General features: G+C 37.9%; 1 protein-coding gene and 1 pseudogene across 1 annotated transcript; both read right to left on the bottom strand.

Moving 5' to 3' along the window:
- Positions 1-12,408: 12,408 nt before the first annotated feature.
- On the bottom strand, positions 12,409-61,926 carry LOC146137186 (uncharacterized; annotated as a pseudogene).
- A 391-nt stretch (positions 61,927-62,317) lies between these two features.
- LOC146137185 (uncharacterized) lies at positions 62,318-63,333 on the bottom strand. Its single transcript, XM_083394169.1, has one exon. The coding sequence runs from the start codon at positions 63,310-63,312 to the stop codon at positions 62,320-62,322; it is 993 nt and encodes a 330-aa protein (XP_083250295.1). The 5' UTR covers positions 63,313-63,333; the 3' UTR covers positions 62,318-62,319.
- Between the last annotated feature and the right edge of the window lie 8,756 nt (positions 63,334-72,089).

The following is a 72,089-nucleotide window of genomic DNA, read 5'->3' as shown; positions in this document are numbered from 1 at the left end:
CAAAACTCCTGTAATCATGTGTTGTTTATTTAATGTGCCATAATATACTATCCATTTTGTAACATTACTATACTAGTAATAAATAAAAAACATGTAAGTAGTTACTTTTAAAAAAACAAATTGCTTTTATACATTTACTGTTTTTTTGTTTAAAAACAGTTTACAGAGAATGTTATTTTGTGTTTCCAGATGCATCCTTGAAAGAAGCCCTCAATGAATATGCTGAGAAGATCATTGGAACTCTGCCGACTGATCTGTGTGAACTTGACGCCATAGTGGAGCGTCAATCAACACCGGAGATGTTTGGTGCAAAAGGATTGATTCCCAGCATAACATCAAACTCTACCAGGGTTACAGTGGATGAACTGGGTGCTACTGCAAAGAAAAATGCTGTTGAAGAGGCTGAAAGTAAGAAATTCAGCAACAAAGCTGCATTTGACGATCATGTTACAAGGTATGGCAACATTATTACTTTGATTGGTTCCGCTGGAATTGGCAAAACTACGTTTGCTAAGCAGTATTTCAAGCATAGTAGAGACATATTAAAAAAGCATGTCAGAGATGCAATAACAGCTCACGATAGTTCGTATTTGGCATTTCTGTATCTTAAGGAATTAGATAATGATAAGGTTATGAGTGTTCTTGAATTTCTTACAACCTCATCCAGAAATTCCAATCTGAACTGGAAGAGTGAAGCAGGTTTAGAGAATGAACTTTTGGCCAGAATTTCCAAATCCAATAACGTATATATTGTAATGGATGGTATGGACGAATGTAGGTTTAAAGACCTTTCATTGGATGCTCCGGTGATCGGTTTGTACGATAGCGCAAAGCCACTTGTCATTCTCCAAAACCTTCTACGAGGCGACATTCTTCCAAATGCTCACAAGCTGCTTGCTTCACGACCGGGGGCTTATCACAAGCTACACCCAAGTTGCAAGCCCCACTTTCCAGTACGGGTAATTGGCTTTAATGAAAGCTCCCAAGATTGGTACTTCAAAAAGATTTATACAAACCAAGAGGATTATGAAAAGATCAAACGGTTACTCGAACAAAACCCATCAGCTAATGCTTTGTGTTTTATTCCAATATTTGCCAAAACTATAGCTCCGTATATCATAAAATATTGCACAAATGATAGCTCATTCACTCTTACTGATGTTTTTGCCTCGTTTGTTGACACTTGCATTCACTCCCCAAAGTTTGAAAGTAACCCAAATATTTTACATAAACTTTCGCACTTGGCTTTTATCGGAATGCTCAATGACAAGGTTAACTTTGATATGGATGATTTTGCCAAAGCTAATCTTGATGCTGCTGGTTTGGAGGATTTTATCAACATGCAAGTTTCTTCCACAGACCCTGACACCAAAATACTGGAGGGGGACAAAGTTTTCTTCTTTATCCACCTCCTTTGGCATGAATTTTTTGCAGCACTCCATCTGATGTTCGTTACAGACCTTGAAACTTTTTCTAAACAGCTTCAAAGCATGGAAAGTGATGAGTGGGAGATGGTTCTACGATTTCTTTTCGGGTTGCTGAACACGGGAATCCATCGTAAGCTAAAGCCCATATTTAAAATCTCTTCTGCTGATGTTGCCAGGAAGAAAAGTTTGCTTAAAGATCTAATCACTTCGCTTGGGTCCCAACTTTCAACATGTGATTATAGGAACTATAACTCCCAATTGTTTAAGCTTTGCAGTTTAGCACAGGAATCCAATGATGAAGGCATCGCCAGGGCTCTGGCTGATTCCCTCCCTGGAGAGCTTCATATAAGGAGTGGTGGAACGATCGTTCCCAGTGAAGTGTCAAGTCTCTGTCACGTGCTTCGAGCAACACACAGGGAGTTGGTCATCAGCTTCGGGGGTTACAACTCAGTCACATTTACTGGCAACGGTTTGGAAATGTTGATGGATACAATGACGCACACCAATCACAAGGTTTGTCCTACGCAATACGTGCCAGTTACGCATGAATGAATTCCAGTGACGTAATCTGAAATATTAATAATATAAAAAAATATTTACTCAAACTAAATCGTCTTTTCAACTTATTAAAGGGTAGTACAAGCAATGTTTTGTTATCCTCTATTGAAAGAGCTCAATGTTTACATGTTTTTTTTTTTGAACTAATAACTTTTTCCGTGTTTTGCGATTCAACGTGAGTTTCTATTTTTAAAGAAAGAAATATACAAACAAGTTCATTAAAAAAACAAGATAATAAGACTTTGTAACGCAAAATATTTATTTGCGTAATAGCCTACACCGAAAACTAATTGCAATTATTAATTTATTTATTTTTTTTGCTTAATTGGCCTTAGCAATGACTTCACTCTTCCATCGGAATGTATTTGTATTTGCGGAAATGCAGTTATTCTATCTTGAAATGTAAAAAATATATTTTCTAAGGTTAAAGGTAATTTTGGCCAGATAACTTAAAAAATCGAGCTTTTACGTTTAAATATGATATTTTGCTTGTGCGAGCACGATATTAATAAAGTAATCTTAATTCGCGACGATTCATACTTTGAAAGGTGGTCGTGTAGAACACGTATATTTATTGCTGATTGTTTTATTAAGATATTTAATTAATTTTATCATTTTTATTTGCTTATATTTTAGTTTTTGTACAAAGAACGGAATAAGTGCATTTAAGAATTTTCCAGTGACGTAAATCTGAGTATGTAATATTGAGAGCGTCATAATAGACTCGGATGCAGAATTACTGCGAGTTTAGTTGGTTATTGTTACAATGGAATATTCATGGTTTTCTGCATTAAAATAATCGTGTTTTTCTAACGCTAACTTTAGTGAAGGCCTGTACAAAAAAACGACCTTTAAAGCAGTTGTTTTAACTCTTTAACATATCTCTTCATATATACAGCAGGGGTCTTGAACCTATCGTTTGCTGCATCTGGCTCGCTGTTAAATGAAAACTGGCAGAATAGCAATGTTTTGCGCACTGAGGGAAAATTTTAATTTGTCTTTATTCTTCCTTTTAGCCTGTTTTGAGGGAATATTTTATCCCACAGATACTATACATTGCGTTCCATGGACGAGTTTTCACCTTTCGTAATGCGCTTCTACAATATTGCAAAGTGAATAGCGACGCTTTTAACGAATCTCTTTATTTCCATCAATTGAGAAAAATTAATCATGACGTCACCAACTCAATAAAATGCCGTGTTTATTATTTTAAGACAACGTGGCGCATCTGCAGAGGGCGAGTGTGTAATAACTCAACTTTCTTGTTTTATAGATGGAGGTTTTGAACCTGCGTTACAACAAGTTGGGGTCACGTGGTTTGAGTTGCTTGGCAACAAGTGTAAGCAACATAAACAAGCTGGAGTTGATGAATTGCGAAATCGCTGGATCCGATCTGCAACCTCTGACTGACGCCATCTCACGAATGGATCGACCGGTAGCATATTAAACAGAGTATTTGCTGTTGTTGGAAGTGTGACGTCATTACATGTTAATTACGTCATTAAGGATGTGTGAAAACAAATTGTTATTTTTAGTTTAGAGCTCTATTTATTGCCCCCGAAAATCAGCACAAACAATTATCATGCTTTAAATGAACAAACATTTGTTTAGGTCTTAGTAACTGCACGTTCTTACATTTGCAACAAATTCATGAATTTTTTTTAAATATAACGTAAACCTCGAATTATTTTGTTGTGATTTAGTTGGTTCCATAAACTGGGCAGACCAGCAGACCCCGTACCTCTCGCCACTCTTAGTGGCTTTGGTGGCAGCCAAACATTTACTTGAAAATCAACAGTTTATAATGAATTTCACACATTTAATGTTTTATTTAATCGCTGGAATTTCGGCACCACCATTTTGTTTTCCTAACCTACAATTAAACAATTATTAGTCTGCCATATGCAGTCGTTTTAAAGTGATTTTATGTTTACGACGCTATATGTGTAAAATGCCTTATGTTTTAAGTAAGGTATAAAAATGCATCTTTTACTTCTGCATCCTGTTATTAACTTATCCTAGTTACTCGTTACATGGGAAAACTATTATACGTAAAATAAGAAAATTATTTGTTCACAACTTTATGTGAAGATATAATGTATCAGTTTAAAGTGAATAGCGACGCATTCAATAAATCTCTTTATTTCGATTAATTAAGGAAGATTAATCATGACGTCATCAACTCAAAATGTCGTGGTTATTTTCAGCCAACGTGGCGCATCTGTAGAGGGCAAGTGTGTAATAACTCAACTTTCTTGTTTTATAGATAAAGTTTTTGAACCTGAGTGGAAACAAGTTGGGGTCACGTGGGTTGAGTTGCCTGGCAACAAGTGTAAGCAACATAAACCAGCTGAGGTTGGGGGTTTGCGAAATCGCTGGATCCGATCTGCAACCTCTGACTGACGCCATCTCACGAATGGATCGACCGGTAAAATATTAAACAGAGTATTTGCTGTTGTTGGAAGTGTGACGTCATTACATGTTAATTACGTCATTATTGTTATTGCAAAACAAATGTTATGGGAATGTTTTTCCTACGCTTTCCCGACACAATACAAACCAGCTGGCGTTGATTTAAATAAGAAAAAAAAAATAATAATCAGTCCCAAACACACGAAATGGTCATATGTTTGTCCTATAAATGTTTGGTTTTGCTTTAAATAACAAATTGTGTGCACCTTCGGCCAAATTGTCTTTGTTAGTTTGGAACTCCTGTTGATATTTCCCGTAAATCAACACAAATTAATTATCAGGTATCAAAATGACCCAACATTTGTTCACGTCTCAGCAGCTGAACGTTTCTTACATTTGCGACAAGTTAACCAAATATATCGTAAAATATAACGTAAACCTTCAATCATTTTATTGTGATTTAGTTGGATTCCATGAACTGGACAGACCAGCAGACCCCGTACCTGTCGCCATTTTGGTGGCTCTGACGGCTGGCAAACAATTGCTTGCAAATCAACAATATATAATGAATTTCACACATTTAATGTTTTATTCAATCGCTGGAATTTTGGCACCACCTTCCTGTTTTTCTAACCTACAATTAGACAATTATTAGTCTGCCATATGCAGTCGTTGTTTTATGTTAAACTTATTTTATGTGAACTTCACTATATGTGTAAAATGTCTCATGTTTGAAGTAATGTCTAAAAAAGCATATTTTACTTTTGCATCCTGTTATTAACTTATTCTAGTTACTCGTTACATGGGAAAACTGGAATGCGTACAAATAATGCAAATTATTTGGTCATAATTTGATGGTTGAAATGAATGTGTTGGTTAAATGTAAATAGCGACGCATTCAATAAATCTATTTATTTCCATCAATTAAGAAAAATAAATCATGACTTCATAAAATTCAAAATGTCGTGGTTATTATTAAGACAACGTGGCGCATCTGTAGAGGGCGAGTGTGTAATAACTCAACTTTCTTGTTTTATAGATGGAGGTTTTGAACCTGGGTGGAAACAAGTTGGGGTCACGTGGGCTGAGTTGCCTGGCAACAAGTGTAATCAACATAAACAAGCTGCTGTTGATGAATTGCGAAATCGCTGAATCCGATCTGCAACCGCTGACTGACGCCATCTCACGAATGGATCGACCGGTAAAATAATAAACAGAGATTTGCTTTTGCGTTGTTGGAAGTGTGACGTCACGACCTGTTAATTACGTCATTAAGGCAAGGCTACAAAATAGTGAAAGTACATGTCCTATAAATGTTTCGTTTGTGTTTAAATTACAAACTGTTTGCACCTTCAGCCAAAGTGTCTTTGTTAGTTTGGAACTCTGTTCATATTCCCCGTAAATCAACACAAATTAATCATTATCATAAGGCATCAAAATAACCCGAATATATGTGTACTTCTCAGTAACTGCACGTTTTTACATTTGCAACGAATTCACCAAATATCTCGTAAAATATAACGTAAGCCTCCAATTATTTTGTTGTGATTCAGTTGATTCCATAAACTGGGCAGACCAGCAGACCCTGTACCTGTCGCCATTTTGGTGGCTCTGATGGCAGCCAAACATTTACTTGGAAATCAACAATTTATAATGAATTTTACACATTTAATGTTTTATTTAATCGCTGTAATTTCGGCACTACCATTTTGTTTTCCTAACCTACAATTAAAACAATTATTAGTAAACCATTTGCAGTCGTTTTCAAGTTATTTTATGTTTACGACGGTATATGTGTAAAATGTCTGAGGTTTTAAGTAAGGTATAAAAATTCATCTTTTACTTTTGCATCCTGTTATTAAGTTATCCTAGTTGCTCGTTACATGGGAAAACTGGGATGCGTAAAAAAAGCAAATGATTTGTTCACAATTTTATGGTTGGATGGAATTTGTCGGTTAAAAGTAAATAGCGACGCATTCAATAAATCTCTTTATTTCCATCAATTGAGGCAAATAAATCATGACGTCATTAACTCAAATGTCGTGTTTATTTTCAGACAACGTGGCGCATCTGTAGAGGGAGAGTGTGTAATAACTCAACTTTCTTGTTTTATAGATGGAGCTTTTGGCCCTGAGTAGAAACAAGTTGGGGTCACTTGGGTTGAGTTGCCTGGCAACAAGTGTAAGCAACATAAACCGGCTGTGGTTGGTGAATTGCGAAATCGCTGGATCCGATCTGCAACCTCTGACTGACGCCATCTCACGAATGGATCGACCGGTAAAATATTAAACAGAGTTGCGGTTGTTGGAAGTGTGACGTCACTACATGTTAATTACGTCATTAAAGGAATAGGTAAACAAAATGATATGGGAATGTTGTTCCTACGCGTTCCCGCCGCAATACAAACCAGCTGGCGTACATTAAACAAGAAATAATAATAATCGGTCCTAAACATACAAAATATTAAAAGTATATTACCTATAAATGTTTCGTTTTTGTTTAAATTACAAATTGTGTGACCTTCAGCCAAAGTGTCTCAGTAACTGCACGTTCTTACAATTGCGACGAATTCGCGATGTCTCGTAAAATATAACGTAAACCTCCAACTATTTTATTGTTATTTAGTTGGTTCCATAAACTGGGCAGACCAGCAGACCCCGTACCTGTCGCCATTTTGGTGGCTCTGATGGCAGCCAAACATTTACTTGGAAATCAACAATTTGTAATGAATTTCACACATTTAATGTTTTATTTAATCCCTGGAAGTTCGGCACCACCATTTTGTTTTCCTAACCTACAATTAAACAATTATTAGTCTGCCATATGCAGTCGTTTTCAAGTTATTTTATGTTTACTACGGTATATGTGTAAAATGTAAAATGTCTTATGTTTTCAGTAAGGTCTAAAAATGCATCTTTTACTTTTGTATCCTGTTATTAACTTATCCTAGTTGCTCGTTACATGGGAAAACTATAATACGTAAAATAAGGAAATTATTTGCTCACCATTTTTTTGGAAGACATATTGTTAAGGTTAACTGTAAATAGCGACGAATTCACTAAATTTCTTTATTTCCATTAATTAGGGAAAATAAATCATGACGTCATTAACTCAAAATGTCGTGGTTATTTTCAGACAACGTGGCGCATCTGTAGAGGGCGAGTGTGTAATAACTCAACTTTCTTGTTTTATAGATGAAGCATTTGGACCTGGATAGAAACAAGTTGGGGTCACGTGGGTTGAGTTGCCTGGCAACAAGTGTAAGCAACATAAACCAGCTGGAGTTGTGGAAATGCGAAATCGCTGGATCCGATCTGCAACCTCTGACTGACGCCATCTCACGAATGGATCGACGGGTAAAATATTAAACAGAATTGCGGTTGTTGGAAGTGTGACGTCACGACCTGTTATTTACGTCATTAAGGCAAGGCTTCCAAAACTTTGTAATCTGCGATTCTTTTATAATTTATTAAATATTTTGCCGCCCATCGACAATGATAAACACATTTCTCGTTGTCTGTTTCTGCTCGTCTATCTTAAAGCAAACATTCGTTTTAACATTTGCTTTTCTAGACAAATAACAATTGCACAGAATAATTGCACTTTGTGTTAAACCGATGTACCTGCTCGCGACCCCTAAAACTCGTTAGCGGTCCCAGCATGGGAAGCTCTGGTTTAAGGAATGGGAAAATAAAATGTTAAGGTAACGTTGTTTCCACACGTTCCCGCCACAATACAAACCAACTGGTTTTAATTGGAAACATTTCGTAAATCCAATAAATAGGATTTGTAAATATTACCACCAAGTCTGGCCGCGGGAGCTTTTTATTAAAATGACACAATTTCCACAAATTATGCCAAAATGGTAAATAAGAAATGTATTTTATGCTAAAAGATGGAATGTGTGTCTTTGTCCAAAGTGTCTTTTCTAGTTTGGAACTCTGTTCATGGCCCGTAAATCAACACAAATTAATTAATTATTATAAGGCATCAAAATGTTTCTAACATTTGTTTACGTCTCAGTAACTAACCTTCTTACATTTGCGACAAATTCGCGAAATATTTCGTAAAATATAAAGTAAATGTTTTAATTTATTTTATTGTAACTAGATGAAATGCCTGACATTGCCATGGTTAAAAAGAGTTTTTAACTGATAAAGGACTAATTTATTGTACCGGCTAAGTAAATTAAACACACAATTTGCGAAATCAACCTAAATTTTTCGTGGTTAAACAAAATGAAGCAATATTTTATGCTGTTATTCAATATTGTATATTGCGTTATTGTTGGATAGGTTTATTAAAGATGCGGTAACTCATGTACAGCCTTCAACATATATCGCCCTTAAAGTTGCACCACATGGCGATACACGTTTGGCAAACAGAAATTTAACACAAATGCTGAGTAGTTTTTTTAAAGCCGCTTATCATTAACAAACTAATCCGCAAATTTACTGATTACGCCTTATAATTCCACTAAATTATTTTGTTCAATTTAAATAATATTCAAGCAAACACGTAATTTCGGTACAAAGTGACATACAACGTAAAAAAAATCCGTAACGTGTTTAAAAGTAAAAAATTGCTAAACTCCTGCAACAAACGTCATATTTTGCGAACTCTATCAAATTTGAGAGGTCAAACATACTGTACTGTAAGAAGTAAATAAGCTTTTAACCCTTGACCATTTAAAAGTGAAAATTGCTGTGACCATGTTTATGAGTATTGCGACGACGCTCACTTGTCGGGCAGTTTTTTCATTATCGGAGAAGTGTGAGCGATCTCACGAATGGATCGACCGGTAAAATATAGAAGTGTGACGTCACTGCATGTTAATTACGTCAAGTGGCGACCGATTTAAAAAAAAATAAGTTCGTTAAAAGCGGGACTGCGGAATCGGACCCTAGACTCGGTAGAAAGTACCGATATTACGGGCTGATATTACACGATCTGTTTTTAGTATCGAAACCTTTATGCAGCCAAACACTTGCTTGTATCTAACATTATGTTGTGCTTATGTAGATGAGGTGGTTGGACCTGAGCGGCAACAAGTTGGGATCGCAAGGACTCGCTTTCCTCCGAACTTGTGCCCACAATGTACAACAGCTGGAGTTACATAGATGCGGCATCGATGAAGCTGATGTGGATTCTCTGCGCAAGGTAGCTTACAATTGTAAGTGACATGTAGCTGGAACAAATACATACGCGCGATGTCACTTGTTTAACTGACTATGACGTAACACTTGTCCATTGTGAACAAGTCATTAAGCACAGCGGCGTCGAACAAATACAGCAATACTTTGTAAGTGAACAAACAGAACTTTAATAAGTTTCATCAGGTTCAATTCGGTTGGACCTTAGACTTTAAGATATTTGTCGTTGTAATAACATTCAATTCTTAATAAAGCGCTATCTGTACTTAAATAAGAATTGTTACCAAACTAATTAGTCCCCTTAAGGCCAAAACTAAAAATAAAGAAAGAAATATTATTAACCTTGAAAAGTTATGATTTAGGAATGGGTATACATTTTGCTTCTTATTACAAACAACGATCAAGTGTTTTGTTTGTATTCTCACTGTAATTTAACTAACGTTGGGGTTAAAAACACTGGTTTTATGACAACGCTAGTCGTTTGTGCTGATTGGATGCCCCTGGGAATGGATACCCGGGGTAATTTCCCTCTGTACCCCAGTGTATGTACTACACCAGTGGTCGGCAAACTTTTTTTGTCGCGGCCCGAAGTTCTTATTTCAAAGCTATGGAAGGCCCACTGCGTAAAACCACCACGAAAACAGTGGCGGATTCAGGATATTTGGTTTTAACATGAAAAAAATTACGGAGCCTTGATGCCAAAACACTACCATGCCATAATGTAAAACATAATATAAAAATTGTACGCGCGGCGCGAAAAATTTTGCGTTTACACACAGTTAAAGGTGGCAAAAAATATAGTTTGACGGGCTCTCAGGACCACATTTGACAAGTGGGCCTTTCCAAGCTGAGCCAATTTAAAAATTTATGCCACACCAACTTTTAAAATAAAGTGCAATGAATGTATGGCTATCACGCGGCTCACAACTACATGACAACACCAAGCTATCTAAAAAGTAACTCGCGTCCACTAAAAATGGCTCTGCTGCCCACATTTGGGCCATGGCCCAGAGATTGCCGACCACTGCACTACACCAGTGGTTGCAAACAGTGTGGTCGCGGCCCCAAAGTGGCCTTGCAGTTATTTTTAGTAAGCCGCGAGCTGTTGTATAGTAGCCGTACATTATTCATTCTACAGTATTTTAAAAGTGTGGCTAATAATTTTAGTTTTGGGTACTTCTCACGAGGTCAAGCCACTCTTGCACGTGCTTTTGAAATTCAGTGTAGCCAATAATACACTGTGCTTTCGTAGAGCTGGATCCTGGCACGACTTTGGTTGTCGAGGATTGCCACATAGAGACATAAGGTGAAGGTATTGGGCGTTGACATCCGGTAACAACGAGATGACTGTAGGGCGACCTTCGGCTTGCTTCATCTCACTTTCGACGTCTACGTACAATCTGTTTAGCACTTGCCATGCGACAATAATGGCATCCATGGTGTATGCGCAATGTGCTGTACTTCAGGTAACAATGGAGAAGCCTCGGGTCAGAGCGGGCAATGAAAAACTTAATGCTGCAGGAAATTAAGCAGAGCCCTGCAGGCACGATGCGTGGTGACACAAGACGACGGACGACGGTACTTCGTACGCTGCACTTCAGTGCAACGGGACAACCTCACCAGCTGTAAGACGGGAGACTTTGAAAACTTTTGTAGAAATCAAGCTTTGCAATACTCAGCACTTCTTTCTATTATTGCTTGCGTGTACAAGGACAATAGCGAACGTACAATTTTCGCACGGTACAAATCAAAACAGTAGAGAAATCGGTGCAGGTTTTCTGTAAGGCGAAAGAGGAAATTGTTAGCGCACAATACTTCATAGACAAACAAAAAAGGTTACGAAATAAAACATACCAAAGTTTGATGTCTGGCGTGTATAGTGTCTTCAGTAATGATGCTGGTGATGACTGCACCAAGCACCGCAAAACAAAGCTTTATATATCAACTAAATTGGCCCCAAAGGCTGGAAGCTAGTTGCATTCTTTACGTGAGAGGCGCGCACTACCACGCCTAATTAAGTGAGTGTGCGTGTGCGATGCGTCGCGCCATTGCGCGCGCAAAAACGAGAAATGGAGCAATAGCGAAAGGCAAAAAACTAACACTACCACTTTGGTGTAGAGTAATAAATAGACCAGTCAAATAGGTATAAAGGTTTTAGAAACCTACAAGAACTCTTCTAACTGGTTGGCGCTAGATTTGTGGCAATTTGGAGAACAAAATTTATTTAAGAAATGTAAAACGAAATACTTTGCAACTTAATATAACTATGAATTTTTACCCAAATTACACAACTGTATTATGCTTATTTTTGCTAAAATTTCAAGTTTCCAAATCCTTGATGCACATGTGTTGGGCAGACCACAGGCGTTTTTCAAAAACGTTAAGTTCGCACAAAGGTAAAACAATAATTGAACATATTTACCTAATTCTAGAGGTTTTAAAGACATTTGCCATTAACCAAGCTTTAAATTAAACGCTTGCTTTGTGGAACGCTGTAAAACTTCAAATAATTGAAGAAAGCAAAAGACAAACAACATCACAAACAAAATAATGTTTATTTACTAGAACACGCAGAAATGTTTAGAAAAATTAAAGGTTAACTCGCGTTAAGCTGAAATATTTGACAAAATGGTTTAAATAAATATCAAAGCTCATACAGAAGTAGGTAGAATTTTGTTAACGTTTACATTAATCTCAAGATAATGACTAAAAGATGTAATTAGTTGGGCGCATAATGGATGTACAGAGCTGTAATATATTCCATCTTTAACCACAACCTCCAGCCATTATACTACAAGGTTTATATTTGTGCGAGTATATTTTCGTGCGTTGCTGAAGAATTCCACAAACAATAAACTTCAAGTGTTTGTTGCCGTTGTCGACTTGCCCAGGGCAGGGGAAGTCCCCGAAGTGCAAATGCACAGCTGTGGCAAGTCGGAGTAGAGCAGCGGGTCAAGCGCGCTGGTGACTGGCAACAAGATGATGGCAGCGGCAGCGTAGACCTGCTGTGACATGCTGACACCTGCCAGCTTGACAAGTGCCAGGACAGTGACAGGTAGCCAGCAGGCGAGGTTGCTTGCCACTAGACGGAATATTCGTCTTTGCATGGCGATCGCTCGAGCTTTGGACTGGCGACCTCCTCGTTCTGTGATAAACAGACAATGTAGGGGTTCTTAAACATAAACTTCTTGGGGGTCCGTGAACAAGTTTTAGGGGTTTTTTAAAGGCCTAAAACGTTAGATCATATTTAAAAAGTAATCAAGTTTTCCGAAAAAAGTTTAACTAAAATAAAACGTTTTATTACTGAATGGATTTTAATCAATTTTACTTACACATTTTTTGATCGAAGTCAGCAAATTTATGAAGTCTATTTGTATTGCGACGTAAATTTATGACGTCAATGTTGAAATGTTTTCGCTTACCGTGTACCACGCGAGGCAACAAAATATTTTCGGGCCTGCTGTAAAAAAGGTTTAAGAACCTCTGTGTTTGTGGTTTGTGGTGGTTTTGCAAACTCTAGCGATGTGTGATGTTTTGTAATTGATCCCAACATCTGATGTTTTAGTCTAAAGCACGATCGTGAGATCCGACCAAATGACGTCAATACTATGCTAAAAACTAATAAAATTCAACATGTTAAGGTTTTTTTCTCCTCCCGTAAATATAAATCTCTTAAGCACGTGGGTCAGAACAGTCACAAACGACGTTACTAGAATTTTTGCAGGTACCGGTAATAAAAACTAAAAGTAATAAAAATTTAGTTTCATATCGGACGAAACGAAAAGATAAACTAAGATTACGTATTTTATGAAAATTTTCACGGTAAAAAAATATTTTACTTTTAGCCTTGGTTTAAAGTGGAAACGTTCAGTTGGTTTGTGAACTTTGACCGAAATGTGGAAATTACCTTTGTATTGGATCTTGGTATCAGGGCAGAGGCACAACACTATCCTTTCTCCATGTTACACACAAAACAACCCCCACACACACACTTCTGTGACAAGCGCATGCGCAACAGATGCGTGCTTGTGTGTGTGCGCGTGCAAATCTAATCAGTTTGGTCTAGTTTTTGTCTTTTAAGACTGCACAGTTTTGACTCAAAAAAGGACCAGTTTTTGCTCTTCATACTTGGATGAGCATTTGTTAGGTGTTGTTTTAAAGGAGCATGTTTCATGGTACTGTTTAAAAATGTTTCCATGCACAAAACACATCAAGGAATTGGAAGACCATATTCAATAAGATATGTAAATCAAAAATTTAAATGAATTTTCTATTAATTATATGGGCCGAAAATTTATTTTCGGGACATATATTGTTTTTGCTCGAATTATATGGGCCGAAAAAAACATGTTTTCTTAATTACTAGTCGAGGTTTTTTAAATATATTAGTTTGTTTTCAATGAGTCACACATAAAAGTGAAAATTAGAGCAAGTCAATTCCAAGTCACGTCCTTGTTATAAAAATTATACAGTAAGCTATTAAAATTAGTAAACTCGTCTGACATACAAAAAATAACGTTAACGCAACATACAGAAGGAAAATTACTTGGGCAACATTAAGATAAATAACCCAATTATATAAAAAAATGCCTATTGAAAACACTGTTTCAACCCGAGTCACAAGAATAAGGTCGATTTGCAAGGATATGTATCACGCTAGTAACGGTTCTCGTCCAATGCTAGCGTGGTACATAACCTTGCAGATCCACATTATGTGAGGTAAGTAACAACTTGCGATACAAGCTAAAACGATATATAGAAGGTTGATAAAATAGAAAAGCAGTAAAGCATGTGCGAAATTTCGTGTGCTGATTTTGGAGGCCTAACTTGTGCTGGCTAAACAAGTTATGACAAATAGCTCGAATTCTTTTATGTTTTTTTTAGCCTTTAGATTTGTGCATTTATATTTTTATCATTAATACATTAGACAAACCACAATATAACCAAATCTTTAAATTGTACCATTCTGAAAAACACGTACTACGGTATGTAGCGGCTACGGTATGTTATGGATTCTACACTAAAAACTAACATTGTATAACCTTTTAGCCGCAGTAGGATTTAGCTCGTTTTAAGGGAATCGTTGCTTAATTCCATAAGATTTACAAAATTCAACATTGTATCTCATGCGGCCCTTTGTAACAAACTTGCCCATTCTGGTTAAAGTGTTTAATTAAGGCATGAAGTGGAATAATTTTCAAATGAATGTAAAATCATTTTTTTCAAGCGTAATATCAGCCTTATATGTCAATTGCAGTCTTTGGAATTTAGAAGATTCAATTTTAAAATAAAAATACAATTTATCAGCGTTGTTCATCCATTATGTCACATTTGGGCGCACAAACGTTTGACGTACACAACAATGTTTGTTTATCACTACACCGCCATGAAAAAATTATTTGCAAGGATTTGCATTTATTTAAACTTTGAATTTTAACTGGAAAAATTAATTACACAAAAACTGCAGAACGTTTCGCTTGCAATGGTAAAACATAATGGGCAGTTGCACCAACATGTTTACTGACGAAACCTGGTGAATATCAGTCCCTGTAATAAACAAGTCCTAACGAAACAGAACCTACCTAACGGTTTGGGTCTGTGTTCTTGTTTTAAAAGGAATAAACCAGTTTGCCGCAATCTTACAAGAGGAACATGCACTAAGTGCACTAAAAGTAACTACAAAGAAAAAACATTTCCCATTTACCCAAAATACACTCTTCAAAAATTGTACATTCTCTAGTACCAGGATTATTATAACGTAAAAGCTTAGCAAAATTTACGTTTTAAGTCCAAAATTGGACAAGATCAATTGTAAGTGTGTAGTAGTAGGCTTCAACTTTAGAACAGTGTGTACAGCTTTTGTGACTTTTCGATAGCCATTATAGGTCAAAAGGAAAACGTTGCGGAGGCTGTCATGCGCTAATACCTGACAAAGAGGCACTGCGATATAGCAGCGAAACAGATTACGCCAAAGCGGTGTATTCCGCTTTAAAACTTAAGAAGCCAGTATGCCAACAATTAATACACACAAAACTTAAACGTCGCTCTTTACATCGGGTGTTATATGCAATTATATGTAGTTTGTTTAATATGTGTTTCCATGAGCGTTTAGATTTCGCAGTATAACGAGTTCTTCGAAATGTACAACGCCACCTTAAAATTGTGTGAGCGATCTAATTTATGTCTGAATAAACAAACACGGAATACAGTAAGGAACAGTCTAATGAATTTTTGACTAATCTTACAGTTTCTGTGAGAAATTATGGTTAAAGGGGCATAAAAATATTTTTTAAGTGGCACAAAAAAAGTTCAGAGATATTATAACGTTGTTAAGTTTTTAAGGAACTGCTGGCTGCTGTTGTCACGCAAACTACCCCTTTTGAATCTACGTCGTAAGTAAAAGCGGGACATTTTCAGCTCATATCTGTTTTTGCTTGCAGAAACAAGTCAAGGAAAAGTTTCGGGGTGTGTATTTGTCTATCAAAGGAGATTTGTTAGGGTGCGGGGTTGATAGGACTGAAACAAATGATTTTTGCTTAGTATTAACAAAAAAAAAAACGATCAAAGAAAATGTATCTCTTGGCCAACTTCCCTTAGCATCTGTGGGTGAAGGCAAGACTTTTTCGTGTCCTTAAGGGAAAGTACAACTTAATCTATACCACAAAACAAAAACAAACAAAAAATGTAAGATATATTATTTCAAGAATTAGCTTGGTAAATTAACCTATTTATAATCACCCAATTAATGCACCACAAATGAAAATAAGCCCTAAAAATTACCACAACCGTTATCTGTTTAACCTGTTTACCGCAACTGTTGTTCTATTTGGTCAGTTTCACAATGACTAAACGAGACGCCAAAGGAACTATAGGCTCCCACCTTCGTTAACATGAGCCAAACACATTATTTCGGAAATACGCAATGCCAGACTCATTATGGCTACTGTTTAACAAAGTACGGATTGCTAAACGCGAAACTAAAGAGCTGACAGTTAACATTTTGAGTTGTTGTTGGTAAAATATTGCTGCGTGAGATAAAGCTGCCAACGTCATAACATTGAACGTTTAATGGTCCCATTCAAACCATACCACAAATGAGATCAAAGTTGCGTTTCCAAAAGTATGTTTCACACCTTTTCGTTGCGATCAAAGCGAAGCCGTGTGGAATTAAATTTTACACCAAACATACGAAACGTTGGGCAAACGATTTTGTTAAATCTAATTGGACCTATTTTCATTTGTAATACAATTCTAGGTCCGCTTCTAATTAACAGATTTATTTTAAAAGGCCTAAAAACTATATGTTTTCACAAAAAAATTCCATTTAATCTTGAATGCATTACAGTACACCGAGACATTTTTCAGTTTGAATTTGGGCCGCGACTGGAAAAATGTTGACACTGTAATAATTTCAGATGCCATTGGATAAATGGCGTTTAGTTTTACGCCCGCTTCGTGGAATCCAAGGTTGCGAATCGATGTGGATCTGTGTTGTTTTTGACTGCCGTGTTAGCGTGACTCGAAGTGTTTTGTTACAGAGCTTATGACGCGTTGGAGCGCAGCGAACGCAGTGGCGAGCGACGAAGCCATCTCATCGAAACTGCCTTTGTTGCCTAATTATAACAACGTAACTGCAAACAAAATTAAATTACATTTCTAGTGTGATATAACCTATTTTGATGAAAATGCTTTATTTCGAAGGCGTCATGCGACTCATCGCGCCATCGGAAATGAAAGTTTTTGCAACTTAAATGATACAAAGGCATCTTTTAGCTTTGCTCGATTGACAACTTGTTGACATCTATGTTATATGGTTTTGTGTGAACACTATTTTCCAATATCGAGAGCTAGATTTTGGGGCAGATGTTGGCCAGCCAGTTTATTGTTGCGATGCTCTTAGTATTAGGCAATCCCCAATGACGTGATATAGGCTCGTTCTTCAGCACAGCACTCATAGTGTTCTGACGGGGCCAAGTCGCATTTGTACATTGCTGAGCTGAAACGCCCTACACCGTTTCTTAACCGGTCATGAAGCTCTAGGTGTGGTGTGGCAAACCACTCAGATACCAAGAGCCGCATTTGTTACTTGGTTAACCGCTAAGAGGTACACCTTACACACATGGAACGAGAAGAATAGCATTTCACCCCATTTCTTACTTACTCCCACAATGTGATCGCAGAAAGCGCGAAAAAAGTGTCTTAATTTCGTTAAATAGACAAATTTTAATTTAGAAGACAACGCGACGAATTGAATGAAAAAATACACATTTCTCGATATATTGTGGTTTATCAATATTATTTCCGCATCTTGTTTGCGTTAAACTTGTTTCAAAAGTGCCACTAAAAATATAATGACCTTTCGGCAAATAGTCTGAGTGGTAACCGACAAAATTCCATAACTTAACCAAACGAAATCCAAACATTTAAAAAAATTGTGCAACATAAACGTAAGAGCCGCACATAACTGGATGAAGAGCCGAATGCGGCTCGCGAGCCACGTGTTGACCACCCCTGGAAGCATAGTGACATTAGATGTAACTTTACAAAATCATCTCTATATAAACCTCTATATATATAATTTATTTATTCACAATTTATTTGTTCATTTCATTGAAACTCACCGAGAAACGCCGGCAGTTAGCAGTTTTGCGAATTTCATTTATTTAAAAGTTCAAAACGTTTCATTCATATACACATTCCTGTAGGAATCAATTCAACTTTGAGACTTTTTTATTAACAAGCCAACCAGTTCGCCTGCTGGTGTAATTCAGTGGGGTTCTTGTGTAGCAGTCAAGCACAGCCGAACGTGAACCTCACTGTGACAAAAAAGAAGCCGATGTTTCGCTTGACTAAAATGTTTGGCGCTCGCTCGACCATAGGATATTCTCCTTTAGAGAAGGCAATGAGGAAGTGTTCTGTGGAAGACAAACTTCGTATTTGTCAGCCATAACTCGCCTGTATGCTGATTTAATTTATGTTAATTGGGTTTCGTACTTTCAACTATGTCAGCATAAATATTTACGATTTGCTAAAAACTCAGTTTAAATCTAGCGAGTGTATTTTGCTGTAGAATTCGTTTTGTTTGTCCTTATTATTTATATTCCAAGTTGGTCTAAACCAGTGATTTAGTTTGTATTCAAACATTATATGTTGTCGTTAATGTCTTGTCAGTTATGCTTTACTATTCGATCATATAGCGTGTTTTAAATGTCTCTTGTGACATCATAAAGCATCTATTATGGTGCAGTAAGTGTTATCAGCGAATCGTTCGCATTAGTTAAAAAGTTTATTGCAAAAGTTGTTGTATTAAGACTGCACTATAGTGTACTGTAAGAAACATTAAATTGCAAAAGTTAGAACGTTGTGACAATAACTATGTAAACGATAAGAAAGTTCTTCCACTTTCAGTTTAAAAGAATCGTTTGCACTTTTTTATTTTTGAAAATTTCCACCTGCACGTGGATCATTTTCATCCGCATATTCATCCGCACGAGCTTAGTCTTCCGCATTCCATTTTGTTTCACAAGTGCGTATACCACCCCACGGGTTAAAATGAACTGCGCTGAGACATAAAAGGCAGGTTTAGTCATTGGCGAAAAACAAATGGTAGAACGAAAATCGCAGACAGTGTGCAGATGTCTTTGTCAAATGTTATTTTGTTAGAGTTAGTGCTGATTGGAGAGCACAAACAGATAGTTAATATTAACCCTGGATCAGAGGCGTAGCCAGGTATTTTGCGCCCGGGGAAAACTATTAAATATGAGCCCTCATCCATGTTTAACCACATTTTCTATTACATTAACACAAGGTTGTCTAACTCAACGTGTTAATTTTTTAACATAATATACCTTACTTCATAGAAAAAACAATTCAAATTTCATTTAAACAATTGTATTTAAGGAAGAAGCAGTCTCATTTTTGTATTTGTAAGCCTCATTTTGGCACCCCTATAACTTGGCGCCCGGTTGTATACCTGCCCAACCGGCCCCGTAGCTACGCCTCTGCCTTGGGTTGTAGTGCGGCAGTCAACCACAAGCCGACCTGTTCAGTTAACGCTATAATTAAATGGGCGAGGTTATGTGTTACCGTAAATCAGCCAGGCGTTATTTAGATGAAACCATGCTTAAATGAGGTTGTTGTGCAGCAGTCGAGCACAGGCCAACTTGTACTTTACTGTAACAAAAATAATGGCATATTTTGTATGGGCTTGTCGAGGGATATATTTTCTCTCGCTCGACCCTCATGATATTTTGTTTTCACCAGCAAAGAATGAAATGAGGAAATGTTCTGTGAAAGACAAGCTTCATATTTGCCAACCCTAACCCGCCTGTATATTGATTGAGTTGTAGTTAAATTTAGTTCCGTAACTTCAGCTAAGACATACATTTACGATTTTGTGTAAACTCGATTTAAATATACCGAATATAGGAGACGTGGATGCAAAAGTTTTTTTTGGGACAATGTGTGCAAAAATGTTAATGCGAAAATCTGCAAAAAATGTGAAAATGTGAGCACGTTTTGAGATAACTGTTTTCCTCTTACTCTTCATCCTTAACTCTAACTCTTCTCCACTAGAAACGGTACTCATATCGGAATTACAATGATCGCCAAAATTGCTGAAAGGTCGTCTTCAATTTTTTCCCATTTAAAGCATTTTTTTTAATAATAATTTAAGCTAAACAAATGTTTAAATTAGAATTCTGAAATTCAAATGAATAGTCAAATGCAGAATAAACCAGTATCGTAGTAACTTAAGTCAATGACCTGATTTAAGTGCACTTAAGTCACTGCTTTCAAATGGCTGGACTTGACTTAAGTCTTTTGGGCAATCGACTGTTATATGCAATTATGAAAATTGTCCATTATGATTTTAAAAGCCTTTAGATTTGTGTATTTTTATTCATTAATGCACTAGGCAAACCACAATATAATCAATTCTTTGAAATGTAACACGTCTCTCTAAAAACACGAACTGCGGTATGTAGCGGCTACGGTATGTTATGGATTGTAGCCTACACTAAAAGCTAAAATTGTATAACCTTGTAGCCCTAGTAGGATTCCATAAGATTTACAAAATCCAACATTGTATCTCATGCGGCCCTTTGTAACAAACTTGCCCATTCTGGTTAGAATGTTTAATTAAGGCAATGAGTAGAAAATGATTTTTAAATGTAAAATCATTTTTTCAAATGTAATATCAGCCTAATAAGTCAATTGCAGTCTTGCAATTTTAGGAAAATTAATTTTTGAAATAAAAATGCAATTTATCAGCGTCGTTCATCCATTATGTCACAGTTGGGCGCACAAGCGTATGACGTGTAGATCGCAGCTGCAGTCTGGGTGAGTAATTATATGGGCCGAAAATTTATTTTCGGGACATATCTTGTTTTTGCCGTTATTTATATGGGCCGAAAATTTATTTTCGGGACATATCTTGTTTTTGCCGTTATTATATGGGCCGAAAATTTATTTTCGGGACATATCTTGTTTTTGCCGTTATTCTTTTTTGGTTTCCTATGGTTTCCTATGGTTTCCTATGGTTTCCTATGGTTTCCTATGGTTTCCTATGGTTTCCTATGGTTTCCTATGGTATGTTTCAGACCGATTTTTGTCGGAAGCTTTATAAAAAAAGTAGACATCGTAGAACCTTCAAATTTTCAGACATGGCGTACAGTGGTATGTAGGTGCTTTGTAAAAGTTTATGAGGCTGCACCCCCAGGGGCCTTTGCTTGGGGGGTAAAAACCTGAAATATTGCGTTTTAGCACTTTGTAGCTAACGACTGCCATCTAGCAGCAGAAAAACTTTCATACAGAATTCGTTCATATTCGCTTGCTTTGTCCAGCTTGTGAAGTGACGAAGCGACTCACCGCCTGCTGCGCTTTATTGTCCCGCGCGTAAGACTTTCATTGTGCGAAGTGGCACGTCCTTTTCCAATATTCTCCAAATCGTATTTCATCGTATTGTCGCGGTAATACACAAAGAGGTAAGGCCGTGAATAAAGTTTCACCCACCGTACAATTAACGGAAGGAATCATTGCGAGTAGAGATGTTCAAAGCAGAATATCGGCGACTCATTTATAATGCTTGCTTTCAATGGGGCGTTAGTTTTTTTTCGGGCGACCAATTACTTCGCGATAATCTTCGCCTAATAATTAAGTGTCAATAGGGTGTATTTACCGCCGCAAGTTTAAATGCGAAATCTTAAGGCAGTCTACGCCTCTCTGTTAGCACCTGTCGTGCATCTTGCTCCAACCAGCATACTACCAACATCAGGCCTAAACATCTTGCAAAACTTTCGATTTAATAGTTTGCGTATTGAGAACATAATAGTGTTTTTCATATTGTTTAAAACTACAGATTTAAAGCCTGTTTTAACAGTGATTGCTCGGCCCAAGCCATGGTAAAAAATTACCGAGTAAAAGTTTGCAAAAGTATAGCAAACCATAGGCGTTAAACCATTTTTAGTCTTTAAGAGAATAATAATATTTGCTTTTCAAACACGTAAGCTGGTCAAAATTTAATAAAATGACTATACGCATTATCTACGTAAATTCTATTTATCAAATATATGTTTCGATCATTCCCCAAATTCTACGCCATATTTGAACCCCTTTCGCATCAAAGGCATAAGTTAAGTGGGGAAGTTTTCGGCCCATATCTGTTTTTGCTTGCAGAAACAAGTTAAGGAAAATAAAAAACAAAATATATAATATAAAGTACACAATACAAAATATTAAAAAAAAAATAAAAAAATAAAATAAAAAAAATAAAAATAAAGTAAAAATTGAAAATAAACACTAAGCCCTGAAAATATACCCCCTGACAAAATATACAACAACCGCACCCCCGTCTAGTTATATGGGCCGAAAATTTATTTTCGGGACATATCTTGTTTTTGCCGTTATTATATGGGCCGAAAATTTATTTTCGGGACATATCTTGTTTTTGCTGTTATTATATGGGCCGAAAATTTATTTTCGGGACATATCTTGTTTTTGCCGTTATTATATGGGCCGAAAATTTATTTTCGGGACATATCTTGTTTTTGCCGTTATTATATGGGCCGAAAATTTATTTTCGGGACATATATTGTTTTTGCCGCTATTTATATGGGCCGAAAATTTATTTTCGGGACATATATTGTTTTTGCCGCTATTCTTTTTTGGTTTCCTATGGTATGTTTCAGACCGAGTTTTGTCCGAAGCTTTATAGAAAAAGTAGACATCGTAGAACCTTCAAATTTTCAGACATGGCGTAGAGTGGTATGTAGGTGCTTTGTAAAAGTTTATGAGGCTGCACTCCCAGGGGCCTTTGCTTGGGGGGTAAAAACCTGAAATATTGCGTTTTAGCACTTTGTAGCTAACGACAGCCATCTAGCAGCAGAAAAACTTTCATACAGAATTCGTTCATATTCGCTTGCTTTGTCCAGCTCGCGTCGCGACGAGGCGGCTGCTGGCATCCCTGCTGCGCCCTATTGTCCCGCGCGTGCAACATTTGTGTTGGAAATGGCTTGCCTAGTAAAACTATGCACATGCGACTTGCCTTTCATAAAGAGGCCTCTCTAAGTAAAAAAACCTATTGCTCTTACAACACAAAATATTTTACCACCGCAAATTTAAATGCGAATCCTACAGGCAGTGTACACATCTCTGTTAGCACATGTTGTAATTGTTGCACCATTCAAACATATCAACACCAGGTCTAAGCAAATATAATTATACAAGAGCCGCAACAACAAAAAGCTTAAGTTTAACGCATTCTTAACGACGACGTTACAAAGCTACGTCATAACATGGCGTCATAAATAAATAAATCTTGCGTTTATTGGATTTAAATTGGCAAAACTTTCAATATAAAACGTGGCTTATTAGGCACATAAACGTGTTTGCATATTGCTCAAAACTACAGATTTAAACTCTGTTTCAACAGTGATTGCTCAGACCAAGGCATGGTAAAAATTTACGCAGTAAAAGTTGGAAAAAGTATAGCAAACCATAGACGTTAAATCATTTAGAGAGAATGAAAATATTGACTTTTTAAACATGCTAGCTGACCAAAATGTGATAACATGGCCGTAAGCATTATCTACGTAAATTTTTATTGATCAAATGTATGTTTCGATCATTTGCAAAAATCTACGCCATTTTTGAACCCCCTTCGCTTCAAAGCCATAAGTTATTATATTATTATACACAACTTATAATTGTGTGTAGATATGTTGGATTGGAGTAACATACAGAACAGGTGCAAATAGCAAACATTCTCCAAATACGATGTTTCCAATATTCTCCAAATCGTATTTCATCGTATTGTCGCGGTAATACACAAAGAGGTAAGGCCGTGAATAAAGTTTCACCCACCGTACAATTAACGGAGGGAAGCATTTCGAGTAGGGATGTTCAAGGCAGAATATCGGCGACACATTTATAATGCTTGCTTTAAATGCGGCGTCAGCATTTTTTGGGGCGACCAATTACTTCGCGATAAGCTTCGCCTAATAATTAAGTGTCAATAGGGTGTATTTACCGCCGCAAGTTTAAATGCGAAATCTTAAGGCAGTGTACGCCTCTCTGTTAGCACCTGTTGTGCATCTTGTTCCAACCAGCATACCGACATCAGGCCTAAACTTATCTAGCAAAACTTTCGATTTAATAGTTTGCGTATTAGGCACGTAATAGTGTTTTTCATATTGTTTGAAACGACAGATTTAAAGCCTGTTTTAACAGTGATTGCTCGGACCAAGCTATGGTAAAAAATTACCTAGTGAAAGTTTGCAAAAGTATAGCAAACCATAGGCGTTAAACCATTTTTAGTCTTTAAGAGAATGATAATATTTGATTTTCAAACACGTAAGCTGGTCAAAATTTAATAAAATAGCCATATGCATTATCTAAGTAAATTCTATTTATCAAATATATGTTTCGATCATTCCCCAAGTTCTACGCCATATTTGAACCCCTTTCGCATCAAAGGCGCCGCAAATTTAAATGCGAAATCTGGTGGCAACTCTAATCCAACATATCAACACCAGGCCTACACAACTTAAAATTGTGTGTTGATATGTTGGATTGGAGTAACATACTATACAGGTGCAAATAGCAAATATTCTCCAAATACGATTTTTCCAATATTCTCCAAATCGTATTTTATCGTATTGTTGCGGTAATACACAAAGAGGTAAGGCCGTGAATAAAGTTTCACCCACCGTACAATTAACGGAGGGTAGCATTGCGAGTAGAGATGTTCAAAGCAGAATATCGGCGACTCATTTATAATGCTTGCTTTAAATGCGGCGTCAGCATTTTTTGGGGCGACCAATTACTTTGCGATAAGCTTCGCCTAATAATCAAGTGTCAATAGGGTGTATTTACCGCCGCAAATTTAAATGCGAAATCTTAAGGCAGTCTACGCCTCTCTGTTAGCACCTGTTGTGCATGTTGCTCCAACCAACATACCAATATCAGGCCTAAACAACTAGCAAAACTTTCGATTTAATAGTTTGCGTATTAGGCACATAATAGTGTGTTTCATATTGTTTAAAACTACAGATTTAAAGTCTGTTTTAACAGTGATTGCTCGGACCAAGCCATGGTAAAAATTTACCGAGTAAAAGTTTGCAAAAGTATTGCAAACCATAGGCGTTAAACCATTTTAAGTCTTGAGGAGAATGATAATATTTGGTTTTCAAACACGTAAGCTCTGGCCAAAATGTAATAAAATGGACATGTACATTATCTACGCAAATTCTATTTATCAAATATATGTTTCGATCATTCCCCAAATACTACGCCATATTTGAACCCCTTTCGCATCAAAGTGGGGAAGTTTTCGGCCCATATCTGTTTTTGCTTGCAGAAACAAGTTAAGGAAAATGAAAAACAAAATATGAAATATATAATATAAAATACACAATACAAAATACAAAATATTAAAAAATAAAGTGTAAAATAAAAAAAATATTAAATAAAAAAAAAAAATAAAAAAATAAAAATAAAAAACACACAAAAAAATAAAAAATAAAAATTAAAAAATGAATATGAAAAAAAAAATTGAAAAAAAAAAAATAAATCAATAAAATCAATTTCAAAAAAAAATTAAAACTAAATAAAAATAAACACTAAGCCCTGACAATATACCCCCTGACAAAATATACAACAACCGCACCCCCGTCTAGTTCTTTTTTGGTTTCCTATGGTTTCCTATGGTTTGTTTCAGACCGACTTTTGTCCGAAGCTTTATAGAAAAAGTAGACATCGTAGAACCTTCAAATTTTCAGACATGGCGTAGAGTGGTATGTAGGTGCTTTGTAAAAGTTTATGAGGCTGCACTCCCAGGGGCCTTTGCTTGGGGGGTAAAAACCTGAAATATTGCGTTTTAGCACTTTGTAGCTAACGACAGCCATCTAGCAGCAGAAAAACTTTCATACAGAATTCGTTCATATTCGCTTGCTTTGTCCAGCTCGCGTCGCGACGAGGCGGCTGCTGGCATCCCTGCTGCGCCCTATTGTCCCGCGCGTGCAACATTTGTGTTGGAAGTGGCTTGCCTAGTAAAACTATGCACATGCGACTTGCCTTTCATAAAGAGGCCTATCTAAGTAAAAAAACCTATTGCTCTTACAACACAAAATATTTTACCACCGCAAATTTAAATGCGAATCCTACAGGCAGTGTACACATCTCTGTTAGCACATGTTGTAATTGTTGCACCATTCAAACATATCAACACCAGGTCTAAGCAAATATAATTATACAAGGGCCGCAACAACAAAAAGCTTAAGTTTAACGCATTCTTAACGACGACGTTACAAAGCTACGTCATAACATGGCGTCATAAATAAATAAATCTTGCGTTTATTGGATTTAAATTGGCAAAACTTTCAATATAAAACGTGGCTTATTAGGCACATAAACGTGTTTGCATATTGCTCAAAACTACAGATTTAAACTCTGTTTCAACAGTGATTGCTCAGACCAAGGCATGGTAAAAATTTACACAGTAAAAGTTGAAAAAAGTATAGCAAACCATAGACGTTAAATCATTTAGAGAGAATGAAAATATTGACTTTTTAAACATGCTAGCTGACCAAAATGTAATAACATGGCCGTAAGCATTATCTACGTAAATTTTTATTGATCAAATGTATGTTTCGATCATTTGCCAAAATCTACGCCATATTTGAACCCCCTTCGCTTCAAAGCCATAATTTATTATATTATTATACACAACTTATAATTGTGTGTAGATATGTTGGATTGGAGTAACATACAGAACAGGTGCAAATAGCAAATATTCTCCAAATACGATGTTTCCAATATTCTCCAAATCGTATTTCATCGTATTGTCGCGGTAATACACAAAGAGGTAAGGCCGTGAATAAAGTTTCACCCAGCGTACAATTAACGGAGGGAAGCATTGCGAGTAGAGATGTTCAAGGCAGAATATCGGCGACTCATTTATAATGCTTGCTTTAAATGCGGCGTCAGCATTTTTTGGGGCGACCAATTACTTTGCGATAAGCTTCGCCTAATAATCAAGTGTCCGCTGCAAATTTAAATGCGAAATCTTAAGGCAGTGTACGCCTCTCTGTTAGCACCTGTTGTGCATGTTGCTCCAACCAACCTACCAACATCAGGCCTAAACAACTAGCAAAACTTTCGATTTAATAGTTTGCGTATTGAGAACATAATAGTGTGTTTCATATTGTTTAAAACTACAGATTTAAAGTCTGTTTTAACAGTGATTGCTCGAACCAAGCCATGGTAAAAATTTACTGAGTAAAAGTTTGCAAAAGTATAGCAAACCATAGGCGTTAAACCATTTTAAGTCTTTGGGAGAATGATAATATTTGTTTTTCAAACACGTAAGCTGGCCAAAATGTAATAAAATGGCCATACACACTATCTACGTAAATTCTATATATCAAATATATGTTTCGATCATTTCCCAAAATCTGCGCCATATTTGAATCCCTTTCGCATCAAAGGCTTAAGTGGGGAATTTTTCGGCCCATATCTGTTTTTGCTTGCAGAAACAAGTTAAGGAAAATGAAAAACAAAATATATAATATAAAATACACAATACAAAATATTAAAAAATAAAAAGTATTAAATAAAAAAAAAAATGAAAATAAAAATAAAACATAAAAAATGAAAAATTAAAACAAAAATCAAAAAAAACTAAATAAAAAAAATAAATAATAAAAATAAAAACATTAAAAAATAAAAATATTGAAAAATAAAAATAAAAAATTAAGTCAATCAAAAATATTAAAAAAAAAAGTGAAAAAAAAAAAAAATTAAAAATTAAAAAAAAATAACACTAAACCTTGAAAGTATACCCCCTGACAAAATAAACAACAACCGCACCCCCGTCTAGTCTTTTTTGGTTTCCTATGGTATGTTTCAGACCGGTTTTTGTCCGAAGCTTTATAGAAAAGTATACATCGTAGAACCTTCAAATTTTCAGACATGGCGTAGAGTGGTATGTAGGTGCTTTGTAAAAGTTTATGATGCTGCACCCCCAGGGGCCTTTGCTTGGGGGGTAAAAACCTGAAATATTGCGTTTTAGCACTTTGTAGCTAACAACTGCCATCTAGCAGCAGAAAAACTTTCATACAGAATTCGTTCATATTCGCTTGCTTTGTCCAGCTCGCGTCGCGACGAGGCGGCTGCTGGCATCCCTGCTGCGCCCTATTGTCCCGCGCGTGCAACATTTGTGTTGGAAGTGGCTTGCCTAGTAAAACTATGCACATGCGACTTGCCTTTCATAAAGAGGCCTCTCTAAGTAAAAAAACCTATTGCTCTTACAACACAAAATATTTTACCACCGCAAATTTAAATGCGAATCCTACAGGCAGTGTCCACATCTCTGTTAGCACATGTTGTAATTGTTGCACCATTCAAACATATCAACACCAGGTCTAAGCAAATATAATTATACAAGGGCCGCAACAACAAAAAGCTTAAGTTTAACGCATTCTTAACGACGACGTTACAAAGCTACGTCATAACATGGCGTCATAAATAAATAAATCTTGCGTTTATTGGATTTAAATTGGCAAAACTTTCAATATAAAACGTGGCTTATTAGGCACATAAACGTGTTTCCATATTGCTCAAAACTACAGATTTAAACTCTGTTTCAACAGTGATTGCTCAGACCAAGGCATGGTAAAAATTTACACAGTAAAAGTTGGAAAAAGTATAGCAAACCATAGACGTTAAATCATTTAGAGAGAATGAAAATATTGACTTTTTAAACATGCTAGCTGACCAAAATGTAATAACATGGCCGTAAGCATTATCTACGTAAATTTTTATTGATCAAATGTATGTTTCGATCATTTGCCAAAATCTACGCCATATTTGAACCCCCTTCGCTTCAAAGCCATAAGTTATTATATTATTATACACAACTTATAATTGTGTGTAGATATGTTGGATTGGAGTAACATACAGAACAGGTGCAAATAGCAAATATTCTCCAAATACGATGTTTCCAATATTCTCCAAATCGTATTTCATCGTATTGTCGCGGTAATACACAAAGAGGTAAGGCCGTGAATAAAGTTTCACCCACCGTACAATTAACGGAGGGAAGCATTTCGAGTAGGGATGTTCAAGGCAGAATATCGGCGACACATTTATAATGCTTGCTTTAAATGCGGCGTCAGCATTTTTTGGGGCGACCAATTACTTCGCGATAAGCTTCGCCTAATAATTAAGTGTCAATAGGGTGTATTTACCGCCGCAAGTTTAAATGCGAAATCTTAAGGCAGTCTACGCCTCTCTGTTAGCACCTGTTGTGCATCTTGCTCCAACCAGCATACCAACATCAGGCCTAAACTTATCTAGCAAAACTTTCGATTTAATAGTTTGCGTATTAGGCACGTAATAGTGTTTTTCATATTGTTTGAAACGACAGATTTAAAGCCTGTTTTAACAGTGATTGCTCGGACCAAGCTATGGTAAAAAATTACCTAGTGAAAGTTTGCAAAAGTATAGCAAACCATAGGCGTTAAACCATTTTTAGTCTTTAAGAGAATGATAATATTTGATTTTCAAACACGTAAGCTGGTCAAAATTGAATAAAATAGCCATATGCATTATCTAAGTAAATTCTATTTATCAAATATATGTTTCGATCATTCCCCAAATTCTACGCCATATTTGAACCCCTTTCGCATCAAAGGCATATTTTAAGTGGGGAAGTTTTCGGCCCATATCTGTTTTTGCTTGCAGAAACAAGTTAAGGAAAATGAAAAACAAAATATATAATATAAAGTACACAATACAAAATATTAAAAAAAAAATTTAAAAAAAAAAAAATTAAAATAAAGTAAAAATTGAAAATAAACACTAAGCCCTGAAAATATATCCCCTGACAAAATATACAACAACCGCACCCCCGTCTAGTTCTTTTTTGGTTTCCTATGTTATGTTTCAGACCGAGTTTTGTCCGAAGCTTTATAGAAAAAGTAGACATCGTAGAACCTTCAAATTTTCAGACATGGCGTAGAGTGGTATGTAGGTGCTTTGCAAAAGTTTATGAGGCTGCACTCCCAGGGGCCTTTGCTTGGGGGGTAAAAACCTGAAATATTGCGTTTTAGCACTTTGTAGCTAACGACAGCCATCTAGCAGCAGAAAAACTTTCATACAGAATTCGTTCATATTCGCTTGCTTTGTCCAGCTCGCGTCGCGACGAGGCGGCTGCTGGCATCCCTGCTGCGCCCTATTGTCCCGCGCGTGCAACATTTGTGTTGGAAGTGGCTTGCCTAGTAAAACTATGCACATGCGACTTGCCTTTCATAAAGAGGCCTCTCTAAGTAAAAAAACCTATTGCTCTTACAACACAAAATATTTTACCACCGCAAATTTAAATGCGAATCCTACAGGCAGTGTACACATCTCTGTTAGCACATGTTGTAATTGTTGCACCATTCAAACATATCAACACCAGGTCTAAGCAAATATAATTATACAAGGGCCGCAACAACAAAAAGCTTAAGTTTAACGCATTCTTAACGACGACGTTACAAAGCTACGTCATAACATGGCGTCATAAATAAATAAATCTTGCGTTTATTGGATTTAAATTGGCAAAACTTTCAATATAAAACGTGGCTTATTAGGCACATAAACGTGTTTGCATATTGCTCAAAACTACAGATTTAAACTCTGTTTCAACAGTGATTGCTCAGACCAAGGCATGGTAAAAATTTACACAGTAAAAGTTGGAAAAAGTATAGCAAACCATAGACGTTAGATCATTTAGAGAGAATGAAAATATTGACTTTTTAAACATGCTAGCTGACCAAAATGTAATAACATGGCCGTAAGCATTATCTACGTAAATTTTTATTGATCAAATGTATGTTTCGATCATTTGCCAAAATCTACGCCATATTTGAACCCCCTTCGCTTCAAAGCCATAAGTTATTATAATATTATACACAACTTATAATTGTGTGTAGATATGTTGGATTGGAGTAACATACAGAACAGGTGCAAATAGCAAATATTCTCCAAATACGATGTTTCCAATATTCTCCAAATCGTATTTCATCGTATTGTCGCGGTAATACACAAAGAGGTAAGGCCGTGAATAAAGTTTCACCGACCGTACAATTAACGGAAGGAAGCATTTCGAGTAGGGATGTTCAAGGCAGAATATCGGCGACACATTTATAATGCTTGCTTTAAATGCGGCGTCAGCATTTTTTGGGGCGACCAATTACTTCGCGATAAGCTTCGCCTAATAATTAAGTGTCAATAGGGTGTATTTACCGCCGCAAGTTTAAATGCGAAATCTTAAGGCAGTCTACGCCTCTCTGTTAGCACCTGTTGTGCATCTTGCTCCAACCAGCATACCAACATCAGGCCTAAACTTATCTAGCAAAACTTTCGATTTAATAGTTTGCGTATTAGGCACGTAATAGTGTTTTTCATATTGTTTGAAACGACAGATTTAAAGCCTGTTTTAACAGTGATTGCTCGGACCAAGCTATGGTAAAAAATTACCTAGTGAAAGTTTGCAAAAGTATAGCAAACCATAGGCGTTAAACCATTTTAAGTCTTTAAGAGAATGATAATATTTGCTTTTCAAACACGTAAGCTGGTCAAAATTTAATAAAATAGCCATATGCATTATCTAAGTAAATTCTATTATCAAATATATGTTTCGATCATTCCCCAAATTCTACGCCATATTTGAACCACTTTCGTATCAAAGGCATATTTTAAGTGGGGAAGTTTTCGGCCCATATCTGTTTTTGCTTGCAGAAACAAGTTAAGGAAAATGAAAAACAAAATATATAATATAAAGTACACAATACAAAATATTAAAAAAAAAATTAAAAAAAAAAAATTAAAATAAAGTAAAAATTGAAAATAAACACTAAGCCCTGAAAATATATCCCCTGACAAAATATACAACAACCGCACCCCCGTCTAGTTCTTTTTTAGTTTCCTATGGTTTCCTATGGTATGTTTCAGACCGACTTTTGTCCGAAGCTTTATAGAAAAAGTAGACATCGTAGAACCTTCAAATTTTCAGACATGGCGTAGAGTGGTATGTAGGTGCTTTGTAAAAGTTTATGAGGCTGCACCCCCAGGGGCCTTTGCTTGGGGGGTAAAAAACTGAAATATTGCGTTTTAGCACTTTCTAGCTAACGACTGCCATCTAGCAGCAGATAAACTTTCATACAGAATTCGTTCATATTCGCTTGCTTTGTCCAGCTTGTAAAGTGACGAAGCGGCTCACCGCCTGCTGCGCTTTATTGTCCCGCGCGTGAGACTTTCATTGTGCGAAGTTGCACGTCCAACTGGGCTCGTGCGACTTGCATTTTAAAACGAGGCTTCTCTTTAGTAAAATTACTTAATGCTGTTAAGAAACAACTTATTTTACCGCCGCAAATTTAAATGCGAAATCTGGTCCAACATATCAACACCAGGCCTACACAACTTAAAATTGTGTGTTGATATGTTGGATTGGAGTAACATACTATACAGGTGCAAATAGCAAATATTCTCCAAATACGATTTTTTCAAATATTCTTCAAATCGTATTTCATCGTATTGTCGCGGTAATACAAAAAGAGGAAAGGCCGTGAATAAAGTTTCACCCACCGTACAATTAACGCAGGGAAGCATTTCGAGTAGGGATGTTCAAAGCAGAATATCAGCGACTCATTTATAATGCTTGCTTTCAATGCGGCGTTATTTTTTGGGGGTCGACCAATTACTTTGCGATAAGCTTCGCCTAATAATCAAGTGTCAATAGGGTGTATTTACCGCCGCAAGTTTAAATGCGAAATCTTAAGGCAGTCTACGCCTCTCTGTTAGCACCTGTCGTGCATCTTGCTCCAACCAACATACCAATATCAGGCCTAACATCTAGCAAAACTTTCGATTTAATAGTTTGCGTATTAGGCACATAATAGTGTGTTTCATATTGTTTGAAACTACAGATTTAAAGCCTGTTGTAACAGTGATTGCTCGGACCAAGCCATGGTAAAAATTTACCGAGTAAAAGTTTGCAAAAGTATTGCAAACCATAGGCGTTAAACCATTTTAAGTCTTTAGGAGAATGATAATATTTGCTTTTCAAACACGTAAGCTGGCCAAAATGTAATAAAATGGCCATACGCATTATCTACGTAAATTCCATTTATCAAATATATGTTTCGATCATTCCCCAAATACTACGCCATATTTGAACCCCTTTCGCATCAAAGGCATAAATTAAGTTGGGTTTTTTCGGCCCATATCTGTTTTTGCTTGCAGAAACAAGTTAAGGAAAATGAAAAACAAAATATTAAATATATATTATAAAATACACAATACAAAATACAAAATACAAAATACAAAATACAAAATACAAAATACAAAATACAAAATACAAAATACAAAATACAAAATACAAAATACAAAATACAAAATATTAAAATATAAAAAGTATAAAATAAAATATAAAAAATAAAAATTTAAAAATGAATATGAAAAAAAAAATTGAAAAAAAAAAAAATTGAAAATAAACACTAAGCCCAGGAAATATACCCCCTGACAAAATATACAACAACCGCACCCCCGTCTATTTATTATATGGGCCGAAAATTTATTTTCGGGACATATCTTGTTTTTGCCGTTATTCTTTTTTGGTTTCCTATGGTTTCCTATGGTTTCCTATGGTTTCCTATGGTTTCCTATGGTTTCCTATGGTTTCCTATGGTTTCCTATGGTTTCCTATGGTATGTTTCAGACCGATTTTTGTCCGAAGCTTTATAGAAAAAGTAGACATCGTAGAACCTTCAAATTTTCAGACATGGCGTAGAGTGGTATGTAGGTGCTTTGTAAAGTTTATGAGGCTGCACCCCCAGGGGCCTTTGCTTGGGGGGTAAAAACCTGAAATATTGCGTTTTAGCACTTTGTAGCTAACGACTGCCATCTAACAGCAGAAAAACTTTCATACAGAATTCGTTCATATTCGCTTGCTTTGTCCAGCTTGTGAAGTGACGAAGCGACTTACCGCCTGCTGGGCTTTATTGTCCCGCGCCGCGTGAGACTTTCATTGTGCGAAGTGGCACTTCCTAAACTGGGCTCGTGCGACTTGCATCTTAAAACGAGGCTTCTCTTTAGTAAAATTACTTAATGCTGTTAAGAAACAACTTATTTTACCGCCGCAAATGTAAATGCGAAATCTGGTGGCAACTCTAATCCAACATATCAACACCAGGCCTACACAACTTAAAATTGTGTGTTGATATGTTGGATTGGAGTAACATACTATACAGGTGCAAATAGCAAATATTCTCCAAATACGATTTTTCCAATATTCTCCAAATCGTATTTCATCGTATTGTCGCGGTAACACACAAAGAGGTAAGGCCGTGAATAAAGTTTCACCCACCATACAATTAACGGAGGGAAGCATTGCGAGTAGAGATGTTCAAAGCAGAATATCGGCGACTCATTTATAATGCTTGCTTTCAATGCGGCGTTAGTTTTTTTTCGGGCGACCAATTACTTCGCGATAATCTTCGCCTAATAATTAAGTGTCAATAGGGTGTATTTACCGCCGCAAGTTTAAATGCGAAGTCTTAAGGCAGTCTAAGCCTCTCTGTTAGCACCTGTCGTGCATCTTGCTTCAACCAGCATACTACCAACATCAGGCCTAAACATCTAGCAAACTTTCGATTTAATAGTTGCGTATTGAGAACATAATAGTGTTTTTCATGTTGTTTAAAACTACAGTATTAAAGCCTGTTTTAACAGTGATTGCTCGGCCCAAGCCATGGTAAAAAATTACCGAGTAAAATTTTGCAAAAGTATAGCAAACCATAGGCGTTAAACCATTTTTAGTCTTTAAGAGAATAATAATATTTGCTTTTCAAACACGTAAGCTGGTCAAAATTTAATAAAATGACCATACGCATTATCTACGTAAATTCTATTTATCAAATATATGTTTCGATCATTCCCCAAATTCTACGCCATATTTGAACCCCTTTCGCATCAAAGGCATAAGTTAAGTGGGGAAGTTTTCGGCCCATATCTGTTTTTGCTTGCAGAAACAAGTTAAGGAAAATAAAAAACAAAATATATAATATAAAGTACACAATACAAAATATTAAAAAAAAAATAAACAAAATAAAAAAAAAAAAAAAAATAAAGTCAAAATTGAAAATAAACACTAAGCCCTGAAAATATACCCCCTGACAAAATATACAACAACCGCACCCCCGTCTAGTCTTTTTTGGTTTCCTATGGTTTCCTATGGTATGTTTCAGACCGATTTTTGTCCGAAGCTTTATAGAAAAAGTAGACATCGTAGAACCTTCAAATTTTCAGACATGGCGTAGAGTGGTATGTAGGTGCTTTGTAGAAGTTTATGAGGCTTCACCCCCAGGGGCCTTTGCTTGGGGGGCAAAAACCTGAAATATTGCGTTTTAGCTCTTTCTAGCTAACGACTGCCATCTAGCAGCAGAAAAACTTTCATACAGAATTCGTTCACATTCGCTTGCTTTGTCTAGCTTGTGAAGTGACCAAGCGACTCACCGCCTGCTGTGCTTTATTGTCCCGCGCGTGAGACTTTCATTGTGTGAAGTGGCACGTTCAACACTGGGCTCGCGCGACTTGCATTTTAAAAAGAGGCTTCTCTTTAGTACAATTACTTAATGCTGTTAAGAAACAACTTATTTTACCGCCGCAAATTTAAATGCGAAATCTGGTGGCAACTCTAATCCAACATATCAACACCAGGCCTACACAACTTAAAATTGTGTGTTGATATGTTGGATTGGAGTAACATACTTTACAGGTGCAAATAGCAAATATTCTCCAAATACGATGTTTCCAATATTCTCCAAATCGTATTTCATCGTATTGTCGCGGTAATACACAAAGAGGTAAGGCCGTGAATAAAGTTTCACCCACCGTACAATTAACGGAGGGAAGCATTGCGAGTAGAGATGTTCAAAGCAGAATATCGGCGACTCATTTATAATGCTTGCTTTCAATGCGGCGTTAGTTTTTTTTTGGGCGACCAATTACTTCGCGATAATCTTCGCCTAATAATTAAGTGTCAATAGGGTGTATTTACCGCCGCAAGTTTAAATGCGAAATCTTAAGGCAGTCTACGCCTCTCTGTTAGCACCTGTTGTGCATCTTGCTCCAACCAGCATACCAACATCAGGCCTAAACTTATCTAGCAAAACTTTCGATTTAATAGTTTGCGTATTAGGCACGTAATAGTGTTTTTCATATTGTTTAAAACTCCAGATTTAAAGCCTGTTTTAACAGTGATTGCTCGGACCAAGCCATGGTAAAAAATTACCGAGTAAAATTTGGCAAAAGTATAGCAAACCATAGGCGTTAAACCATTTTTAGTCTTTAAGAGAATAATAATATTTGCTTTTCAAACACGTAAGCTGGTCAAAATTTAATAAAATGATCATACGCATTATCTACGTAAATTCTATTTATCAAATATATGTTTCGATCGTTCCCCAAATTCTACGCCATATTTGAACCCCTTTCGCATCAAAGGCATATTTTAAGTGGGGAAGTTTTCGGCCCATATCTGTTTTTGCTTGCAGAAACAAGTTAAGGAAAATAAAAAACAAAATATATAATATAAAGTACACAATACAAAATATTAAAAAAATAAAAAATAAAAAAAATAAAATAAAGTAAAAATTGAAAATAAACACTAAGCCCTGAAAATATACCCCCTGACAAAATATACAACAACCGCACCCCCGTCTAGTTTCTTACTGGGGTCGTAATTCTGTCGTATGGGCTCCGTTGTACAAGTGCAATTGTCGTGTACCGAGGCGCAGCTATAAGTAAACATTATTTCGTAATTTTGTTTCTTCTTAAGGGGCCGGGAGAACTATAAGTACGCTAAAAGTTATATTGTTTGGGGTCAATTTCCTTGCTTCGAAACCCCAACAGTTGTACGGGTTGTGCTGTATACCCCTAAATTTACTCTGAATTCAAAGCACGTCTAAACATTGTAACTGTAGTGGTTTTATATTAAAGCGCTTGATACTAGATTGATAAATAACGACATTTCTAACCAGGACTGCGGAGTCGGACTCGGTACTCGAGTAAGACCACGTAAAAACAAGTGTGCGCCTGCGCAGTACCAAATTTTGAAACTGATATGACTGCCAACTTTAAATTGTAAGTGCGGAATAGCATATGGTGGGTATTTTCCAACCATGTAGTGTAGGTGGATGAATTATTTGACACCCCTATCAGTGGTTTGCTGAAATCACTTAGTTACGCAAATTGGCGGAATATAAAGGCTGGAGAGTCTGTGCCGGACTCGGGACTCGACGAAATTGCACATTTTGGCCGGAGTCGGACCCGGGTTTAGTTTTTTGGCCGGAGTCGGACTCGCGTTTATTTTTTGACCGGAGTCGGACTCGGGTTTAGTTTTTTGGTCGGAGTCGGACCCGGGGTTAGTTTTTTGGCCGGAGTCGGACTCGGGTTTATTTTTTGGCCGGAGTCGGACTCGGGTAATTTTTAACTGTCTTCACAGCCCCAAAATGTGCCGCTATTAATAACTGGTAGTTTAGTCACTACATTCGCTAAAGCAAACGAAGGAAAAAATATAATTTAACTTACCAACACCATATAGGCTGCATTTGAATGTTAATGTATTTTACTAAATTCGTATACTTTTAATATTTTTCTGTACAATTATATTGTTAATATAATTTTTAAGCCGGATTTTTCCATGCCTATTTGTGTGAGAAAATACTTTAAAGATTTTATTCTAATCGTTTTCTTAGTTCCAAAGGGTGCATTTCTGTTGAACCATTAGTGGGAAACATTTTTGTTAAAGCGACAGACTCCGACCATGTGGTAAGTGTGACTCGCCTTCAGCATTCGGCAACAATCCTGGATGTCAATCAAAACGCCCTTCCCTTATTAGCATCTTACTTTTCGAACAAAGAAATCGCGCGCTCAGAATAAACGCGCCGCGCGTCAGTTGATGTCACTCTACACAAAATAGAAGCGCTCGGGACGTTGGGATTGCAACAATTGGATCGCTGTTGTTCTTGGTGACGAAATAACGTTCCTTTATTGACTCGCCTTCAGCATTCGGCAACAATCCTGGATGTCATTCAAAACGCCCTCCCCTTATTAGCATCTTACTTTTCGAACAAAGAAATCGCGCGCTCAGAATAAACGCGCCGCGCGTCAGTTGATCCAAATAGAAGCGCTCCGGACGTTGGGATTGCAACAATTGGATTGCTGTTGTTTTTTGTGACGAAATAACGTTCCTTTATTGACTCGCCTTCAGCATTCGGCAACAATCCTGGATGTCATTCAAAACGCCCTCCCCTTATTAGCATCTTACTTTTCGAACAAAGAAATCGCGCGCTCAGAATAAACGCGCCGCGCGTCAGTTGATGTCACTCTACACAAAATAGAAGCGCTCGGGACGTTGGGACAATTGGATTGCTGTTGTTCTTTATGGCGAAATAACGTTCCTTTATTGACGTTTGTCGATGAATGTGCTAGCTTGGAACCCAATTGTTGGCTGAGCATGGGAAGGGTTGTCTTTGTAGCGTAACACACAGTACTTTGACGTCACAATCGCATCAAAATATTGCCGACTCACACGCCCCAAACAACGCTTGCAGAACTAACCAATCAGCGACGAGCGTTGTTAGGGCGACAAGCGGGCCGTTGCCTTCGAAACGACCGCGGAAGAACACCTTTTGTGCAAGAAATCTATAAAATAGCGCCAACTTTCAAAACTTTTTAGTATAAGAAAATTACGCCTAAGAATGATTTTCTGTTATAGGATTAGGGTACTTTAATATCGGTTTAAAGAAATAAGTATTAGTTTATGCCAGTTATTAATATACTTATTGATTATACGAAATACCCCGAGTTGCCCAGGTTAATTAGGTATTTACTAGTTCTAATATTACTGGGTGTTGTTTCGACGATGTAAAATAATTCTGTTGCAATAAACGCGAAATTTTGCAAACTCTACCTAATTTTTCGGTGGTTAAAACAAAGTTTAACTGCCAACCTGTGGACCCCTAATCACTTTTACATATTATTGTACCATGTGCGTGAAGTTTGCTGAAGCCTTGTGTTAATAATTAAAAAAAGTGATTGTGACTCAAATAAAACCAAAAAATGTTACCTATTGCGTAATATCTTCGGTAGAGTGCTAAATAATCCATTAAGCAAGCGAATATGAACGAATTCTGTATGGAAGTTTTTCTGCTGCTAGATGGCAGTCGTTAGCTAAAAAGTGCTAAAACGCAATATATTGCACCAACTTTTCCCCGCGCGTATCAAATTTGACTTTGAATTACATTGGCGTTTTGATGTAGTCTTCACAGACCAAAGGTGACGTGCGCATGACAACTATAAACATAGGAAATTTTTCGTAGCATGAAACTTTCTAAAATCAATTTTTTTCCAAATTAATTCGCTGATGTATTATTTAATGATAAACATTAACAAAAAGAGCATAATAAATATGTTCGTATTTTATTTCGTGTGTGGAAAATGCGTCACGTCTCCTTGTAAATTTGAAGGTTTGCCAATTTAAACATTTGTTTCGCGCTACGCCCGTTGCTTCCTTGTTGTAATGTAACTAGACTCATTTTCACTGCGTCAAACATTTGGGTTTGTCCCTGATTAAGAGTTATTATATTAAAGTGCTTAGAGGCCACAAGTTTTTATAAAAAATTGTTAGCGGAAATTTATTACGGCCCGCCGAGAACTTGCTGAGTTTGGTCTGGTCCGCGACTTGGTAAAGGTTGTTGACCTCTGTCTTAAAACTAATATTGCCCTCTGAAAAATCCTTAGATGTGAGCCTTATAATATTGAGTTTCCTCAAACGATTGCGATGAGACGTCGGACATTTTTTAGTGATTCGCGCCAAAAAAACATTACACACCTTGCTAGTAATTATTGCACTAAGAAAGCGCAATAGCGGACGCTTGTTGAAGGGGTTATGGCGGGGAATTGGTGGGGCTGCAAGCCTGCAACCCATATTGGTTGCTAAATCATATTTGTCATCCGAATGAGACACCAAAAGTAGTAAAACTCAAGGCTTCTTTTCAGTTGTGTTACAGAACCCTTACTCTTTAAAAACGCATAACATGTAGATCTGTCTTAATGAATGGAAACACAATAAATTACTGTTTTTTTTTTTTTAGCAAAGCTATTTTATTAAAAAAATTCGAAGTATTTGGGTCGCGAGACCTCGGTACTAGCAATTTTGGGTCGCACCAAAACGTATTTGCGGACCCCTGTATTAGGCACATAAACTTGTTTTATATATTGATCGAGATGTAAGGCCGTGAATAAACTTTCAATCACCATGCAATTAACGCAGGGAAGCATTGCGAGTAGGGATGTTCAAAGCAGAATATCGGCGACACATTTATAATGCTTGCTTTAAATGCGGCGTCAGCATTTTTTGGGGCGACCAATTACTTTCCGACAATCTTCGCCTAATAATTAAGTGTCAATAGGGTGTATTTACCGCCGCAAATTTAAATGCGAAATCTTAAGGCAGTGTACGCCTCTCTGTTAGCACCTGTTGTGCATGTTGCTCCAACCAGCATACCAACATCAGGCCTAAACAACTAGCAAAACTTTCGATTTAATAGTTTGCGTATTGAGAACATAATAGTGTTTTTCATATTGTTTAAAACTACAGATTTAAAGCCTGTTTTAACAGTGATTGCTCCGCCCAAGCCATGGTAAAAAATTACCGAGTAAAAGTTTGCAAAAGTATAGCAAACCATAGGCGTTAAACCATTTTTAGTCTTTAAGAGAATAATAATATTTGCTTTTCAAACACGTAAGCTGGTCAAAATTTAATAAAATGACCATACGTATTATCTACGTAAATTCTATTTATCAAATATATGTTTCGATCATTCCCCAAATTCTACGCCATATTTGAACCCCTTTCGCATCAAAGGCATATTTTAAGTGGGGAAGTTTTCGGCCCATATCTGTTTTTGCTTGCAGAAACAAGTTAAGGAAAATGAAAAACAAAATATATAATATAAAGTACACAATACAAAATATTAAAAAATAAAATAAAGTAAAAATTGAAAATAAACACTAAGCCCTGAAAATATACCCCCTGACAAAATATACAACAACCGCACCCCCGCTATGGCATGTTTCAGACCGATTTTTGTCCAGAGCTTTATAGAAAAAGTGAACATCGTAGAACTTTCAAATTTTCAGACATGGCGTAGAGTGGTATGAAGGTGCTGTGTAGAGGTTTATGAGGCTGCACCCCTAGGCACCTCCAATTGGGGGACAAAAAACAAAAGTGTTATGTCATCGTTTTAGTTCATAACAGCTATCTACTACTATCTAGCGGCAGAAAATCTTCAATACAGAATGCTTTCATATCACTTGCTTTATACAGCTCGCTTCGCGACGAGGCGGCTGCTGGCATCCCTGCTGCGCCCTATTGTCCCGCGCGTGCAACATTTGTGTTGGAAGTGGCTTGCCTAGTAAAACTATGCACATGCGACTTGCCTTTCATAAAGAGGCCTCTCTAAGTAAAAAAACCTATTGCTCTTACAACACAAAATATTTTACCACCGCAAATTTAAATGCGAATCCTACAGGCAGTGTCCACATCTCTGTTAGCACATGTTGTAATTGTTGCACCATTCAAACATATCAACACCAGGTCTAAGCATATGTAATTATACAAGGGCCGCAACAACAAAAAGCTTAAGTTTAACGCATTCTTAACGACGACGTTACAAAGCTACGTCATAACATGGCGTCATAAATAAATAAATCTTGCGTTTATTGGATTTAAATTGGCAAAACTTTCAATATAAAACGTGGCTTATTAGGCACATAAACGTGTTTGCATATTGCTCAAAACTACAGATTTAAACTCTGTTTCAACAGTGATTGCTCAGACCAAGGCATGGTAAAAATTTACACAGTAAAAGTTGGAAAAAGTATAGCAAACCATAGACGTTAAATCATTTAGAGAGAATGAAAATATTGACTTTTTAAACATGCTAGCTGACCAAAATGTAATAACATGGCCGTAAGCATTATCTACGTAAATTTTTATTGATCAAATGTATGTTTCGATCATTTGCCAAAATCTACGCCATATTTGAACCCCCTTCGCTTCAAAGCCATAAGTTATTATATTATTATACACAACTTATAATTGTGTATAGATATGTTGGATTGGAGTAACATGCAGAACAGGTGCAAATAGCAAATATTCTCCAAATACGATGTTTCCAATATTCTCCAAATCGTATTTCATCGTATTGTCGCGGTAATACACAAAGAGGTAAGGCCGTGAATAAAGTTTCACCCACCGTACAATTAACGGAGGGGCATTTCGAGTAGGGATGTTTAAGGCAGAATATCGGCGACACATTTATAATGCTTGCTTTAAATGCGGCGTCAGCATTTTTTCGGGCGACCAATTACTTCGCGATAAGCTTCGCCTAACTGTCAAATAGGGTGTATTTTCCGCCGCAAATTTAAATGCGAAATCTTAAGGCAGTCTACGCCTCTCTGTTAGCACCTGTCGTGCATCTTGCTCCAACCAGCATACTACCAACATTAGGCCTAAACATCTAGCAAAACTTTCGATTTAATAGTTTGCGTATTGAGAACATAATAGTGTTTTTCATATTGTTTAAAACTACAGATTTAAAGCCTGTTTTAACAGTGATTGCTCGGCCCAAGCCATGGTAAAAATTACCGAGTAAAAGTTTGCAAAAGTATAGCAAACCATAGGCGTTAAACCATTTTTAGTCTTTAAGAGAATAATAATATTTGCTTTTCAAACACGTAAGCTGGTCAAAATTTAATAAAATCACCATACGCATTATCTACGTAAATTCTATTTATCAAATATATGTTTCGATCATTCCCCAAATTCTAGGCCATATTTGAACCCCTTCCGCATCAAGGCATATTTTAAGTGGGGAAGTTTTCGGCCCATATCTGTTTTTGCTTGCAGAAACAAGTTAAGGAAAATAAAAAACAAAATATATAATATAAAGTACACAATACAAAATATTAAAAAAAAAAAATAAAAAAAATAAAATAAAGTAAAAATGGAAAATAAACACTAAGCCCTGAAAATATACCCCCTGACAAAATATACAACAACCGCACCCCTGTCTAGTTTCTATTGCTCTGTTGCGGAATAAAATAATAATTGTTTGGCTCTATTATCTTGAAAGTGATGCCTGACCGCCCTAAACAGAAACCGCGTAACGCAAAATGATTTCTGTTTATTGTCGCGTACAAACTGCAGTGATGTGGTTCTAGTGACCTCCAATGCAGACAGGGTACGAAAATGCATTACATACTGAACGAAAGGAATCAGGCTGTGACGCTTATTCGGAACCGGAACCTTTTACGCGCTTGCGATTACATAACAACGTTTATTTATTGCTACACTGCCATGAAAACAAAATTATTCACAAGAATTAGCTTTAACTGGAAAAATTAATTACACAAAAACTGCAAAATTTTTCGCTTGCAATGGTAGAGTATTATGGGCAAATATAAAACTAAATCAGTCTTTGAATAGAATGCCACAAATTTTTTTGTGGTCCTAGAAATTTCGTTAAGCACCAACAGGTTTAACGCCGAAACCTGGTAGAAATCAGCCCCTGTAATAAACAAGTCCCAACGAAACAGAACCTATCTAACGGGTTAAGCCTGTGATTTCGTTTAAAAAAACGAATTTGCCGCAATCTTACAAGTAAAACCTGCACTAAATGTTTTATAAATATACAGAGCAAAATATTTTCACTTTTAACCAAAACACACACTTTAAAGAAACATTACAATCTTCATTACCAGGATTAACATTAAAACGGCTTTGCATAAGTTACGTCAAAAGTCGAATATTGAATAAGATAAATTATTGTAAGTGTGAAGTATACAATTTTAACATTGTGTACAGCTTTTTCGACTATAATTTTAATAGCCATAATAGGTTAAAAGGAAAATTTGTGGAAGCTGTCTCACGCTAATAAGTGACAAAGGGTCACTTTGTTTGCAGCGAAACAGGGTACCTCAAAGCGTTGTATTTTTCATTAAAACGCCAAAAGTCAAGTATGCCAAACAAACACCGACAAAACCTAAACGTCTCCTTGGCCATCGGATGTTATATATGCAGTTAAGAAAACTGTTTAATATGTTTCAATAAGTCTTTAGATTTCGCAGTATAACCAGTTCATCGGAATGTATAACGTCACCTTAAAATTGTGTGCGCAATTTATTTTTTTATTTGAATAAACAACTACGAAATACGGTAAAAATTAGTCTAATAAATTCCAGACTAAAATCTCACAGTTTAAGGAAATGTTATTATCGAAACTTCGCAAAATATTTTGAACATAATGGTAAAAGCAATCATCTATTTATACAATGAAGATGATAAATGATTTTGTATTCACAAGTAAACAAAACAAAATTCTCATGGAATACTATTTACTAGGGTTGCCATATTTTTTACATAATCTCTGATAAACAAAACGATGGTTTAAGGGGCATGAAAAGGCCGGAAACGTCAGAACGTTTTAAATTTTTAAGCTTCTTGCTGTTGTCACGCATAACAGTGCACAAACAAGCAGCTTAAGTTAAGTGATGCGGCAAAGTGGCGTTAAGTTATTTGAAGCTTTCTACGCCAACCTAGCTGCAGTAATATCTAGCAATATCTCCCTTTTGTAGTATTTGCAAATATGCTATTGATGTAAATCAAATCGCTAGTAAACCATAAAAATGATACTACGAACCCTTTGTCATTGGTTAACAACCCAACAATCGGGTGGTTTTATGGCAAATTAATACAAATGTTGATGTATAAGAAAAACTGTTGGTTGTTCTTAATTCGAATTTTGACCAAAAAAAATGCTCAAGGGTTGGGGGTGCATTGTTTTGAAAAAGATTTGAAAAAAAAATTAAAAATACTGTTTTGTTAATGAAATATTTACTCCCGGGTGGAGACTGTTTTTTGTTTATTGTTTCAGGGTCATCAAATACATAGTTTGTTTATTTGATTGTAGGTTTTTTTATTATTAGGGGGAAAATAAATTGTTTTTTTGTTTGGTTTAAGGGCAAGGAGGAGAGAGGGTTAAAACAATAAGCGTTTTTTTGTGAAAAAAATAATTAGGGGAAAGCGGGGCAAACGAACCCCCGGGGCAAACGGACCCCTCACCTTTCTCGTTAACGAAAATTGCCAGCGTCAATATTTGTTTTCTGAACAGTGACTATCGTCGAAAAAACGTTTGTCGACAAAAATCAGACTGATTCGATTTCGCACAAACCAGGGAGGGGAGAAAATGTGTTTGGGGGATATTGATATAAGGATAGCGCAGTAAAATGATGCGTTTATTAGTAAAGTTCAAGTAAAGACGGAGTAACTTTTTTTGCTAAATAATTTGTAGGTAGGGGTGGGTTTGATAATCCGAAACAGTTGGCGTTTCAAGTTGAACGATTTTAAAGAAACCAGATTTTCATGCGATTGATAGTGTTGGGGCAAAACGGACCCCCAAGCGGGGCAAAACGGACGGACTGTTGGTAACTTTGATTAGCCTTTCAGTAAAACATTTTTATAAAATTAAATAATAAATCATTATTTTATATGTTTAGATAAGTTTTGTAGGAAGGCCAAACAATCAGAAATTTTACCAAGATCTGTTGTAAAAAAGCTCGCAATGGTCACGTGTATAGTGACGTAAACTAAATGCTACAGTCACATATTTTCGTAACTTAATTATATATTTGTGTTTAACTGAAATATTGATTACACTTAGTTTGCCAAAGTGTGGTTGTAATGGTGCAAGTCTTGGTGTGATACAGTTCCCGTCTCACAACTAGTCAGCTACTGTTTGTTTTACTCAGCATCCAGCTTTTAGGCTGCAACTGAAATTGGGTGGTGATGTAAGCTAGCTTTGTTAGTTAACAACTATGCTTGGATGTGTCAGTAATGTTACAGCTGGATGGATGGAGAGGTTATTGTAACTGTGATAAGTAATCTGGAGTTGTCTGATATTACAAGGATTTGAAAAATGTTCTTGTTTGCGGTTATTGCAGAGTATAACTAAATGTTAATTACACTGTTCAGTTTTTGTGGATAACTTAAAGATAATTAAATTACTTTTTATTAAAGTATTATAATATAAAAATAATTTGTTATTTTGTTAATTATTTTTATCTGAAACAGTTTTTTTTATTAGTTCGCATAATATGCTATATTTATTTACTAATGTACTAATATATATATTTGCAGATTTAAGCAAGGAATAGTAACTTGGTAAAACCTGGTGGTATCATCACTGACAAAAAAGCCAAGGATGTCACAAACAGACAGTAAGTTATAAGTCTGCAAAGGCACATTTATATTTTGCCATAAAGTTGGCCAGCATGTGTTAACTCTCTTCATAAATTTTTTAATTGACATTACAAACAAAATTTAATTAGTACATATATGCCTGTTCTCCAAGGCATAATATTAATCAAAATTACTTCTCCTGTAATTATTTTTGTTCTCCAAAGTGTTTTTGTTTCTCTCAAAAATGCCTGTAGTATTAACAATACATAATAACCACAAAGAAAAATGTAAAAACATAAAAAAATTAGACCAGCTTACGTGTTTGAAAATCAAATATTATCATTCTCTTAAAGACTAAAAATGGTTTAACGCCTATGGTTTGCTATACTTTTGCAAACTTTCACTAGGTAATTTTTTACCATAGCTTGGTCCGAGCAATCACTGTTAAAACAGGCTTTAAATCTGTTGTTTCAAACAATATGAAAAACACTATTACGTGCCTAATACGCAAACTATTAAATCGAAAGTTTTGCTAGATAAGTTTAGGCCTGATGTTGGTATGCTGGTTGGAGCAAGATGCACAACAGGTGCTAACAGAGAGGCGTAGACTGCCTTATGATTTCGCATTTAAACTTGCGGGGGTAAATACACCCTATTGACACTTAATTATTAGGCGAAGCTTATCGCGAAGTAATTGGTCGCCCCAAAAAATGCTGACGCCGCATTTAAAGCAAGCATTATAAATGTGTCGCCGATATTCTGCCTTGAACATCCCTACTCGAAATGCTTCCCTCCGTTAATTGTACGGTGGGTGAAACTTTATTCACGGCCTTACCTCTTTGTGTATTACCGCGACAATACGATAAAATACGATTTGGAGAATATTGGAAACATCGTATTTGGAGAATATTTGCTATTTGCACCTGTATAGTATGTTACTCCAATCCAACATATCAACACACAATTTTAAGTTGTGTGGGCCTGGTGTTGATATGTTGGATTAGAGTTGCCACCAGATTTCGCATTTAAATGTGCGGCGGTAAAATAAGTTATTTCTTAAGAGCATTAAGTAATTTTACTAAAGAGAAGCCTCGTTTTAAAATGCAAGTCGCACGAGCCCAGTTTAGGACGTGCCACTTCGCACAATGAAAGTCTCACACGCGGGACAATAAAGCAAACTTTTACAAAGCACCTACATACCACTCTACGCCATGTCTGAAAATTTGAAGGTTCTACGATGTCTACTTTTTCTATAAAGCTTCGGACAAAACTCGGTCTTAAACATACCATAGGAAACCATAGGAAACCATAGGAAACCATAGGAAACCATAGGAAACCACAGGAAACCATAGGAAACCAAAAAAGAATAACGGCAAAAACAAGATATGTCCCGAAAATAAATTTTCGGCCCATATAATAACGGCAAAAACAAGATATGTCCCGAAAATAAATTTTCGGCCCATATAATAAATATTAAGCTTTGTGATAACGTTTCAACTTGATGCCTCGCTTGCTATAAATTTGAAATTTTGTAGGGGAGTAAGGGTTTAATTCGGCAAAACCCGATATTATTATGAACATTTTAATCTGATTTTTATGGCGAATATTATTATTGAATATTAGTATTTTTTCGAATATTATTTTTTTTTTCAAAACTTAAAAAATAGAGACCGGTCTTAAGACTGTAGTAAATTTTTTTTTGGAAAAAAAGTATACATAAATAAGTTTATTTCGACGTTGAAATAATCTGTCAGAAACTATTTGCTGACTAGTTTGGTGTTTTTTCGGGCGGTCTATTACTTGCCGATGAAGCTCTTCGCCTAATCATAAAGTGTGCAGTAAATGCTGTTGGGCGAGGTGTAGCCCAGTGGCCGGCGCACTGTGGACCACAGAGTCTTATCTAATGGGCCGCCAGTATATCTAGTTTTATTTTTTTATTAAACTTTGTAATAATGTATCATGAGTAACATTTATTTAAATCTTAAAAGAAGATTAACGTAATGTATTCCTTTTTATGTGTTTCGTGCAAACTTTTTACGTGATTTTTTTGCGTTTGGTGGAATAAACTTGGTTTAGTTGCATAATACCACACCGGTTAGCTGGAGAACAACACGTATCTTAAATTACTCCAACCATACGGTGTTACTTGCCAAGTCAAATGTAAGGATTTTTTTTTTCATTTACTTTATTTTGTTTGAAAACAGTTTTACAGAGAATGTTATTTTGTGTTTCCAGATGCATCCTTAAGTTCTAAACAGCTTCAAAGCATGAAAAGTGACGAGAGAGAGCCTATATTTGAAATCTCTGCTGCTGATGTTGCCAGGAAGAAAACTTTGCTTAAAGATCTATTCACTTTGCTTGGGTCCCAACTTTCAACATGTGATGAGGACAGCTTTAACTCCACATTGTTTAAGCTTTGCAGTTTAGCACAGAAATCCAATGATGAAGGCATCACCAGGTCTCTAGCTGATTCCCTCCCTGGAGAGCTTGATATAGAGGGTGGAACGATCGTTCCCAGTGAAGTGTCCAGTCTCTGTCACGTGCTTCGAGCAACACAAAGGGAGTTGGTCATCAGCATCGGGGGTTACGGCTCAGTCACATTTACCGGCAACGGTTTGGAAATGTTTATGGATACAATGCAGCACACAAATCACAAGGTTTGTGGTTAATAATAATAATTCTAGACTTTTATAACCATTAGGTGCCAGATACGCATGAATGAATTCTGAGTATGTAATATTGAGACCGTCATAACAGACTCGGATGCAGAATTATTGCGAGTTTAGTTGGTTATTGCTGTAATCGAATGTTCGTGGTTTTCTAACGCTCACTTAAGGACAGGCCTGTACAAAATACCACCTTTATGGCAGTTGTTTTAAATTATCTCTTCAAATACAGCAGGGGGTGTTAAATGAAAACTGGCATTCATTAAAATTGGTACAAAAACTTTACTACTACGTGATAGCGTATTTTTTTTAGGGAATACTTGAGCCCAAAGGCTCAATACCAAACGTACCATTTCATACAAATGATCAATCCATGCGCTTCTACACTATTGCAAAAGTGGATAGCGAAGCTAATAGCAAATATCTTTAATTGTGAAAATAATTACATCAATTCAAAATGACGTTGTTATTTTTAAGACAACGTTGAGCATCTGTAAAGGGCGAGTGTGTAATAACTCAACTTTCTTGTTTTATAGATGGAGCTTTTGAACCTGAGTGGAAACAAGTTGGGGTCACGTGAGTTGAGTTGCCTGGCAACAGGTGTAAGCAACATAAACAAGCTGATGTTGGTGAGTTGCGAAATCGCTGAATCCGATCTGCAACCTCTGACTGACGCCATCTCACGAATGGATCGACCGGTAAAATTTTAAACAGAGTTGCGGTTGTTGGAAGTGTGACATCACTACATGTTAATTACGTTATTAATGGAATAGGTAAACAAAATGTTATTAAAATGTTTTTCCTACGCGTTCCCGCCACAATACAAACCATCTGACCAGCAGACTCCGTACCTGTCGCCACTCTCGGCGGCTTTGATGGCAGCCAAACATTTACTTGGAAATCAACAGTTTATAATGAATTTCACACATTTAATGTTTTATTAAATCGCTGAAATTTCGGCACCACCATTCTGTTTTCCTAATCTACAATTAAACAAATTATTAGTATCTCACCACGACATTTGTAGTCATTTAAGTTTTTTTTATATGTGTTTGTGTACAATGTCTCATGTTTTAAGTAAGGTCTAAATATGCATATTTTACTTTTGCATCCTGTTATTAACTTATCCTACTAGTTGCTCGTTACATGGGAAAACTGGAATGCGTAAAAATAAGAAAATTATTCGCTCATAATTTTATGGTTAGATATAATGTGTCGGTTAAAAGTAAATAGCGACGCATTCAATAAATTCCCTTATTTCAATTAAGGACAATAAATCATGACGTCATCAACTCAAAATGCCGTGTTTATTATTTTAAGACAACGTGGCGCATCTGTAGAGGGCGAGCGTGTAATAACTCAACTTTCTTGTTTTATAGATGGAGCTTTTGAACCTGGGTAGAAACAAGTTGGGGTCACGTGGGTTGAGTTGCCTGGCAACAAGTGTAAGCAACATAAACCAGCTGGAGTTGTTTAATTGCAAAATCGCTGGATCCGATCTGCAACCTCTGACTGACGCCATCTCACGAATGGATCGACCGGTAAAATATTAAACAGGGTATTTGCTGTTTTTGGAAGTGTGACGTCACTGCAACAAATTGTTATTTTTAGTTTAGAGCTCTATTTATTGTCCCCGAAAATCAGCACAAACAAATTATCATGCTTTAAATAACCAACATTTGTTTAGGTCTCAGTAACTACACGTTCTTACAATTGCGACAAATTCATGAATTTTTTTTTAAATATAACGTAAACCTCGAATTATTTTGTTGTGATTTAGTTGGTTCCATAAACTGGGCAGGCCAGCAGACCCCGTACCTGTCGCCATTTTGGTGGCTCTGATGGCAGCCAACCATTTACTTGGAAATCAACAATTTATAATGAATTTCACACATTTAATGTTTTATTTAATCGCTGGAATTTCGGCACCACCATTTTGTTTTCATAAGCTACAATTAAACAATTATTAGTCTGCCATATGCCGTCGTTTTAAAGTGATTTTATGTTTACGGCGCTATATATGTAAACGACACTATATATGTTATTTGTTTACAATTTTATGTGAAGATATAATGTGTCAGTTAAAAGTAAATAGCGACGCATTCAATAAATCTCTTTATTTCGATTAATTAAGGAAGATTAATCATGACGTCATCAACTCAAAATGTCGTGGTTATTTTAAGACACGGTGGCGCATCTGTAGAGGGCGAGTGTGTAATAACTCAACTTTCTTGTTTTATAGATGGAGCTTTTGAACCTGAGTAGAAACAAGTTGGGGTCACGTGGGTTGAGTTGCCTGGCAACAAGTGTAAGCAACATAAACGAGCTGTGGTTAGTGAATTGCGAAATCGCTGGATCCGATCTGCAACCTCTGACTGACGCCGTGTCACGAATGGATCGACCGGTAAAATGTTAAATAGAGTATTTGCGGTTGTTGGAAGTGTGGCGTCACGACCTGTTAATTACGTCATTAAGGCAAGGCTTCCAAAACTTTGTAATCTGCGATTCTTTTATAATTTATTAAATATTTTGCCGCCCATCGACATTGATAAACACCTTTCTCGTTGTCTGTTTCTGCACGTCTATCCTAAAGCAAACATTCGTTTTAACATTTACTTTTCTAGACAAATAATAATTGCACTTTGTGTTAAACCGATGTACCTACTCGCGACCCCTAAAACTCGTTAGCGGTCCCAGCATGGGAAGCTCTGGTTTAAGGAATGGGGAAACAAAATGTTGTGGTAACGTTGTTTCCACACGTTCCCGCCACAATGCAAACCAACTGATTTTAATTTTAAACATTTTGTAAATCCAATAAATACGATTTGTAAATATTACCATTAAGTCTGGCCGCGGGAATTTCCACAAATTATGCAAAATGGTAAATAAGAAATGTATTTTATGCTAAAAGATGGAAAGTGTGTCTTTGTCCAAAATTTCTTTGTTAGTTTGTAACTCTGTTCATGGCCCGTAAATCAACACAAATTAATTAAGGCATCAAAATGTTTCTAACATTTGTTTACGTCGCAGTAACTAACCTTCTTACATTTACGCAAATTCGTGAAATATTTCGTAAAATATAAAGTAAATGTTTTAATTTATTTTATTGTAACTAGATGAAATGCCTGACATTGCCAAAGTTAAATAGAGTTTTTAACTGATAAAGGACTAACTTAGTTGTACCGGCAATGTAAATTAAACACACAATTTGCGAAATCAACCTAATTTTTCGTGGTTAAACAAATTGAAGCAATATTTTATGCTGTTATTCACTATTGTATATTGCGTTATTGTTGAATAGGTTTAATAAAGATGCGGTAACTCATGTACGGCCTTCAACATATATCGCCCTTAAAGTTGCACTACATGGCGATACACGTTTGGCAAACAGAAATTTAACACAAATGCTGAGTAGTTTTTTAAAGCCGCTTATCATTAACAAACTAATCCGCAAATTTGCTTATTACGCCTTAGAATTCCACTAAATTATTTTGTTCAATTTAAATAATATTCAAGCAAACACGTAATTCCGATACAAAGTGACATGCAACGTAAAATAATCCGTAACGTGTTTAAAAGTAAAAAATGCTAAACTCCTGCAACAAACGTCATATTTTGCGAACTCTATCAAATTTGCGAGGTCAAACATACTGTACTGTAAGAAGTAAATAAGCTTTCAACCCTTGACCGTTTAAAAGTGAAAATTGCTGTGACCATGTTTATGAGTATTGCGACGACGCTCGCTTGTCGAGCAGTTTTTTCATTATCGGAGAAGTGTGAGCGATGTTGCTCTATCTGTCTTTTTATGAGAACATATGCCGACGACCGGCGGACAATCAATGACATTATTTATTGTGATTTAGTTGGTTCCATAAATTGGACAGACCAGCAGACCCCGTACCTGTCGCCACTCCGGCGGCTCTGATGGCAGCCAAACCATTTACTTGGAAATCAACATTTTTATTGAATTTCACACATTTAATAATTTTTTTCATATCGCTTCACAATTTAAAAAATATATTCTTATTTTTAAGACAACGTGGCGCATCTGTAGAGGGCGAGTGTGTAATAACTCAACTTTCTTGTTTTATAGATGGAGCTTTTGGTCCTGGGTGGAAACAAGTTGGGGTCACGTGGGTTGAGTTGCCTGGCAACAAGTGTAAGCAACATAAACAAGCTGTGGTTGGTGAGTTGCGAAATCGCTGGATCCGATCTGCAACCTCTGACTGACGCCATCTCACGAATGGATCGACCGGTAAAATATAGAAGTGTGACGTCACTGCATGTTAATTACGTCATCAAGTGGCGACAGATTTAAAAAAAAATAAGTACGTTAAAAGCAGGGCTGCGGAATCGAACCCTAGACTCGGTAGAATTCCATATTTAAAAAAAAAAAAAAAAAACTACTTAGCTTTTGTGGAGCCTCAATCCATATCCTTCGTACTTATTTCATTCTCGCGGGATTTCTCGCTGCGACAATTGGATGAGTCATTAAGAAGCACTCCTGTTTGTTCGCGAGAAATCCTGGGCCAGGGGCCGGATCTAGTGGAACCTTGTAGCCATGGCCTTCCACAAACTGTATTTGTGCTTATTTAAACTCTATGACAGCAAAATACTCTAGCAAAGCTAGCAATTCAGATCAGACACAATAAAAAGATCTTAAAATTTCTGGAGATATTACGGGCTGATAATAAGTTCGTTAAAAGCGGGGCTGCGGAATCGGACCCTAGACTCGGTAGAAAGTACCGATATTACGGGCTGATATTACACGATCTGTTTTAGTATCGAAACATTTATGAAGCCAAACACGTGCTTGTATCTAACATTATGTTGTGCTTATGTAGATGAGGAAGTTGGACCTGACAGACAACGAGTTGGGATCGCAAGGACTCGCTTTCCTCCGGACTTGTGCCCACAATGTACAAGAGCTGGGGTTAGATGAATGCAGCATCGATGAAGCTGATGTGGATTCTCTGCGCAAGGTAGCTTAGAAATATAAGTGGCATCTTGTTGGGACAAATACATACGCGCGATTTCACTTGTTTAACTGACTATGACGTAACACATTTCCATTGTAAACCAGTCATTTACTTTGTAAGTGAACAAACAGAACTTTAGTAAGTTTCAGAAGGTTCAATTCGGTTGGACCTTAGACTATAAGATATTTGTCGTTGTAATAACAAATTTTTCTTAATGAAACGCTATCTATACTTAAATAAGAATTGTTACCAAACTAATTAGTCCCCTTAAGGCCTAAACTATAAATAAAGAAAGAAATCATAATAACCTTAAAAAGTTATGATTTAGGAAAACATAATATAAAAATTGTACGCGCGGCGCGAAAAATTTTGCGTTTACACACAGTTAAAGGTGGCAAAAAATATAGTTTGACGGGCTCTCAGGACCACATTTGACAAGTGGGCCTTTCCAAGCTGAGCCAATTTAAAAATTTGCCACACCAACTTTTAAAACAAAGTGCAATTAATGTACGGCTATCACGCGGCTCACAACTACATGACAACACCAAGCTATCTAAAAGTAACTCGCGTCCACTAAAAATGGCTCTGCTGCCCACATTTGGGCCATGGCCCACAGATTGCCGACTACTGCACTACACCAGTGGTTGCAAACAGTGTGGTCGCGGCCCCAAAGTGGCCTTGCAGTTATTTTTAGTGGGCCGCGAGCTGTTGTATAGTAGCCGTACATTCATTCTGCAGTATTTTAAAAGTGTGGCTAATAATTTTAATTTTGGGTAATGTTTTTAGTATTAATTAATTTATGACTAAATTGTGACGTCATTCTAAAAGTTTCATGGCCCGAAACCAAAATCTTGCACTCGTTCTTGTTGTCGTAGGGTAGTGGTTTGACGTGTGGACCCGCTGAACTACACACCACGGCCAGAAACACATGAGTACTCACACTCAAATCTCATTATAACTTGCTGAACATTGTAAAAAGCATTTTTTGTTTTGGCGCATATCCTTAAGCAGAGGGGTTGTTTGACCCCTTAATTCCAATTTCCCGCCTAGGTATAGTTGCTCCCCTGTGAGGCAAGTAAATCACTTTGTGAATCCGGTTCTAAGTTGTTGTTACAAATTGTATTTACAGCAATGTGCGGGATACGAATCTTCACACGAAGTTGCGAAATGAACGTCAGAACCAGAAACAGACCCGAAAATATGCAACATTCAAAGTTAAACCTAAACTACAATGAGATTTGAAAATAGATTAAAAGCATACAAAGTTTTTTTTTGTGTGTGTGAATCCATAAATATTGTTAAATTTGTTTAAATACTTTTTATTTAAAAATTTCACACAATGTTACCCATTCTTCCACGTGTTACTACAACCTCCTAACATTATGCTCCACAATGTTTTTTTTTGTTTAACAATGTGTTTTTCACTTAGTTTAATGAAGCAGCAAAGACGCAATTTCGCTAAATCATTTTGCTTTCCGGTGTTTGAACTTATTTTGTGTTGCACTTTATCTTTTGCTGATTTTACACTTTTGTAGTATTTCATAGTTCGTTTGTGTTTGTATTATTAACACGTTCAAATTTTCTCAATATTTGTCCTCCTTGAGCGTTAGAAATGGCAGGAAGTCAGTAGTTGCGTTTTTTTCCCACGTTGGAAGTTCACTTTTAAAATAACGACGTAAGAAAACATCAAAGGGAACACAGCAATATAACACACCCTAGACGTATAAATTGCCTGCTATTCGATAAGTGTTATAATGAATGAAGGTAATTAAGTGACTTTTAAAATGTTTTTATTTTTATTTAAACTAATTTAAAGCCATTGTCCACATAAAAAGACAACTTAAACATAATTTGAGGTTTGTAATCACCAAAGCAGATAAAAGGTCTTAATCCAAGGATAAATTAATTCTACCACTTTGGTGTAGGGTAGTGAATAAATCTATACAAATATAAAGGTTTTAGAAACCTACAAGAACTCTCCTAACTGGTTGGCGCTAGATTTGTGGCTATTTGGAGAACAAAATTTATTTAAGAAATGTAAAACGAAATACTTTGCAACTTAATATAACTTTAATGTTTTTAACCAATTTACACAACTGTATTATGCTAATCTATGCTAAAATTTAAAGTTTTCAAATCGTTGATGCACATTGGTTGGGCAGACCGCAGGCGTTTAATTCGCACAAACGTAAAACAATAATAGAAAATATTTAACTAATTTTTGAAACACCTTTTCGTTAACCAACCTTTAAATTAAACTCTTCTTTTGTGAAACCTTTAAATAATGGAAGAAAGCAAAAAACAAACAAAATAATGTTTACTTACTAGAACACGAATATTTTTTAAGGAAAGTTATAGAATAACTCGCGTTACGCTGTTGAATACTATATAAGATTAAATAAATATGGTCCATCAACCTCCAGCCATTATACTACAAGGTTTTTATTTGTGCGAGTATATTTTCGTGCATTGCTGAAGAATCCCACAAACAATAAACTTCAAGTGTTTGTTGCCGTTGTCGACTTGCTCAGGGCAGGGGAAGTCCCCGAAGTGCGACTGCACAGCTGTGGCAAGTCGGAGTAGAGCAGCGGGTCAAGCGCGCTGGTGACTGGCAACAAGATGATGGCAGCGGCAGCGTAGACCTGCTGTGACATGCTGACACCTGCCAGCTTGACAAGTGCCAGGACAGTGACAGGTAGCCAGCAGGCGAGGTTGCTTGCCACTAGACGGAATATTCGTCTTTGCATGGCGATCGCTCGAGCTTTGGACTGGCGACCTCCTCGTTCTGTGATGAACACATATTGTGAGTGGTTCGCGGTGGTTTGCATTCACTAGCATTGCGCGATGTTTTGTATTTTATTCTAATATCTGATGTTTTATTCTAAAAGCACATTATGATATAATTTTATGAAAATTTTCGTGCGATTTCGGTAAAAAAATATTTTACTTTTAGCCTTGGTCAAAAGTGGAAACGTTCAGTTGGTTTGTGAACTTTGGCCGAAATGTGGAAATTACCTTTGTATTGGATCTTGGTATCAGGGCAGAGGCACAACACTATCCTTTCTCCATGTTACACACAAAACAAAACCCACACACACACTTCTGTGACAAGCGCATGCGCAACAAACGCGTGCTTGTGTGTGTGCGCGTGCAAATCTAATCCAAACAAACCTTACCTTGTCCTGCCATCAGCTTACTCGCTTTTGTCGCTTTCTTGTAGATCATCGCGTACCGCTATTATGACGTAGGCCATGGCCGCGAGGTTAAAAAGGTTCACGGCGGCGGAGAACCCTACAGCGGGGTCAGTTGGCCGGGGGAGCATGTTGGGGATACACACACTGTGGCTCCCGTAATAACCCACCCTAGAGAACCTATCACTTGGGGGGAAGTACCGGGACAGGAACCGCTCGATTGAGTCCCAGCTCCAATCTGACGAAAAAATCGATAAAAAATGTTCCGGGATGTAAAAATCGAGTTGGTTTTGCTGTGTCATCAGGCCAAAGGAAAAGGTGAGGGTGACACAGCAACATTTCTTTCTTAAAAAAGTCTTTTTTTTCTTGTCATTAAATTATTTCAAACCCTATTTCATAAATTAAGTTAAATTCCCCCAGAATATCGTCCCCCGCTTCTATCGGACCCTATGCCCGTGTTATTATCGCATGCGGTTAATTGCGAGCGTTGGTCTGTGACGTCACAATTCAACTAAGTTGTTTAAAGTGTTCTCAACTTACCTCTAGGTGGCATAACAGAGTCGTTGGCCAAAACGTGAAATCTCTGGATTGTTTGAACGAGCGAGTGTTTCGTCACAATGTCGGAAGAATAGAAGGGAGAGAAATACCACACAGACCCGGAAAAATAGTCGGAAAACCTGAAGATAAAAATTCATTTGAAAGCTCAGTTTGTTTTTTGGATAAGAAAATTTAATTTATCCCACTCATTTAAACTAGAGTAAAAAAGCATAAAACATATTAAACAACTTTGAAACATTTAATAATGATCTTCAAAAAATATATATTAGAAATCAAAATAATATTATGCGGGATTTGGATTTCATCAGCAACGATGTGAAACATTTACTCTTAAACACCAAACAATCAAATTATTGCATTATCCAAAAGCTCTTTAGCGCCACAACTACGTTACGTCATCAATACGTTACGTCACAGCTCTACTTACATGTGCAACCTTGGGGGTAGCATTGTTGTGATGGAGAAAGCCCACCCGATGGCGCAGCAGAGCGCAGTCCGTTTAAATGTGAATTGTTTGAAGGGGAGATATACTGAGTGGAGTCTGTTTAAATGTGAATCGTTTGAAGGGGAGATATACTGAGTGGAGTCTGTTTAAATGTGAATTGCTTGAAGGGGAGATATACTGAGTGGAGTCTGTTTAAATGTGAATTGTTTGAAGGGGAGATATACCGAGTGGAGTCTGTTTAAATGTGAATTGTTTGAAGGGGTGATATACTGAGTGGAGTCTGTTTAAATGTGAATTGTTTGAAAGGGAGATATACTGAGTGGAGTCTGTTTAAATGTAAACCGTTTAAAGGGGAGATATACTGAGTGGAGTCTGTTTAAATGTAAATCGTTTAAAGGGGAGATATACTGAGTGGAGTCTGTTTAAATGTGAATTGTTTAAAGGGGAGATATACTTAGTGGAGTCTATGTAAATGTGAATTGATTGAAGGGGAGATATACTGAGTGGAGTCTGTTTAAATGTGAATTGTTTGAAGGGGAGATATACTGAGTGGAGTCTGTTTAAATGTGAATTGTTTAAAGGGGAGATATACTGAGTGGAGTCTGTTAGTTGTAAACATTCACTCACAAGTTCATTTCAAGCAGCTTTCGCTGTGAGTTTACTTTTTATTGCTACTATCGACTTTTACCGGTTGTCCTTCTCAATGCACCCGGTTTACTAAGAAACATGTGCCGTTATATTTGATCAGTACACCTTCTGAAAGGCGAGATTACAGAATATACACAATGTGATGAATATTTAACTTTGAAACACGCTTTAATTAGGGTTTATCATTTTCAGATTTAAATAACCTTAGAAGAAAAAATTTTAAGAAGGTGTCTTTGGAAATCCGTAGGAAACGGTATTATGTTTTACAGTGAAAACTTACAGGAATAATGAATGGATATTAGGTGTGTTTAAAAATTAAAAAACATTCTTTACCTTACTGACGTCATAATAGTTAGAATGACAACCGACGTTTCCGTGGCAACCGAATTAAGGTAGCCGAGATTTCGGCAGGTGTCCGACGTCCGCCATGTTTTGTCCATCTGACAATAAATGCCGGAGAACTTAACCGAGTGGACAGCCACCGTGAGAAGGTAAATCCCCGTGAGTAGATCAGCAACCGCTAGATTTAGAATGAGGAGGTGGTTGCTAGTAGCAACGCTGTTGACGTGCCGGTTCTGTGACGCTTGCCAGAGTAGCCACAGCTGGCGGGTTGCCACTGACGAGTTGCCTAATTATAAGCCAGTTCAAGTACAATTACGAGGTCAATTGCTGTTGTGATTGAACACAAGCATGTTTTTTCAATTATTTCTTTTTACTTCTTATTAATTAAATCCCAGTGCCATTTAATTTATTATATCAGCTCATATTTCTTATATTTGCCCAACATACTTACATAAGTTCATGATACATATATATGGTCATGCTATTTGTATGACGTCATAACACTGACGTGACGTCATCATTGTAACCCACCAATAAGCGCGAGGAGGGCCATGATCCAGATCATGACGCGGAAGAAAGGGAGCGCGATCATCTCACGAGCTGACGCGAAAATCGTCGCCATCGCTTCTTTGGGACACTCGTCGCTTATGTCGTCACAATCGACCTTGCCGTCGTGCATCGATGATCGCGGAACGAACAATGGCTCGCCGCCCTCACAATAGAAGTACTGGAACATCGTAACAATCGATTCGAATGGATTTTATTCGGTCGTGTTTAGAGGTTGTGACGCGGAACCAAAATCAAACACCTTTAATGTGAAGATTATGGTTATAAGGTTAGAAATGATCGCTGAATAATCCAGCTGTTCAGCATTGCTTCCTTCCATACAAAAAAAGTTGGCGTTAGTTGAAGAATTAACTTTCCAAAGCCAAAAAAGTTTCCTGGGAAAGTTTAAATATTGTGGTTCTGAACGAGCAACGATAATTACAACAGTTATCGTACACTTGCTGCGATATTATCGGTCAACAACAATAATAGTTAAGTGTTTCTGCTTGTTTAGTTTTGATGTTTTTTTAACAAAGAAAAAGCATCAAAAAATCAACCTCAGAACAGTTCAGCTCGTCACTTCTGTCCAAACAATCCAACGTTCCGTCACACACCTGTCTGACGTCAACACTGGTGATGTCATCACCTACGTAATGAAACAAAAAATTAAATATTCTTGGTAAATAAACGAAACAGCGAACACATTGGTGCAATGTATTATAAAATTGTCTGTCAAGCACAAATACAAAATGTAAATCAACTGCTCAAAAGGTTGTGAATAAATTTATTTTGTTGCAAACAAATGAATTGTTAAGAAAATAAATATATTTAAATTACGACCACAAACATCAATCTGTGTTGTTTCGTTTATCTGCAATCCAAGTTGCGGCTTAAACCAGCAATTATCAGTTCAACATTCCAGCTGGTGACACAAAATGGCGTCCAAACCGACCTGCGTCGCAGTTGAATCGGTGTGGACAGAATGCTTCGTCCTCCTCCTCGTTGCAATCCTCCCTCCCATCGCAGACCGCTCCCCCCAACAATCCGATCCCTTCTGACGTCATACCCTCCTTTAAACCTGCGAGTGACGTCATCATTAGGAGGTTGAATTATTGCAGTAGGTTACACCCTAAACTAAAGTAAATATTAAAACCTTGACAACTTTAAATACACATGGCAACAAAATAAACTAAGTCGTCTTGTTTAGTCGCCTAGTTAGTAAACATTTAGTAAAAAAGTCATACTAATTATGACTTTGGGTTTAAAAATCATTCATATTTAAGTACTGACATCACACCCCAGTAGGGTGATGACGTCATACCGATTACATGATTACGTCACGTGCTTGCTTAGTGCAAGACTATAGGATTCCTTAAGGCTCCTGGTATATCGCTGATATGGATTATGAAATATTCCAGTCACACCTCCAATGACGTCATACAGTATTGCTTGATAACGTCACGTTGTACGATATTATGACGTCACACACCTGACGAGCAGTGGAAGCGCTTCTCGCCTCTCCACGACCAGTCTTTGGCGAGGTGACGACAATTTCCAGCTGTTACGTCACACACAACCTCACACTCATCGAACAAGTCTAAACACTCAGGTCTGCGTCGGACGCACAAAAGTCACACCTCAGCTTCAACACTTAACCTTCTTGTCGCGTTGTGGTTTAGCACCCAAGTATAAAGTGGTTCAAAGCTTGGTTTACCTTAAACTGGGACGCGTGAGCCACTTGGGGGACGTAAACTAGTTTTGGGGTTTACGGTCTAATAGAAACCTTAGTGTATAACTTAAAATAGAAACTTTAGACTTAATTTAAGTTTTATATTTGCACACAAGTTCCACCGGAAACAGCAGGTTGCCTCAGTCTAATTGTGTCATGTCTGCAGATTTAAATAATCCTTATAAATATAAAAACTAGATTTTGCTGATGAGCGTTCGGACCATAGTAAAGAATTTCCTTAAAGAATGAAACAGCTGACCTGAGGTCACATTTGTTGGCGACCTTTGGCCTTAACACGTCAGTTCCGCTTCCGGTCGGGCAGGAAATGACGTGGTCGTCGACCCTATGTCCTTTGACACAGTAATCCTCGTCTGCGTGTTGATACGTGGCGTCCTGTGAGTGGTTGACGCAATCCACGTGACCATCACAAACTCGACTGAAGGGAATCCACAAGGTGTCGCTGCAGCTTATAGTTCCTGAAACAACGTTTTTTTGTGTTAATTAAGAAATAATATGTCTCGCAAAAAAGATCAATGTTGAAAACATATATTTAGTGTTTCTCAGAACACTGGATTACATTGTAAAAAAAATGCTTCAAAATAAAAGCATAAAGGATTTTGGTTTGTATAGCTCTTCTGGCAAATGTAATTTTTATTCCGACGTTTCGACGTCCTATACAGGTCGTCTTCATCAGGGTAAATAACACGGAGTGCGACTAGTACAGTGCACGATAAACAAAGGAAAAAAGGAAAAAAGAATGGAACGCAAGCACGTTACAACGCAACAAAAACAAAACGCGATAACGAATGATTGGGCCTCTAATCTTTAAGCAGGTGCCTGTAGCACGCTGAAAGCATCACGTCCGTTTTGATGTTCATTGTGTTGCCCCGTTGGTGAATAATCCATGACTCAAGAAATAGTCTTTTCCTGTAGTCAGATTCCCGGGCCACAACAGACGCCGCATTAAAATCAATACGGTGGCCCTGTGACACCGCGTGATTGGAGAGGGCCGACTTCTTCGCGTCACTGTTGGAAACATCCCGTTGATGTTCTTTTCGTCGGGTGTTAAGTGACCTTCCAGTCTCTCCGATATATATTAACGGACACTCGGCGCAGGGAATAGAATATACAACACCTCGTTGTTCAAAGGTGTTGATTGGATCTTTCGGGTGACACAGTAGCTTGCGGAGAGTATTGGCAGGTTGGACGCCAACCGCTACACCAAAGTCACGCAACATACGCCGCAGAATATCCGTCAGTTTTGGTATGTACGGAAGTGTCACAAAACCCTCTGTTTTTGGACGAGTCGCCTGTTTGGGACAAGTTGCCCGTCGATCACGGAGAATCCAATTGGGGTAGCCATTATATTTCAAGGCTTTGCGAACGTTCGCCAGTTCCGCCTCGCAGTCGTCGTTAAGTGTGCACAAGCGTCGTGCCCGATCTTTCAGGGAACGAACCACCCCTCTTTTCTGGTATGTGGGGTGATGCGATCGAAAATTGAGATACCTGTCTGTACTCGTTGGCTTGTGGTACACTTTCGAGTACAAGACACCATCATCGGTTCTTGTGACCTGAACATCTAAAAATGGAAGACAGTTTACCGATTGTAGTTCCATGGTAAACCGAATGCCTGGTTGCGCCTCGTTGAGATGCCGTAGAAATGCCTCAACCTTGTTATTATCAATGACACAAAAAATGTCGTCAAAATATCGCCGCCAGAATCTTGGTGGGAAGGCAAATGTTGATAAGGCTTTTTCCTCAAGCGCTTCCATTGTCATGTTCGCGACAACCACAGAGACCGGGGAACCCATCGCTGTGCCTTGAACCTGCTGGTAAAAGCTTCCCCTGAATGTTAAAAAGGATTGCTCCAAGCAAATCCGCAAACCGTCCACAATATCCAGAGGGAGCCATGGTGTTCTGTCTTTAAGGCTATAGTCGTTTATAATCCTGGATGACGCGATGTTCATTGCCAACTCCACAGGAACACATGTAAAAAGTGACACGACGTCATACGATACCATTACCTCTTCGTTGGACAGGGGCGGCACCTGTGCTATCTCTTGAACAAACTTGGACGAGTTCGAAACAGTCCATTCTGTATTGCCCACGAGCGGAGAAATAACTTTCGCTAGGTACTTCGCAAGGTTGTAGGTTGGAGAACCAACAAACGAAACAATTGGTCGCAGAGGGATGCCTTCTTTGTGGATTTTTGGTAAGCCGTAGATGCGCGGGGCGGAGCCGTCCGTGCTATGCAGTTCATGGAATGCGGCTTCAGAAATGCATTGCCTCTCTGTGTGCAATTTCCCCACAAACTTATTAAGGACGCGTTCCGACTTACGTGTTATCACGCTTTAAACGTTTGTAAGTCGAAGTATCCAGTAATAAGTTAGACATCTTCTTGTCGTAATCTGAGCGGTTCATGATGACAGTACAATTCCCTTTGTCTGCGGGTAAGATCGAGATGTCTTCATTTGACCTCAAACTTTAATTTTAATGCGGCGTCGGTTTTGGCCCGGGAATCTGACTACAGGAAAAGACTATTTCTTGAGTCATGGATTATTCACCAACGGGGCAACACAATGAACATCAAAACGGACGTGATGCTTTCAGCGTGCTACAGGCACCTGCTTAAAGATTAGAGGCCCAATCATTCGTTATCGCGTTTTGTTTTCGTTGCGTTGTAACGTGCTTGCGTTCCATTCTTTTTTCCTTTTTTCCTTTGTTTATCGTGCACTGTACTAGTCGCATTCAGTGTTATTTACCCTGATGAAGACGACCTGTATAGGACGTCGAAACGTCGGAATAAAACTTACATTTGCCAGAAGAGCTCTACAAACCTGATATTATGCCTGGCAGCAATAGCTTATATAAAGGATTTTGGTTTAAAAGCTATTTTGGATCAATAAAACTAGGCATATTTTGTTTTAAAAGCTTCATTAAAAACAAATAAAGTATTAAGCCAAATTATTGATGTGAATTCATTAAAAACGCATCTTAGTTCGGACCCAGAGTGAATTATTGTGTTTGCAAATCTTTTAATTCATTATAAACCAAGTATTTTGTTTTAACCGTCTTTGTGTTTTTTCTGCGACCGCAGGCAATTGTCTGACTTAATATTCATAAGTTAAATCCTCCTCGAAAGAAACTTACTTACCTCGCGAACAGTTGGTTGTTACGTCATGAGGATCGCATATGACGTCACAGATGGGAAGTCGTTTCGTTTCGTCACAAAGGCATTCGTCGGACAGGTCGGGGCAGTCTATTATGTCGTCACAAACCTGGTGGGTGGAAATTGTGATGGAACCATCCAAGCACCGGAAACACCTGGGGAGTATTTAGGGGGTTTCCCTGGAAGTATTTATTTACTACGATTCTACAAAAAAAAAACAAGAATACAAAAGAATGCAGAAAATGAGGTATTAAGTTGGAAGCAGTGAAAAACATGAGATGTTTTTGTAATACGGTACAAAAAAAAAATTCATTAGGCAATATCATTACCCAAAAAAGTTTCCAACAAAAATATATTTTTACAAAATAGAGACTTTCTAGAAAATGGCGGCAACTTCCAAGTTGAAATGTGGTTTAATAACTTCACGCTTTACTTAACAATAGCAAACTTCATTCTACCTCCACTTGCCGTCCCTCATGCATACGTCACTGCTGTCTACGCAATCGATGACGTCATCATTCACCATGAGCTGGGGAATGACGCAATCACCGGAAGTCTTGGAAGCATTGAGGTGACATTTAAAGCCGAATCCCGATATTCTTTCGTCACTGTCACCGTCACAATGGGACACTCCGTCACACAGGTTGTGACGTAACAAACACTTGGTCGGTGGTTTGTCTTAAAACAATGGAGGACAATTAAAACATTGTGGAATGATTATATAACCAATAAAATACTATTGGCAGCAGATAGAAATATTCAAGATAAAACATAGCTGCGCAGTTAAATAACGAAATGAAACATTAGTTGAGGAAATGCAATTTTATCCCGAGTTTCCCAATCGTAGCTCTCGGACCCCTGGGACCACTATAATAATAACTTAATTATTCCTCAGTTAAACTAGAAATCGTGGTTGCCATTGTGACGACAGCGATCTACCTTGTGACGTTTAGTGACGTATTTTACTGACACGTGACCCGTGGTTAGTTGGAAGCGGCAAAACACCTTAAATATCTTCCTTAATAAAATCAACAAAACTTAAAAAACAATTTCTCACCAATCCCGAAAATCTCGAGCGCAGATCGATCCAAGATCCTCGCCCCTGGCATGACGTCATCATCGAAGAACCTCCCCTCGTTCCTGGTGACGTCACTGTGTCTGGGTGGGCAAGGCAGGGAGTCTGCGCATGCGCACTCGTCGCTCCCGTCGGCGCAGTCGGCCTTCCCGTCGCACCTCTCGCTCGCCATGACGCAGGTCTTGACATCACGAGTGATGACGTCACTTCGCAGCTGTCGTGTTGCGTCATCGCAGGCGAAGGTTCGGTTGCAGCCGAGGATTTGTTCGTCGGTGCAGTCCAACACATAGAAGGTTCTGGAAAGATTTGTTCGGAAGAACGTTAAGATGAAACTGGAAAGTTAAAAAATACGCCAAAATAATTTGAAGAAATTTAAGAAAGGTAAAAAAATAAGTTTAATTTTATAAAGTGTTGTTTCCAGACATTATATTAATGATAAAATATCTCCTCTGGTAATTTCATTGTCAACCAACTTTTCGGAAAGCTGTTCAAGTGAAGGAAAAAACAAAAGATGAAATGAGTGCGATATTTATCAGAAGAGAGGTTTTTGCTTAATATAAAAATTTGAATCCAACGTTAGTTTTTCTACCTTAAGAAACTTTCTTTTCATGAAAGGTGATTTATTGCCCGTGTAACGTAAGTCAAGCATAAAATCGGCGGAGTCGCATATAATTCGCGTTAGCTTTCGATGCGGAGGGGAAACCGACGATTAACGCGCGCGTTATCGATCGAAAACGAAGCGACATATCGCGCATACTTCCTGCCAAATGTTTAGGACGTCCCTGATTTGGCGAGCACCGAAAACTAGCAGTGGATTTAACAGCATTTTAGTTTTCAAACAGGGCATTGTCTGGTTTGCTCTGGTTATTACATCTGAAATCTATTTAACTAATTTTTGTAGAAATATTTTAAGACTTGACTTTCATTAAGTTTTGTCGAATGACTTGTTTACAAAAATCCTTGATCATGTAAAAAAAGCATAAGAGCCGGAGCTTTGGCTTTACCGAGTTCAATTTTCTCGACCGTGAAATAATTAAGTCTTCCATAAATAAACAAGAAATGACGTCACTTAATTAAAACTTGGTGTTGAAATCGTCACCTGTCGTTCGACTTTATTGCGTAACTCCCACAATCGATTTTTCCGTCGCAAATCAACTCCTTGTCGACACACGTCTTTGTTTTCACACAATGAAACATCAGAGCCGTGTCTATGTCGTCACAATGACACTCGTCACTTCCGTCGCTGCAATCCTTTGTTCCGTCACAAAGCTGCCTTTGTTGAATGCATCTGAAAAGAATTTGTGGTTTTCAACAAAAACTTTCTATTATTTAATCTTCTGCGGCAGGGAAAAGAAGAGAATTAAAAAAAAACAGAAAAAAAAAGTTGGCCAACTTTTTTATGATTACAATTGTTTGGTATTTTTAGTACAAAATTATTAAAAAATCTTCAAAAACAAAACTACCCCCCAACCTTTTGTCTCGGCAGAAAGCTGTGTTCGGACAATCACATTCGTCACTAGATGTCGCATCACGACAGTCGTCTATTCCGTCACAAAGCGACGATTTCTTGATCGTTTTACCATTATGACGACATAAATGCCAGTCGCATACCTCGTCATCACCTTCCGCGCAATGTATTATGTCGTCACAGATGTTGGACGGTGGAACGCATTTCAATCCCCTATTGTGACGATAAAATAATGCGTCTGAATATGACGTCACAGTCTAGACATCCTTATTATTTTATTCCGATAACTAAATGCATTGTTAACCAAACTGTATCCCGAAACAAATGATAAGTACCGATACCACCCTAGTATCGGACGAGTACCGATACCACCCTAGTATCGGACAAGTACCGATACCACCCTAGTATCGGACGAGTACCGATACCACCCTAGTATCGGACAAGTACCGATACACCCTAGTATCGGACAAGTACCGATACCACCCTAGTATCGGACGAGTACCGATACCACCCTAGTATCGGACAAGTACCGATACCACCCTAGTATCGGACAAGTACCGATACCACCCTAGTATCGGACGAGTACCGATACCACCCTAGTATCGGACAAGTACCGATACACCCCTAGTATCGGACGAGTACCGATACCACCCTAGTATCGGACGAGTACCGATACACCCTAGTATCGGACAAGTACCGATACTACCCTAGTATCGGACGAGTAGCGATACCACCCTAGTATCGGACGAGTACCGATACACCCTAGTATCGGACAAGTACCGATACCACTCTAGTATCGGACAAGTACCGATACTACCCTAGTATCGGACGAGTACCGATACCACCCTAGTATCGGACGAGTACCGATACACCCTAGTATCGGACAAGTACCGATACCACTCTAGTATCGGACAAGTACCGATACTACCCTAGTATCGGACGAGTAGCGATACCACCCTAGTATCGGACAAGTACCGATACCACCCTAGTATCGGACAAGTACCGATACTACCCTAGTATCGGACGAGTAGCGATACCACCCTAGTATCGGACGAGTACCGATACCACCCTAGTATCGGACAAGTACCGATACTACCCTAGTATCGGACGAGTAGCGATACCACCCTAGTATCGGACGAGTAGCGATACCACCCTAGTATCGGACGAGTACCGATACCACCCTAGTATCGGACAAGTAACGATACCACCCTAGTATCGGACGAGTACCGATACTACCCTAGTATCGGACAAGTACCGATACTACCCTAGTATCGGACGAGTACCGATACTACCCTAGTATCGGACAAGTACCGATACCACCCTAGTATCGGACAAGTACCGATACCACCCTAGTATCGGACAAGTACCGATACTACCCTAGTATCGGACGAGTACCGATACCACCCTAGTATCGGACAAGTACCGATACTACCCTAGTATCGGACGAGTACCGATACTACCCTAGTATCGGACAAGTACCGATACTACCCTAGTATCGGACGAGTACCGATACTACCCTAGTATCGGACAAGTACCGATACCACCCTAGTATCGGACAAGTACCGATACCACCCTAGTATCGGACAAGTACCGATACTACCCTAGTATCGGACGAGTAGCGATACCACCCTAGTATCGGACGAGTACCGATACCACCCTAGTATCGGACCAGTACCGATACCACCCTAGTATCGGACGAGTACCGATACCACCCTAGTATCGGACAAGTACCGATACCACCCTAGTATCGGACAAGTACCGATACCACCCTAGTATCGGACGAGTACCGATACCACCCTAGTATCGGACAAGTACCGATACTACCCTAGTATCGGACGAGTACCGATACCACCCTAGTATCGGACAAGTACCGATACTACCCTAGTATCGGACGAGTACCGATACCACCCTAGTATCGGACAAGTACCGATACTACCCTAGTATCGGACGAGTACCGATACCACCCTAGTATCGGACAAGTACCGATACCACCCTAGTATCGGACAAGTACCGATACCACCCTAGTATCGGACAAGTACCGATACTACCCTAGTATCGGACGAGTAGCGATACCACCCTAGTATCGGACGAGTACCGATACCACCCTAGTATCGGACGAGTACCGATACCACCCTAGTATCGGACGAGTAGCGATACCACCCTAGTATCGGACGAGTACCGATACCACCCTAGTATCGGACGAGTACCGATACCACCCTAGTATCGGACGAGTACCGATACCACCCTAGTATCGGACGAGTACCGATACCACCCAAGTATCGGACGAGTAGCGATACCACCCTAGTATCGGACGAGTACCGATACCACCCTAGTATCGGACGAGTACCGATACCACCCTAGTATCGGACGAGTACCGATACTACCCAAGTATCGGACGAGTACCGATACCAGCCAAGTATCGGACGAGTACCGATACCACCCAAGTATCGGACGAGTACCGATACTACCCTAGTATCGGACGAGTACCGATACCACCCAAGTATCGGACGAGTACCGATACCACCCTAGTATCGGACGAGCACCGATACCACCCTAGTATCGGACAAGTACCGATACCACCCTAGTATCGGATAAGTACCGATACCACCCTAGTATCGGACGAGTACCGATACTACCCAAGTATCGGACGAGTACCGATACCAGCCAAGTATCGGACGAGTACCGATACCACCCAAGTATCGGACGAGTACCGATACTACCCTAGTATCGGACGAGTACCGATACTACCCAAGTATCGGACGAGTACCGATACCACCCTAGTATCGGACGAGTACCGATACCACCCTAGTATCGGACGAGTACCGATACCACCCTAGTATCGGACGAGCACCGATACCACCCTAGTATCGGACAAGTACCGATACCACCCTTGTATCGGGATAAGTACCGATACCACCCTAGTATCGGACAAGTACCGATACCACCCTAGTATCGGACGAGCACCGATACCACCCTAGTATCGGACAAGTACCGATACCACCCTAGTATCGGATAAGTACCGATACCACCCTAGTATCGGACAAGTACCGATACCACCCTAGTATCGGACGAGTACCGATACCACCCTAGTATCGGACGAGTACCGATACCACCCTAGTATCGGACGAGTACCGATACCACCCAAGTATCGGACAAGTACCGATACCACCCAAGTATCGGACGAGTACCGATACTACCCTAGTATCGGACGAGTACCGATACCACCCTAGTATCGGACGAGTACCGATACTACCCAAGTATCGGACGAGTAGCGATACCACCCTAGTATCGGACGAGTACCGATACCACCCTAGTATCGGACGAGTAACGATACCACCCTAGTATCGGACGAGTACCGATACTACCCAAGTATCGGACGAGTACCGATACCACCCAAGTATCGGACGAGTACCGATACCACCCAAGTATCGGACGAGTACCGATACTACCCTAGTATCGGACGAGTACCGATACCACCCTAGTATCGGACGAGTACCGATACTACCCAAGTATCGGACGAGTAGCGATACCACCCTAGTATCGGACGAGTACCGATACCACCCTAGTATCGGACGAGTACCGATACCACCCTAGTATCGGGCGAGTAACGATACCACCCTAGTATCGGACGAGTACCGATACCACCCTAGTATCGGACGAGTACCGATACTACCCAAGTATCGGACGAGTACCGATACCACCCAAGTATCGGACGAGTACCGATACCACCCAAGTATCGGACGAGTACCGATACCACCCTAGTATCGGACGAGTACCGATACCACCCTAGTATCGGCGAGTACCGATACCACCCTAGTATCGGACGATTAGCGATACCACCCTAGTATCGGACGAGTACCGATACCACCCTAGTATCGGACGAGTACCGATACCACCCAAGTATCGGACGAGTACCGATACCACCCTAGTATCGGACAAGTACCGATACCACCCTAGTATCGGACAAGTACCGATACCACCCTAGTATCGGCGAGTACCGATACCACCCTAGTATCGGACGAGTACCGATACCACCCTAGTATCGGACGAGTACCGATACCACCCAAGTATCGGACGAGTACCGATACCACCCAAGTATCGGACGAGTACCGATACCACCCTAGTATCGGACAAGTACTTGGTATCGAGTATCGGTTCCGATCCGATATTATCGGGCATTCTCAGCATATTAATTGAAATTCATTCTAACTTTAGACAATCAGCTTAATCTTCGCGCTAAAAACATCAATAAACTCACCAATTGTTGATCGATCGGTTGCACGTCATCGAACCATTACAATCGCACTCGTCCCAACCGTCCACGCAATCAACTACGTCATCACACAATGACGTCACCGGTATGCACGTGACGTCACTCGACGGAGCGCTGGTGTTCTGTGGAAAAAATGACTTTTGCTGTAAATTAAAAGAAAATCCACCATTTTTAATGGACGTTTACAAAGATGTGACGTCTTTGGAATTTTATATTACGTCATTAGAATATTAGTGCAAAAGTTGTAAACATGATCTTTGACACTTACACCTTCGGTAGGTGTGTTATAGTTGTAAGCGTAGTCGCCATAATAACCGTCATTGGAACGAGTATCGGTGTCAGTGTTATAGTTGTTCGCATCGTATCCCTGTTGGTTGTAGGTGCTATAGTCATCACTTTGTTCGGGGGTCAAACATTTGACCTTGCCAGTTGGACACGAGGTTTCTGAACGACATTAACAAGACGTTATCCTATGGTTTATTGCTAAGTAGTAAGTATATTTAATATGACGTCACAATTCACATTCTTCCATTTTTCTTTGTCAAATCAATTATTTTTCTTTCATATATATTTATATTTGCGGTAGAATGTTTTATAATGTTT

Source organism: Ascidiella aspersa, chromosome 7, assembly GCF_963924565.1.
Source record: "Ascidiella aspersa chromosome 7, kaAscAspe10.2, whole genome shotgun sequence".
NCBI classification, from domain to species: domain Eukaryota; kingdom Metazoa; phylum Chordata; class Ascidiacea; order Phlebobranchia; family Ascidiidae; genus Ascidiella; species Ascidiella aspersa.
The sequence above is the reverse complement of the archived record's forward strand: the minus strand, read 5'-3'. Positions and strand labels throughout refer to the sequence as shown.

What these genes read in the sequence shown, in the direction of transcription:
- LOC146137185 (XM_083394169.1), bottom strand. Translation starts at nt 63,312, where the DNA reads ATGGGTTCCCCGGTCTCTGTGGTTGTCGCGAACATGACAATGGAAGCG.